General features: G+C 56.4%; 1 protein-coding gene across 4 annotated transcripts; it reads left to right on the top strand.

Moving 5' to 3' along the window:
- Positions 1 to 6239: 6239 nt before the first annotated feature.
- MAP2K2 (mitogen-activated protein kinase kinase 2) lies at positions 6240 to 41753 on the top strand. Of its 4 annotated transcripts, XM_005587544.5 has the most exons (11): positions 6240 to 6581; positions 13028 to 13238; positions 20880 to 21026; positions 29247 to 29324; positions 30405 to 30456; positions 30542 to 30666; positions 32596 to 32809; positions 34662 to 34726; positions 36855 to 36916; positions 37818 to 37863; positions 41367 to 41753. In XM_005587544.5, exons 1-11 carry the CDS (start codon positions 6490 to 6492, stop codon positions 41475 to 41477), a joined length of 1203 nt encoding a protein of 400 aa, XP_005587601.1. In that variant the 5' UTR covers positions 6240 to 6489; the 3' UTR covers positions 41478 to 41753. The 4 variants fall into 4 exon arrangements, 3 of the variants coding, with proteins under 3 accessions (XP_005587601.1, XP_005587602.1, XP_073881504.1); XR_012428257.1 differs by lacking the exon at positions 32596 to 32809; XM_005587545.5 differs by lacking the exon at positions 20880 to 21026.
- The last annotated feature ends 19195 nt before the right edge of the window (positions 41754 to 60948 follow it).

Below are 60948 nucleotides of genomic sequence, written 5' to 3'. Positions count from 1 at the left end.
ATTAGCTGGGCAAGGTGGTGTGCACCTGTCATCCCAGTTACTCAGGTGGCTGAGGCGGGAGGAGGATCACCTGATCCCAGGAAGTAGAGGTTGCAGTGAGCAGTGATCACAGCACTGCACTCCAGCCTGGGTAACAGAGTGAGATTGTCTCCAAAAAAAGAAGAAGAATTCTTTTTTCTTTTTTTTTTTTTTTGAGACAGAGTCTTGCTCATTCGCCCAGGCTGGAGTGCAGTGATGTGATCTTGGCTCACTGCAAGCTCTGCCTCCCGGGTTCACGCCATTCTCCCTCAGCCTCCCGAGTAGCTGGGACTACAGGCGCCCGCCACCACGCCCGGCTAATTTTTTTTTGTATTTTTAGTAGATATAAGATTTCACCATGTTAGCCAGGATGGTCTTGATCTCCTGACCTCGTGATCCACCCATCTCGGCCTCCCGAAGTGCTGAGATTACAGGTGTGAGCCACCGTGCCCAGCCAAAAGGAGAATTCATTTACTGTTCTATGTCAAGGGCAATGCCCACAGTACATACAATGGGATATCATCTAGCAAGGAAACCGAACAAATTATTGTTATGTGAAACAATATAAATGAACCTCAAAAATATTGTCTCAGGATCTGGTACAGTGACTCACGCCTGTAATCCCAGCACTTTGGGAGGCCAAGGTACTAGCGTCATTTGAGCCTAGGAGTTCGAGACCAGCATGGGCAACATGATGACAGCCCCATCTCTACAAAGAATACAAAAGTTAGTTGGGCATGGTGGTGCGAGCCTGTAGTCCTAGATACTCCGGAGGCTGAGGTGGGAGGATGGCTTGAACCCAGAAAGTGGAGGCTGTAGTGAGCTGAGATCACACCACTACACTCTAGCCTGTGCAATAAAGCAAAATCCTGTCTAAACCAAAACCAAAACCAAAACCAAAAGATTGTCCTAAAGCACAAAGAGCTGACACCATGAGTGCAATTCCATTTACAGGAAACTCTTGAACAGGGAAAAACGAATCTATGGGGATAGAACGCAGAATCTAGGGGGTTTCTGGGGTGGTAGTGGACTGCAGCTGGCTTACAGCCACTCAAAAGCATCTTTGATACCGTCGTCAACTTCTTTTTTTTTGAGACTGAGTTTCACTCTTGTTGCCCAGGCTGGAGTGCAGTGGTGCCATCTCGGCTCACCACAACCTCCACCTCCCCGGTTCAAGCGATTCTCCTGCCTCAGCCTCCCTAGTAGCTGGGATTACAGGCATGCACCACCATGCCCGGCTAGTTTTGTATTTTTAGTAGAGACGGGGTTTCTTCATGTTGGTCAGACTGGTCTCAAACTCCCGACCTCAGGTGATCTGCCCGCCTCAGCCTCCCCTGCAGAGATTACAGGCATAAGCCACCACGCCCGGGCCTTTTTTTTTTTTTTTTTTTTGAGACAGTCTCCCTCTGTCACCCAGACTGGAGTGCAGTGGCATGATCTTGACGCACTGCAACCTCCACCTCTCAGGTTCAGGTGATTCTCATGTCTTAGCCTCCCAAGTGGCTGAGATTACAGGCACCTGCCACCATGCCCAGCTAATTTTTTTTGTTTGTTTGTTTTTGAGACAGAGCCTTACTCTGTTGCCTGGGCTGGAGTGCAGAGGCACAATCTTGGCTCACTGAAACTTCCATCTCCAGGGTTCAAGCAGTTCTCCTGCCTCAGCCTCCCAAGTAGCTGGGATTACAGGCGCCCGCCACCATGCCCGGCTAATTTCTGTGTGTTTTTAGTAGAAATGGGGTTTCACCATGTTGGTCAGGATGGTCTCGAACTCTTGACCTCAGGTGATCTGCCCACCTCAGCTTCCCAAAGTGCTGGGATAACACCCGCGACCATCCTAATTTTTGTATTTTTGGTAGAGATGGGGTTTTACCATGTTGGCCAGGCTGGACTCGAACTCCTGACCACAAGTGATCTGCCCGCCTCAGCCTCCCAAAGTGCTGGGATTGCAGATATAAGCCACCACGCCCGGCCTCTCCTTATTTTAATGGCTCATTGTTAAACATTTACCAGCTCATTAAACATTCACCAGCTCACTACTGCTGGGTGCCGAGAATGAACTAAAAAGGCAGTGAACAAACTTTCTGGAGTAAGGGCAAGTGTTACATGGATGTATAGACTTGTAACAGTTCAAGAAATTGAACTTTGGAGAATTGTGCATTAATGGCTGAACGCAGTGGCTCACAGCTCTAGTCCCAGCACTGCTGAGGCCGAGGCAGGAGGATCGCTTGAGCTTAGGAGTGTGAGACCAGACTGAGCGTCATGGAGAAAACCTGTCTGGACAAAAAATACAAAAATTAGCTGGGCATAGTGGTGCATGTTTGTAGCCAGGGCTACTAGAGAGGCTGAGGTGGGAGAATCGCTTGAGCCAGGGAGGTGGAGGCTGCAGTGAGCTATGATTGTGCCACTGCACTCCAGCCTGGGGCCTGGGTGACAGAGTGAGAACTTGTCTTAAAAAAAAAAAAAAAAAGCCGGCCTGGCGTGGTGGCTCACGCCTGTAATCCTAACACTTTGGGAGGCTGAGGCAGGCGGATCACGAGGTCAGGAGATCGAGACCATCCTGGCTAACACGGTGAAACCCTGTCTCTAGTAAAATACAAAAAAAATTAGCCGGGCATGGTGGCAGGCGCCTGTAATCCCAGCTGCTCAGGAGGCTGAGGCAGGAGAATGGTGTGAACCCGGGAGGCGGAGCTTGCAGTGAGCCGAGATTGCGCCACTGCAGTCCAGCCTGGGCGACAGAGCGAGACTACGTCTCAAAAAAAAGCTTAAAATAGGATAAAATGGGAGAATGATTGCTGGGCAGAACAGAAGGAACATGGAAATACCCCGGTCTCTGAAAGGGCCTGTCTTTATTTGAGGCCAGATGAGCGTCCATCTGAATTTTGGACAAGCAGGTGGGAGTGAAGAGAAGTCAAACCGAAAGGCCCAGATTGTAAAAACCCAGGAGCAGGCTTCCCTAGGAGCAGTGTTTTGTATGTTGTTTTGTTTTGTTTTTTTCTTTTTTTTTTTTTTTTTTTGAGACGGAGTCTAGCTCTGTTGCCCAGGCTGGAGTGCAGTGGCCGGATCTCAGCTCACTGCAAGCCCCGCCTCCCTGGTTCACGCCATTCTCCTGCCTCAGCCTCCCGAGTAGCTGGGAGTACAGGCGCCCGCCACCTCGCCCGGCTAATTTTTTTTGTATTTTAGTAGAGACGGGGTTTCACCGTGTTAGCCAGAATGGTCTCGATCTCCTGAACTCGTGATCCACCCGTCTCGGCCTCCCAAAGTGCTGGGATTACAGGCTTGAGCCACCGCGCCCGGCCTGTTTTGTTTTTTTCGAGACGGAGTCTTGGTCTGTCACCCAGGCTGGAGTGCAGTGGCGTGATCTTGGCTCACTGCAACCTCCACCTCCCGGGTTCAAGCAGTTCTCCTGCCTCAGCCTCCCGTGTAGCTGGGACTACAGCCCAATTTTTGTCTTTTTAGTACAGATGGGGTTTCACCATGTTGGCTGGGCTGGTCTCGAACTCCTGACCTCAAGTGATCAGCCTGCCTCAGGCTCCCAGGGTCCTGGGATTACAGGCGTGAGCCACCATGCCTGGCCAAAAATTAACTTTTTTTTGTTGTGTTTTGTTTTATTGGAGACGGAGTTTTACTTTGTTGCCTAGCCTGGAGTGCAATGGCACAATCTCAACTCACTACAACCTCTGCCTCCCGGGTTCAAGCAGTTCTCCTGCCTCAACCTCCTGAGTAGCTGGGATTACAGGCACACGCCACCACAACCGGTGTATTTATTTATTTATTTAGTTAGTTAGTTAGTTAGTAGAGAGGGGGTTTCACTGTATTGACCAGGCTGGTATTGAACTCCTGACCTCAGGTGATCCACCTGCCTCGGCCTCCCAAAGTCCTGGGATTACAGGCGTGAGCCACTGCGCCCTTCCCAATTTTTTGTATTTTACTAGAGACAGGGTTTCGCTGTGTTGCCCAGGCTGGTCTTGAACTTGGCTCAGGCAATTTGCCCATCTTGGCCTCCCAAAGTGCTAGGATTACAGGCATGAGCCACCATGCCTGGCCAAATTAAATACATTTTTAATGGGTTACACCACCAGGTAAATAACATGACCTTTCTTATGAAGTGGTACGGCTATTGTATTAAACAGTAAGGTGGTGCTTCAAAAAGTTCAACATAGAATTACCATATAATCTAGCAATTCCTCTTCAGAACATATACCCAAAATAACTCAAGGCGAAGACTCAAACAGATATTTGTACATCTGTGTTCATAGCAGTACAATTCACCAAAGTGTCTAGTGGCAGATAAATGGACGAGCAAAATATAGTCCATCCACACTATAGAATATTATTCAGTCTTTAAAAGGAGGAAAATTCTGGCCGGGCGCAGTGGCTCACGCCTGTAATCCCAGCACTTTGGGAGGCCGAGGCAGGTGGATCACGAGGTCAGGAGATCGAGACTATCCTGGTTAACACGGTGAAACCCCATCTCTACTAAAAATACAAAAAATTAGCCAGGCGTGGTGGTGGGCATCTGTACTCCCAGCTACTTGGGAGGCTGAGGCAGGAGAATGGCGTGAACCCGGGAGGCGGAGCTTGCAGTGAGCTGAGATCGCGTCACTGCACACCAGCCTGTGTGACACAGCGAGACTCCATCTCAAAAAAAAAAAAAAAAAGGAGGAAATTTTTCTTTTATTTTTTTTCCTTCTGCTCGTTTTTGGAGCAGGGCTACCCGATTGGAAATATGCCTAGAGCAGTCATGTTGGGAAATTCTAACACAGGCTCCAACGTGGATGCATCTTGAGGACATGGCCTTCAGTGAAATATGCCAGACACAAAGGGACAAAACCTGTGTGATCCTACCCGTATGAGGTCCCTAGGATCATCAGATTCACAGGAAGTAGGATGGTGGGTTCCAGGGGCTGGGGAGGGGGATAGGGAGTGAGGTTTCACAGGGACAGCATTTCAGTTTGGGAAAATGAGAAACTTCTGGACATGGTGATGGTGGTCGCTTAATGCCTCTAAGCTGTGCATTCAGAAATGGTGAAAATGGCAAGTTTTATGTTATGTGCTTTTTTTTTTTTTTTTTTTTTTTTTTGAGACGGAGTCTCGCTCTGTCTCCCAGGCTGGAGTGCAGTGACCGGATCTCGGCTCACTGCAAGCTCCGCCTCCCGGGTTCACGCCATTCTCCTGCCTCAGCCTCCCGAGTAGCTGGGACTACAGGCACCCGCCACCGCGCCCGGCTCGTTTTTTGTCTTTTTTTAGTAGAGACGGGGATGGTCTCGATCTCCTGACCTCGTGATCCGCCCGTCTCGGCCTCCCAAAGTGCTGGGATTACAGGCTTGAGCCACCGCGCCCGGCCGTTATGTGCATTTTATAATAAAAATGTTTTAATATGCGCATAACAATACATGCAATTTTGTTTGTCAATTAAAATAAATTTTAAAAAATGTTTTGGAGTGGCCTTGCTCGGATGAAAGAGGGGGAGTAATTGACACTATAAGGCGGTGGGAGCCGGGGCATGTGTCCACCCTTGCCAAAAAGATTAAATGGGCCGGGCGCGGTGGCTCAAGCCTGTAATCCCAGCACTTTGGGAGGCCGAGACGGGCGGATCACGAGGTCAGGAGATCGAGACCATCCTGGCTAACACGGTGAAACCCCGTCTCTACTAAAAAATACAAAAAACTAGCCGGGCGAGGTGGCGGGCGCCTGTAGTCCCAGCTACTCAGGAGGCTGAGACAGGAGAATGGCCCGAACCCGGGAGGCGGAGCTTGCAGTGAGCTGAGATCCGGCCACTGCACTCCAGCCTGGGCGACAGAGCGAGACTCCGTCTCAAAAAAAAAAAAAAAAATTAAATGGACTCTGGGTGGGTCTCGTCCACTGTTCTGGGGTCTTTTGGGTTGTCTCAGCCCCAGCCTGGGGCACCACAGGCTCTCAGGAGTCTGGCTCCCTGCCCACCTGTGCTAGACCATCAACCCCCCCGCCCTCATCCATCCGTCTCCTCCCCTGCGCCCGCGCCTCGTGCCCCAGGCGCATGCGCACACGCGCCGTGGGAAGGCAAGCGAATGCGCACGCTCCGGGCACCGCCTCGCCTCGGTGTCCGCCCCTTTCCCCTCCGAAAGGCGGCCTGGGCTTCTGCGCAGGCTCACCGGCCTGGGGTAGGGTCCATCGCGGCTCCCTATCCTGTTATCGCGAGAGGCCGGTCCGCGATCTTGTGGCCGCCCCTCCCCTCCCCCGGCCTCTTGGACTCCGGCTGCGGCGTCAGCCTCTCGCGGGCCTCGGCAGAGGTGGCGGCTCCGGCGCCTCGGCCCCAGCGCCCTTCGGCTACCCTCGGCCCAGGCCCGCAGCGCCGCCCGCCCTCGGCCGCCCCGACGCCGGCCTAGGCCGCGGCCGCAGCCCCGGGCTCGCGTAGGCGCCGATCGCTCCCGGCCCGCCCCCTATGGGCCCCGGCTAGAGGCGCCGCCGCCGCCGCCGGCCCGCGGAGTCCCGATGCTGGCCCGGAGGAAGCCGGTGCTGCCGGCGCTCACCATCAACCCTACCATCGCCGAGGGCCCGTCCCCTACCAGCGAGGGCGCCTCCGAGTGAGTGGGCAGGGGTCGGCCGGAGACTCGGGGTGCACGGTGCAGGGAGCCCTCGGGGAAGGACGGGGCGAGGGGTGCAGGAGGCAGGAGGGTCACGAGGGAGGATGGGGTGAGGGGTGCACGGGGCAGGGAGTTCTCGAGGGGAGGACAGGGCGAGGGATGCAGGGGGCCTTCGAAGGAGGATGGGGCGAGAGGTTCAGGGAACTTTCGGGGGAAGACGGGGCAGGGGGCCCTTGGAGGACGGGCTGAAGGGTGCACAGGGCAGGGGGGTCTGGGCCGGTTATGGGACGAGGATCTTTGAGCAGTGAGATTGGGCGAGGGGAGGTCGTTGTGGTGGAAAAGATGGGGTGTGGGATTCCTGAAAAGTGAAATTGGGATAAGGGGAGTCTCTGAGTAGTGAAGTTGGGGTGAAGGGTGTCTCTAAGAGGAGAGGATGGGGGCAAGGGTCCCTGAGCAGTGAGATTGAGTGAGGGGAGGTCCCTGCAGTGCGGAAGATGGGGTGTGGGGCTTTTGAAAAGTGAAGCTGGGGTGAGCGGAGTCCCTCAGTAGGAAAATCGGAGTGAGGGGTGCCCATAAGGAGAGAACAGGATGAGCAGTGAGATCGGGGTGAGGGGTCTCTTTAAGAGGAGAAAACAGAGTGTGGGGTCCCTGAGTAGTGAAATGAGGGTGAAGGGTTCCTAAGAGGAAAGGACAGAGTGAGGGTTGCCTTAGTCATGAGATGAGGATCAGGGGAGCCCCTGAGTAGGGAAATCGGGGTGCAGGGCGTTCCCAAGAGGAGAGGATGGAGTGAGGGGAGGTTAGGCAGCCCCTGAGGAAGGAATTTGGGCAAGGGGGCTCCAGAGGGGAGAGGATGGGGTGAGGGGTCCCTGAGTGATGAGACTGAAATGGGGTAGGGTCCCTCAGTAATGAGATTGGGCCAAGGAGGTCCCTGTGGGGAAAGACAGGGCATGGAGGCTCTGAGTAGCAGAATGCTGGTGGATCTCTAAGTAGTGAAATGGGGTGTGTGGTCCCTGAATAGTGAAATCAGGGAGATGGGGGGGTCCCTGAGTAATGAGATTGGAATGAGGGGAAATCCCTTTGGGGAAAAGATGGTGTTTGGAGCCCTTAAGTCATGAGATCGGGCCAAGGAGATGTCCTTGCAGAGAGAGGATGGGGTGCAGGGCCCCTGAGTTGTGAGATGGGGTCAAGGGGGTTCCTCAGAGGATAGGATGTATCGGTGGGTACCTGTAGGGGGAAGGATAAGCGAGGGGTGTCCTGTGCAGTGAAATGATAGTGAAACGAGTCCCTCGGGGGAGAGATGGGTGAGGGATTCCCTATGGGGGAAACATGGGGTGGGAGGGTCCCTGGGCCACGAGTTGACAGTGCAGCACCTGGGTGGGGAGGACAGGCTGAGAGGTCCTGGGGGGCGGGGAGCAGTCCTTCTGTGGAATGAGTCCCTGAGTAATGAGGTTGGGGTGGGATGAGGAGGGCACCTAGGGGGCTAAGGTGGGGCAGGGGCGTCCCTTAGGGGAGAGAATAGGCTGAGGGAGGTCCATAGACAACCAGGAAAAAGAGAAGAGAGGAGAGGATGGGGGGCTCCCAGAGGGGTCAGGATGGGGTAGGAGACCCTAGAGGGGTCAGGATAGAAGGGCTGTAGGGGGGATCAGAGTGGGAATTCTGGGGTATCTGAGGACAAGGGGGGGTCCTAGGGGAGTCAGGATGTGGGGGGGGCTCTAGCGGGGTCAGGATGGGAGTTCTAGGGGTTCCGGATGGAGGGGTTTCTGCGGGGGTCATCTGGTGGGGTCAGGATGGGGGTTCTAGGGGGCTTATGATGTGGGGGTTTGGGGAGGTCAGGTTGGGGGTCCTAGGGGGGTCATGTTGGGGGGTTCTGGGGGTTCAGAGCAGGGGGTCCTGGGGGATCATGTTGGGGCAACTCTGGGGGGGCCATGGCAGGGGGTCCTAGGGGAGTCATGTTGGGGGATTCTGGGGGGGTCAGGGCAGGGGGTCCTGGGGGGTCATGTTGGGTTCTAGGGGTTCAGAGCAGGGGGTCCTAGGGGAGTCGTGTTGGGTTCTGGGGGTTCAGAGCAGGGGGTCCTAGGGGAGTCGTGTTGGGGCAGTTCTGAGGGGGTCAGAGCAGGGGGTACCGGGGGGTCACATTGGGGGATTCTGGGGCGGTCAGCAGGGGCCCTAGGGAGGTCATGTTGGGGGATCCTAGGGGGTCAGGGCAGGGGGTCCTAGGGGTTTCATGTTGGGTTCTGGGGGGATCAGGACAGGGGGTCCCGGGGGGTCAGGTTGGGCATCTCTGAGAGGGCATCTCCTGCTTGTGGCGGTGCCTGGTGTGTGGAGTCCCTGAAGCTGGAAGTGTGGTGAGGAGACAGGGAAGCTGGCGTGTGAAGAATGAGGAGGCTCGGGGATCAGGGGACCCTGCTGGCCCCTGAAAGTGGAGGTGCAGATTCTGAAGCAGGTGGACTGGAAAACCCTCCTGAGGGGCTGACCCAGTGCAGAAGCTTTGAGGAGGTGGAGGGAGACCAGAGGCCTGGGCGAAGGGGTCAGAGAAAGGGGCATGCTGGGGTTGGGGTCGCGTGCTGGCAGAATCGCACTGCTCCAGGACGAGGGAGGGGACTGGGTGTTGGGGGCACACACTGGTGGGGTCATGCCAGGGTGATCTCTGCACTTACGTTCTGCAGGGCATAGTGGGGCAGGGCAGGACGATCCCCCGGGCCCTTGGCTAGGGTCCGGGTGCCGTACCTGTGGTGTGACCCCTTGAGAACCAGGTGTCAGGGACTGTGGCATGTCTGGTGGCCTCTCCCGCTTGGGGGCCGGCCTTCTGTGACCCGGATGAAGAAGACTCTTGATGCCAATGTGTGCAAGTCAACACGGGCACAGCCAGACATGGGGGCCTGTTCCTCATTCTCCGCACGGAACTCGCCCTTCACATTCTCTTCCGTGTGGGGTTTGATTTCCATCCCTTGAAGGATTACCCCCAGGAGAGGAAGCCGGCTGTAGGGATGCCAAGGTTTGGTTTTGTTTAATAACCACAGTTGGGTTGCCAGCAAATTTCAGATGGATTAGTCAGCTGACTCCGGGATGCATTTTCAGTGTTTTGCGCAGTACTTGAGATCTTCCGAGTGTGCCATCAGAAGTGTGCATTCATGGCCAGGTGCGGTGGCTCACGCCTGTAATCCCAGCTCTTTGGGAGGCCAAGGTGGGTAGATTACTTGAGGCCCGGTGTTCAAGACCAACCTGGCCAATATGGCGAAACCCAGTATCTATTAAAAATGCCAAAAAAAATTAGCTGGGTGTGGTGGCGTACACCTGTAATCCCAGCTACTTGGGAGGCTGAGGCAAGATAATCGCTTGGACCCAGGAGGCAGAGGTTGCAGTGAGCTGAGATCGCACCACTGCACTCCAGCCTGGGCGACAGAGCAAGGCTCTGTCTCAAAAAAAAGAAATATTCATTTATTCATTCATGTTATTCGTTCATTCATGTCCCCCCCCCCCCTTCTGTCCCACTCCCAGGGTCTCGCCATTCCTGCTGCTTCTGGGTCCTTGTTCAGCAGCTGCTCAGTGAGCACCTACCAGGGCTCTGTTTCCCCTCCTAGGGGACACTGAGATGAGCAGGAGTTGTCCTGACCTGGGGCAGGTGTTGTGACCTGGGGCAGGTTCCTCCACCCCTGTGAGTCTGTTCCCTCCTGCCTGGGCTTCCGGGGATGATGGGGAAAATGGAATGAGATGGTGTGAATGGAATGAGATGGTGTTCGTCCAGCCCAGGAAGCAGTGCCCAGGCCCCTGCCTTCTGGCGAGCTCTTTGCAGCACCAGCTCCAGCGCCATCACCTCATTTCTGGCCTGTGTGTCCCATGGCTTATGCCACTTCCAGCTGTAGGCAAACAGTGGTCAAACTTCGGGATTGGAAGGTTCCAGATGGAAGGAGCCGTCCACGCCTTCATTCCCTGCTTCTGTCCCCTCTATGGCTGTCCACCATGACTTTAGCTCCTTCCGGAATTGGGACCTCTCGAGTTGGCCTGCTCTTCCAGGGAGACGTTTAAAGCTGCACTGCCTGGTTGAGTAGCCCCTGGCTACAGGCAACACATAAAATGAGAATTGCCCAGACCCACAAGAGCATAGGCGCAATAATGCAATAATGCCGTTGTAGATTTCAAAGGCTTAAGATGGAAACAATGTGAAACATTCATTCATTTTTCATACTGGTTGTATGTTGGAAATGATAACATTTTTGATGGGTTAAATCAAATGTGTTATTAAAATTAATTTCACGGTGGCTCAAGCCTGTAATCCCAGCACTTTGGGAGGCCGAGACGGGCAGATCACGAGGTCAGGAGATCGAGACCTTCCTGGCTAACATGGTGAAACCCCGTCTCTACTGAAAATTGCAAAAAACTAGCCGGGCAAGGTGGCGGGTGCCTGTAGTCCCAGCTACTCGGGAGGCTGAGGCAGGAGAATGGCGTGAACCCGGGAGGCGGAGCTTGCAGCGAGCCGAGATCCGGCCACTGCACTCCAGCCTGGGCGACAGAGCGAGACTCCGTCTCAAAAATAAAAATAAAAAAAAATAAAAAAATTAATTTCAGCCAGGTATAGTGGCTCACGCCTGTAATCCCAGCACTTTGGGAGGCTGAGGTGGGCAGATCACTTGAGTCCAGGAATTCAAGACCAGTGTGACCAACATGGTGAAACCTTGTTTCTACTAAAAATACAAAAATTAGCTGGGCTTGGTGGCGGGTGCTTATATTCAGCTACTTGGGAGGCTGAGGCAGAAGAGTGGCGTGAACCTGGGAGGCATAGGTTGCAGTGAGCCAAGATCGCACCACTGCACTCCAGCCTGGGTGACAGAGTGAGACTGTCTCAAAAAAAATAAACAAACAAAAATTAATTCAAAATAGCCAGACATGATGGCTCACACCTGTGATCCTAGCTACTAGGAAGGCTGAGGTGGGAGGATCACTTGAGGACAGGAGTTGGAGGCTACACTGAGCTATAATCTTGCCACTGCACCCCAGCCTGGGAGACAGAGCAAGACCATGTCTCTAAATAAATGAGATCAGTTCACCTGTTCTTTTTAAACACGGGTACTAGAAGATTTTCATTTGTACACGTGGCTTACATTCCATTTCTTTTGCACAGCACTTGGTTCTTGTGTGCATTGGGCTCAATTGTCTGTTACAGAGAAGTTGTCTGTTACTCCAGGATCTGGTTCCGAGTCGAGGCATTTGTGAAAATAGCTTACTGTCGAAAATTCTTGGAATCACCCAATAAAGTGCAATGTACATGCTTGTTTAAATTTTTTTAAATTTTTTTATTGTGTAGAAACAAGGTCTTGCTCTGTCGCCCAGGCTGGAGTGCATTGTCATGATCATGGCTCACTGCAGCCTCAACCTCCTGGGCTCATGTGATCCTCCCACCTCAGCCTCCTGAGTAACTGGAACTACAGGCTTAAGCCACCATGCTCGACTGTAGGTCTCACTTTGTTGCCCAGGCTCGTCATGCTTGTTTTTTGGGTTTTTGGTTTGTTTTGTTTTGAGACAGAGTCTCCCTCTGCTACCCAGGCTGGAGTGCAGTGGGAAGATCTCAGTTCACTGCAACTTCCGCCTCCCGGGTCCAAGCAGTTCTCGTGCCTCAGCCTCCCAAGTGGCTGGGATTGCAGACGTGCACCACCGGGCCTGCCTGGTGCAGCTTTTGTACTGAGCCTTCTGCCTTCCGCTCTCGGTTCTCGTACTGTTCTCAGAACACTTGTTCCTCTATCTCCTGCAAAGACAGGCATCCTGGCCTGGGCTCCGTTCACCTGATCCCTCCCTCGTGTCCTCCCGACATGGTCCGGAGCTTGTGCCCTAGGAAGGAGGCCTCCCAGCTGGGTGCGGTGGCTCACGCCTGTAATCCCAGCACTTTGAGAGGCTGAGGCGGGCGGATCACTTAATGTCAGGAGTTGGAGACCAGCCTGACCAACATGGTGAAACCCCGTCTCTACTGAAAATACAAAATTAGCCAGGCATGGTGGCGGGCGCCTGTAATCTCAGCTACTTGGGAGACTGAGGCAGGAGAATCTCTCAAACCCGGGAGGCGGAGGTTGCAGGGAGCCGAGATCGCACCATTGCATTCCAGTCTGAGCAACAGAGGGAAACTCTGTCTCACAAAAAAAGAAAAAGAAAAAGCAGATGGAGGCCTTTGAGCTGCGGCTTATCCTCGAGATCCTGAGGTCTGCTAGACTTGCTGAGATGGGATCAAGGCAGCATCCTCAGTTCCCGGGGAGCGGCCCTGGATTCTGGTCATTGGTGTGTCTGCTGGGTGTACACAGCATGGATCCTTCTTTCCTTCTACACCACAAACCCCTGAAGTGCAGGAATCCAGTCTGTGTCCTTCTGGGGGCCGGCGCGCCACGGCCACGCGGTAAACAGCCAGGTGGAAAGGTAGACTCTCCCTAGGTAGCTAACCCCTGCCCTGGGGGTCTCTGCAGGGCAAACCTGGTGGACCTGCAGAAGAAGCTGGAGGAGCTGGAACTTGACGAGCAGCAGAAGAAGCGTCTGGAAGCCTTTCTCACCCAGAAAGCCAAGGTCGGCGAACTCAAAGACGATGACTTCGAAAGGATCTCAGAGCTGGGCGCAGGCAACGGCGGGGTGGTCACCAAAGTCCAGCACAGACCCTCGGGCCTCATCATGGCCAGGAAGGTGAGCGCTGCGGGGTCGGAGGTTGGGGAGTGGTGGGGAAGGTTCCCCCTGGAAACAGGAGGGAGGTTGGGAAGGCAGCCAGGTCTCTGCATTCTGATTAGCTCCAGGCTCCGTTCCTCATCCCCACCAGGGACTCTAGGTACTGAGACAGGGCCCAGCTTCTGGGCAGATGGGAACGGTGCCAGCCACACACAGCTGTGCCCTCCGGTGGCTACCTTCTGCCCTGGAGGGCACTTGAAATCCACATTCGCAGAAAGCTAACAAGTGTGGATTTCAGGAATGTGAATGTGTTACGGTTCTCCAGAGAAACAAGCGATGAAGCGTGTGTGCGTTCGCGCCTGTGTGTACAGCCACGCACCTCATGGCGATGGCTCAGCCAATGACAGACCGCCTATGCAGCGGTGGTGACGTAAGATGATCGGGCCATGTCTTTGCCTTCTGTGTGTTTATTTTTATTTATTTATTTATTTTTGAGACAGAGTCTCTCTGCTATCCAGGCTGGAGTGCAGTGGCACGATCTTGGCTCACTGCAATCTCCACCTCCTGGGTTCAAGGATTCTCTTGCCTCAGCCTCCCAAGTAGCTGGGATGACAGGCGGACACCACCGTGCCCAGCTAACTTTTTTGTGTTTTTAGTGGAGGCGGAGTGTCGCCATGTTGGCCAGGCTGGTCTGGAACTCCTGACCCCAGGTGATCCGCCCACCTCGGTTCTCTATATTTAGATAAACAGATGCTTATCAGCACCGCACCGTACAGAGTACAAGAGCCTGGGTGTAGAATGGGCTTTCCGGTGTTCACACAGTGACGACCTCGCCCAGGGAGGGATTTCTCAGTGTATCCCCGTCCTTAACGATACTTGACTGTATGTGTAGAGAGAGATTTATTCTAAGGAACTGGCTCACACAGTCCCTGGGCTGGTGGGTCTGAAATCTGCAGGACTGACCAGAGCCCCAAGGAACAGCTGACGCTGCGGCTGAGATCCAGGCCCTCCTCTTCGGGGGCCTTGGGCGTGTTTTTTTTGGTTGTTTTTTTTTTCTCTTTTTTCCCCAAGACAGGGTCTCCCTCTGTCGCCCAGGCTAGAGTGCAGTGGTGCGATCATAGCTGACTGCAGACTCCGCCTCCTAGGCTCAAGCGATCCTCCCACCTCAGCATCCTGAGAGTAGCTGGGGCCACAGGTGCACGCCCGGCTAATTGTTTGTTTGTTTTGTAGAGACAGAGTCTCACTATGTTGCCCAAGCTGGTCTTAGACTCCTGGGCTCAAGTGATCCTCCTGCCTCAGCCTGCCAAGTAGCCAGGACTAAAGAGAACACCAGGCCTGGCTAATTTTTTTATTTTTTGTAGAGATGGGGTCTTGGTTTGTTGCCCAGGCTGGTCTCGAACTCCTGAGCTCAGGCGATCCACCCGCCTCGGCCTCCCAAAGTGCTGGGATTACAGGCATGAGCCACTGTGCTTGACCTATATTCTTCTTTTTTTTTTTTCTTGGCTTACTGCAACCTCCTGGGTTCAAGGGATTCTCCTGCCTCAGCCTCCTGAGTAGCTGGGATCACAGGTGTGCACCACCACACCCAGTTAATTTTTGTTTTTTTAGTAGAGATGGAGTTCACTGTGTTGGCCAGGCTGGTCTCGAACTCCTGACCTCAAGTGATCCTCTTGCCTCGGCCTCCCAAAGTGCTGGGATTACAGGCACGAGCCACCGCGCCTGGGCAGGCTTTTCCCTGAAGGCCTTCAGCCGATTGGCTGAGACTCACCCACTCTGGGGAGGAGTAATCTGCTTTGCTCAGAGTCTGCCGATTTAAAGGTTAATCACATCTTAAAAACGTACCTTCCCAGCAACCTCTAGACTGGCGTTTGACGACGGGGCACCGTGGTCTCACCCAGGAGACGCATAAAGCTGACTGTCACCCCACTCTTTGAGAATTTGCAAGCCCTGGCGCTGACAGCCCCCGAGCTTAGTCATCCCGGGCTCCTGGGCCATGATGCAGCCTCTGCTCTGTGTTTGAGAAGAGTGCCCAGGGGATACAGGGAGGTTGTGACCACTCGGGGACAGCGGCTCTTAAACACATAAGCAGAGGACTTAGTGTTGACGGGGCGTTCAGCTCCTCACCTGTGTTCTTGCAGACATAGAATGCTGCCTCTTCCTGGAAGCCCACCATCCTGTAGTCCCCCAAACTGGGGGAACCTGACCGCACCCAGTCCTGTGGGTCCGCGCAAGTGGCAGCATTGCTGGGGGGCCCTGCCTTCCTCGGGAGCAGCGGCTCAGCTCCTGCGGGGATTTAGCTCTGCAGCTCTGTCTTCTGGCCTCTAGAGTGCCGCCCGCCCTCCCTCCTGAAGTCTGCAGCCGCGGACTTGCTATTTCTGTCCCCGTGCTGCAGGCAGCCTCTTCCAAACCAGAGCAGCCTTGGAAAGCTCAGGTCCGCCTCCGCCCGAAGCACCGGGAGGAAAAAAGCAAGCTTGTGGTTGACAGAAGCCACAGCAGGGCCTTGAGACAGAGTGCCAGTCCCCGTGTGTGCCAGGGACCCTCGGGCTTCTCAGGGAGCCTCCAGTGGTCCCTGATGGGCTGGGCAGTGGACATGAACCCAGTGCTTGCTGCATCAGCAGCTCCTGCTCCTGCTGACCGGCACAGGTGAAGACGGGCTCACCTGCAGCTTTACCACAGCCGGGAAAGGGAGGTCGGGGCCTTTAAACCTGAGGGCAGGCGTGGCTGGGCAGGCTCTGTGGTCTGGTGCATGGGGACGTCCCAGCGTCGGCTCTGGGGTTTGGTTCTGTCCTTCCGTCATGAAGCTGTCATTCACCTTGGGGAAGGCGGGGAAAGGGCACACAGGACTGTCGGTACTATTTTTGCAACTTCCTGTGCTTCTATAATTCTTTCAAAATTAGGTTTTCTTTTAAGCGCCTGCAGACTCGGGGGTGGGAGAGGATGCGTTGAGCGCGCGGGCTCAGCAGCTCTGGCTGCTATGCAGGTGGGACTGCAAGGGCTCCTTTCATCTCATCTTATTTATTTACTTATTTTTATTTTTATTTATTTATTTTTTTGAGACAGAGTCTCGCTCTGTCACCCAGACTGGAGTGCAGTGGCGTGATCTTGGCTCACTGCAACCTCCACCTCACAGGTTCAAGCGATTCTCCTGCCTCAGCCTCCTGAGTAGCTGGGATTACAGGTGCCCACCACCATGCCCAGCTACTTTTTGTATTTTTAGTAGAGACGAGGTTTCACCATGTTGGCCAGGTTGGTCTCGAACTCCCGACCTCAAGGATTCCACCCGTCTTGGCCTCCCAGATTGTTGGGATTACAGGCGTGAGCCACTGCGCCTGGCCCAGTCTCGGTGTTTAAGGTCATGCTGGCTTGTGAGTGTCTTCTTGGCCTGACGGTGGCCTCTGACCCCCTCCCATTGGAGCGGCACCCCTGCATTCCCTGCATTCCCTGGGCCGGGGAGACAGGTGAAGAACTTGCTGCTTGTTACGCACGTGGGGCTTGAGTTGCCCGTGCTCGTAGCAGAGGTGGGTTGGTTGGTTCTTGCTTCTGAGTTCCTCCACTCCGCCGTAGCTCACTTCCAGGGTGGCGGTCACACGGCCTGCCCAAGGCCACCTCACAGTACCAACTGCTGTCTCACAAGTGGTGACCTGAGCGAAGCCACTGCCAACACCTTTGACGCATGTTCTCATTGAAATTGAGCATCAGCCCCGTTTTGCAGTTAAAAAAACCGAGGCTGAGTGGGGTCAGTGACCAAATTGGATTTGAACCCTCTTGGACTTGGGAGCGGCTGCCAGGGCATAGCCTCCGGAATCCATTGCACGTCCCCTAGCTGGCCACCACTCCCATCCTGTGTGTTCATTTTAAAATCTCTTTTAGAGAGGAAGGCTTGCCATGTTGCCCAGTGTTGAACTCCTGGCCTGAAGCGATCCTCCCGCCTCAGCCTCCCAAAGCACTGGAATTACAGATGTGAGCCACTGCATCGGGCTCTGTTCCGATTTTTTACAACAGCTAATTCAGAATGTTTGGAAGCGCAGTGTGGGCCACACGTGACTGTGGGCCACATCCAGCTCTGGAGCTGTCAGTTTCTGATCCATGATTTACAATATTGCTGAGCTCATTCCAGACCCAGGCCTGCGGGGCGGCAGCCTGGTCCTCGTCCCACTCCGGCTCTCGCGGACACTCAGTGAAGCTCTTTCCTCTCCTTTCCTACTCCAAATGCCCAACCCCACCCCTGGCCCAAATTCCTCATTCTTCTGTAGAAACCGTCTCCACCTCCGAGCCAGGTCTGGCATTCAGTTTTAACACCCTGACACCACCCGCATTTAATCAGCTATTAGAGCTGGCAGGGCCTGGGCTGTGGTGTCCTGGAAAGAATACGGGCTGCAGTGTTCCCCGAGGCAGCCCCCATCCTGACTTAGCAGCTAATGCCACTGGGAACATGGCTCCGAGGCTCCGAACCTGGGCTTGCTCAGTCAGCAGGAGCGGGACAGCCCACCCGTCCCCCGGGGTTGTCAGGGTGAACTTCAGAGGGTGCAGGTGCTCAGGAACGCCCCCTCCCTGCCTGTCTGTCTTCCTTTCCCCTCGCACACCCTCAGTGGTGGCTGCCTGTTCATCTGGAATGCTTGCTCGACAGGCCCCAGGTATTACAGAACCATTAAAACTGAGATCACTCTGCAGCCGCCCTGTGCAGACCGGCCTCCCGCACATCTGCTACTTACTACAGCCTTCCAGAAGGCCTGTCGCTTCCGACGGCCTCATTTCACGTTAGGGGCTCCTGGGTTCCAAGGCCTCTGGGATCCCTCCCAGTGCCTGTCTGCCACTTCCTCTCCTCAATCACGGCTTGTGACGGCCGGCCGAACACGCGCTCTTTCCTGCTTCTTGTCACCCATCTATGGCTCCTTTGAAGTTTTTGGTCAGGAGCTGAGCCGTCCAAGACAGCAGCCCCCGGTCAGATGTGGCTACTGGGCTCTTACAATGCAGTCAGTCCGGATGTGCTGAACGTGGAAAACACGCACCAAGCTTCAAGGGCTTGGTGTGAAAACAAATGTGGCCTTTTCTTTCTTTCTTTTTTTTTTTTTTTTGAGACGGAGTCTTGCACTGTTGCCCAGGCTGGAGTGCAGTGGCGCGATCTCGGTTCACTGCAATCTCCGCCTCTTGGGTTCACGCCATTCTCCTGCCTCAGCCTCCCGAGTAGCTGGGACTACAGGCGCCCGCCACCATGCCACTAATTTTTTGTATTTTTAGTTGAGACGGGGTTTCACCGTGATCTCGATCTTCTGACCTCCTGATCTGCCCGCCTCGGCCTCCCAAAGTGCTGGGATTACAGGCGTGAGCCACTGCACCCGGCCCAAATGTGGCCTTTTCAAGTAAATCTCCCAACCTCCATGTGAACATCCAAGCTTCAGTACCGGGCCCTTGTGGAATGGGAGTGGGCACCTCTCAGATACAGCCTGGCTGTAGGGGAGAGCATCCTAGGGTGCTGGGGTGGCCCTGGGGCCTGTGGAGTCACCATGAGGGAGTGGAGTAGCCCAGGGGCCCCGTCTGGAGCTGGACTCTGCAGGCTGGCCTGAGGCGAGAAGCCAGAGCTACAGGGGCAGGCGGTGCCAGGGCTGCAGTCAAGGTGGGACACCCTTTGCCTGAGGAGCGGCTGGGTGGGGGGAGCTGGGCACTGTGCCCCTGGTCCCTGCCACGCTTTTCAAGGTCACAGGCCTGGAGCAGGGGGCACACCCCACACATGCCCTGTGCTGTGGCCACGGTCAGCCTCCTGCTGCCCTGAACACAGCGAGGGCTCCTTCATGCCTCCGTGCCCACTGACAGGCGGCTCTTTGTCCCTCTGCCTGGAACACCCTCCCCCATCTCCTCCTCACGGTGACTGTCCTTCCTCAAGGCCCGGCTCCAGTGTCACCTCCTTGTTTCTGCTCCCCGGGCACCCGGATTGCTTCTCCTTGGCGGCATTTTTGCCACGTCGAGGTGGTCTGACCCATTCCTGTTCCCGTCCTGAGCCCGGGTCTCCCCCAGGAAGGAGCCGTCTCCATCTCAGTCCGTGGCTGTTTCTTCACTGACTGCACACCTGGGCCTGGCTTTGCCTCCGTGGCAGATGAGTGGAAACCATGACTTTTTCTTGTCTTATTGCAGCGGCTGGAGCGGGACGCTCTGATTCTCCAGAGCGCTGGCCCAAAGCCTTAGGCTGCTCCTTGCCGTGTGGGGGGTCCTGCCTCTCCTGGGGCTTGTCCATGGGGTTAGGGGTTGCTCGTGGTGTTTTAGCTGATGTCCTTTCTGCACCTTTTTTTTTTTTTTGAGATGGAATCTCACTCTGTCTCCTGAGTTCAAGTGATTCTCCTGCCTCAGCCTCCTGAGTAGCTGGGATTACAGGTGCCTGACTAATTTTTTTGTATTTTTAGTAGAGATGGGAATTCACCATGTTGGCCAGGCTGGTCGCGAACTCCTAACCTGGTGATTCGCCTGCCTTGGCCTCCCAGAATGCTGGGATTACAGGCGTGAGCCACTGCGCCTGGCCAATTTTTTTGTATTTTTAGTAGAGACGGGGTTTCCCCATGTTAGGCTGTTCTTAAACCCCTGACCTCAAGCAGTCCACCCGCCTCAGCCTCCCAGAGTGCTGGGATTTCAGTTGTGAGCCACCACGCCAGGCTCCTTTCTGACCTCTTGAGTGGATCTTTGGCTTCTTGCCTTTTTAAAGTGGCACCAGGGTCAGTTTGATGAAGATTTCCCCTGCCGTCTTGAACTTGGGTGGAAGGAGAGGGAGAATCCTCAGGGGCGTCCGCGGCTCTGTGTGCCTAACGTCTCCACGGGGTGTCTCCAGCTTGAGGGTGGGAAGGGGCTCGAGATAGACCCACCCCAAGCAGGGAGAGGGCTGGAGGGGAGCCATTGCCCTGCCTCCCTCCTGGGAAAGGTGAGCACTTTGTCAAAGTCTGGTTTGACGGGGAAAAACGCTTTCACACAGCTCCCACTACAACTGAGCGGGAATTAAGTATTTGCTTCGTTGGTCTTTTTTGAAAACAGGTTTATCGAGGTGTAATTCACATACCTTACAGTGTCCCCTTTGAAAGTGTGTGACTCAGTGGATTGTAGTATATTCATGACATTGTCCTCATCATCACAGTCAATTTTACAGTATTCCATCCCCCCAGAAAGAACTCTGTCCTCATCAGCAGTCACCCCCGTCCCCTCCTCCAGCCCCCGCCACCCATGCATCCCCTTCCTGTCCCTGGATCAGTCTGTCCTGGACAGTTCATAGAAATGGGATCACATACTGTGTGGCCTTTTGTGTCTGGCATCTCGCACTAAGTGTGACACCCTCAGGGTCCATCCACGCCGTGGCCGGGGTCAAGGCCTGGTTCCTTTTTACGGCTGAGTCCTGTTTCGGTGGGGGATGGGCTGCGCTGGGTTGGCCTGCTCTGCCCTGAGTGGGCGCCTGGGCTCTTTCCACCCTTGCCTGCTGTGAATCGTGGTGGTATGAGCACTTGTGGACACGTTTCTGTGCGGACGCACGTGTCCACTTCTCCTAGGCGAACATCTAGGGGTGGAATTGCGGAGCGGGGGCTGAGTTGGTCTTGACCACTGTTGTGAACGCCTGCAGAGCAGAGGCCCCAAATGTCCTCATCCCATTTTCGGGCGCCCCCAAGCTGATCTCCCCCCTCTCCCCGGCAGCTGATCCACCTTGAGATCAAGCCGGCCATCCGGAACCAGATCATCCGCGAGCTGCAGGTCCTGCATGAGTGCAACTCGCCATACATCGTGGGCTTCTACGGGGCCTTCTACAGCGACGGGGAGATCAGCATCTGCATGGAGCACATGGTGAGTGCGTCCGGGACAGAGGCAGGGGCAGGGCCTCCCTGGAATAGAGCATGTTGGGGAGAAGGAAGGCTCCCCCTCATGGCCCTTTCCTCGGAGGCAGCAGTGCGCCGGCTTCCAGGGGGTGCCATACAGCTGTGTATATAGATGCTTTGGTTTTGTTTTGTTTCTTTTTGTGTTTTTTGAGAGCCAGTCTCACTGTGTCGCCCGGGCTGGAGTCTAGTAGTGCCGCAATCTCGGCTCACTGCAACCCCACCTCCCAGGTTCAAGCCATTCTCCTGACTCAGCCTCCCGAGCAGCTGGGATTACAGGTGCCCACCACCATGCTGGCTAATTTTTGTATTTTTAGTAGAAACAGGGTTTCACCATGTTGGCCAGGCTGGTCTCAAACTCCTGACCTGAAGTGATCCTCTTGCCTCGACCTCCCAAAGTGCTGGGATGACAGGCATGAGCTGCCGCGCCCGGCCAATGATTTTGTTTTTTAAGCACTCATGCCTTCCTCCCGGCTTTGCTTTTTCTCTTGCTGTATCCCGGGTATCGTTAGGACAGCAGAGAGGGAAAACACTCCCGTTTTGGGGGTCACGTAGGTTGTTTCCAGTCTCTGCCCCATCTCAAGTAACAAGGTACTGACTCGCAGGCAAACCTGTGAGGTTAAACCGTGTGAGGGAATTGCTGGGTTCCAGGGCAGATGCGATTAAAAATTGATCATTATCAGGCCGGGCACAGTGGCTCATGCCTGTAATCAGGATCTTTTAAGCCCAGGAGTTCGAGACCAGCCTGGGCGACAGAGTGAGAAACCATCTCTATAATTGAAAATATTAAGTGAGTGTGGTGGCACGTGCCTGTTTTAAGATTTTTAACAACATTTAAAAATGGGGATAAAAGTAGCGCCAGCTACATGAGAGGCTGAGGCAGGAAGCTCCCTTGAGGCCGGGAGGTTGAGGCTACGGTGAGCTTTGGTCACGTCGCTACACTCCAGCCTGGGCAGCAGAGCGAGACGCTGTCTCAAAACAAAACTAAGCTGATGACCGTTTTTAAATGGCCTTCTCAGGAAGATGTGGCAGTCTGAGCTTGTCAAGGCGGGTCTGTGCCTCCCCCAGCTCAGATCTGTGGGATCACAGTCTCTAGGGTGGGGCACAGGCACCCCCTCCATGGACTCCGATGTGCCCCCTTGTTAAGACTGTCTGGCCGGCCGGACGCGGTGGCTCAAGCCTGTAATCCCAGCACTTTGGGAGGCCGAGACGGGCGGATCACGAGGTCAGGAGATCAAGACCATCCTGGCTAACACGGTGAAACCCCATCTCTACTAAAAAATACAAAAAACTAGCCGGGCGAAGTGGCGGGTGCCTGTAGTCCCAGCTACTCGGGAGGCTGAGGCAGGAGAATGGCGTGAACCCGAGAGGAGGAGCTTGCAGTGAGCTGAGATCCGGCCACTGCACTCCAGCCTGGGTGACAGAGCAAGACTCCGTCTCAAAAAAAAAAAAAAAAAGACTGTCTGGCCTTGAAGCTCAGAAGTGGGTAAGATTGGGTGGAACAAAAGGAGAAGTGGCCAGAGCTCAAAACCCCGGAGGAAACGCTGCCGACCCCACTACACCGAGCTCATCAGGTATCAGACTGCCCGCCACACGGCATCGTTTGCAAAACCAGAATGCTTGGGTGACACCCTGCAAACGTGCAATCCCCTTTGACAATTTTGTAATAAAGGCAGGAAGTGAATTTGAGCAAGGCCCCCACATAGCCATGTGACTCGGGCAAGGCGGCACCCGCCTTGGAACCCCTTTCCCGCCAGCAAGGGAGAGACCTGGCGTCTGCCCCGCTGCTCGCAGAGTCACGGTGCCGGCGGCATCAAAGGGCGAGGAAAGGATGAGGAAGTGCTTTGTGGTCTGAGGTGGTCCCTCTGTCATGTAGTGCTCCCCATTCCTCCTCGTCTTCCTCGTCTTCCCGCTCCTCGCGCCCATCAGGCACCCGCTCTACTCAGGAGTTTCGTCCTCCCCTCATGTGGCTGACTCAGCTCTCAAGACCCCTGCTTCCCATGCGGAAACGGGAGAGCATGGCAACCCTCCCCCAACCTCTGTTCTTGGTGAATTTAAAATGGGGGTTCCCTGAGTGGGTGCTGGCACCCCAGGGGACACCACACAGACCACCAAGCTGCAAGAGGGAGACACAGGCCATGCTGTCTGTGTTTATGGGGTGCATTCTTTAAAAGTTCCAAGTTTGTCTAGCCAGGGGCGGTGGCTCACACTTGTAATCCCAGCACTTTAGGAGGCCGAGGTGGGAGGATCACCTGAGGTAAGGAGTTCAAGACCAGCCTGGCCAACATGGTGAAACCCTGTCTCTACTAAAAATGTAAAAATTAGCCAGGTACGGTGGCGAGTGCCTGTAATCCCAGCTACTCAGGAGGCTGAGGCAGGAGAATCGCTGGAATCTGGGAGGCAGAGGTTGCAGTGAGCCGAGATCGCACCACTGTACTCCAACAACAGAGTGAGGCTCCATCTCAAAAAAAAAAAAAAAAAATGTGGCCCACGCCTATAATCCCAGCACTTTAGGAGGCTGAGGTGGGTGAATCACTTAAGCTCAGGAGTCCAAGAGTAGCCTGGGCAACGTAGTGAAGCCCCATCTCTACGAAAGGACAGAAATTAGCCAGGTGTGGTGTGCACGCCTGTAGTCCCAGCTACTCAGGACAAGAGTCGGTTGAACGCTGGAGGCGGAGCTTGCCGTGAGCTGATGGCGCCACTGCACTCCAGCCTGGGCGACAGAGCAAGACTGTCTCAAAAAAAAAAAGTCGGCCAGGCGCGGTGGCTCACGCCTGTCATCCCAGCACTTTGGGAGGCTGAGGCGGGTGGATCACGAGGTCAGGAGATTGAGACCATCCTGGCTAACATGGTGAAACCCCGTGTCTACTAAAAAAAAAAATACAAAAAAAATTAGCCGGGCGAAGTGGCGGGCGCCTGTAGTCCCAGCTACTCAGGAGGCTGAGGCAGGAGAATGGCGTGAACCCGGGAGGCGGAGCTTGCAGTGAGCCAAGATGGCGCCACTGCACTCCAGCCTGGGCGACAGAGTGAGATTCCGTCTCAAAAAAAAAAAAAAAAAAAGAACTAAAAAAAACAATGTGGAACATGTTGATTTTAAAGCATCAGGTGAGCCCTGACAGGGCAGCATCCTAGGAAGTAAAGCCATCCAAGGGGGCCATCCCTGCCACCCTCGCCGGCCCTGTGAATCCTCTCCATGCTGAACGGTGCCCTCGGAATTCACCCATGTGCCCATAGGTTTCCACGGCAGGGCCTGCCCAGCACCTGATTCATTCCCTTCCAGGCCACCCCAGTGAGGCAAAGAGGCAGCTTAGCACCAGGGCTGAGGATGGGCGTGCAGATGAGGTCTCGGCCCCACTGCTCACTCTCACCACGGGTTCAGGACAGGACTCTTGCTGCTTCTGCTGTGAAGCCGAGGGAGGCGGTAGCCCCTGCTGGGGTGAGGACTATGTGAGCTCTCCCCAGGATGGCACTTGGCACGCACGGGGTGTTGCATCCGTGTCCTGCGGCCATTTCCCTGTATTTCTATGCAATTGCCCCATATTTCTGTGTCTTCTTTATTTTCTTTTATTTGAGGAGTAGGGGGGTACAAGGTCTCTCTCTGTCACCCAGGCTGGAGTGCAGTGGCATGATCCTAGCTCACTGCAGCCTGCACCTCTTGGGCTCACGCGATCCTCCTGCCTCAGCCTTCCAAGGAGCTGGGACTACAGGTGCATCAGCACGCTCAGGTAGTTTTTTAAGTTTTTTGTAGATATGGGATCTCACTATGTTGCCCAGGCTGATCTTGAACTCCTGGGCTCAAATGATTCTCCCGCCTCAGCCTCCCAAAGTGCTGGGATTACAGGGGTGAGCCACCGTGCGCAGTCATGTATTTATATAAAATGGCCAGCACTTGTTGGTGACTGGAGCTTAGGAACAATGGGGCTGGCTGCTTCCCTTGGGCCTGAACCTATTGCTGGATAACTCGGGGCAAGAACCCAGTGGACACTGGGACCTCATGGGATGGGAGAGGAGAGCCAGTGACTTAGGGACCTCATAGAGGTGCCCCTTGGCCTTTCTCGGGGTCTCGTGAAATCTGCTGAGGAATGCCCACGTTGTTCTGCAGTAATGGAAACTGGACGTGTCCATCACTAAGGGAGCGATTCAAGAATGATATTTGGCCGCTTTGCAGTGGCAAAGTGAAATCCACAAGGGTGTACTGAATGGGAGTATCCCCAAATACAACACTACTCATGTAGTGGAGGGGTGGTTGTAGAAAATAAACATCTCATGGGCTGGGCGCCGTGGCTCACGTTTATAATCCCAGCACTTCGGGAGGCCAAGGCAGGCGGATCACGAGGTCAAGAGTTCAAGACTATCCTGGCCAACATGTTGAAACCCCATCTATGCTAAAAATACAAAATTAGCTGGGCACGGTGGTGCACGCCTGTAGTCCCAGCTGCTCAGGAGGCTGAGACAGGAGAATCACACGAACCTGGGAGGTGGAGCTTGCAGTGAGCCGAGATCATGCCACTGCACTCCAGCCTGGCGACAGAGCAAGACTCCGTTTCAAAATAAAAGAAAAAGAAAATAAACATAGCATTGGCCCTTTCATTTATTTATTGTCTTTTCAAGTCAGGGTCTTGCTGAGTTGCCCAGACTAGAGTACACTGGTGCCATCCTCCCACCTCAGCCTCCCGAGTAGCTGGTACCACAGGCACGAGCCACCATGCACAGCGAATTTATTTGCTTATTTTTGTAGAAATGGTGTCTCTCTCTGTTGCCCACGCTGGTCTTGAACTCCTGTCCACAAGTGACCCTCCTGCCTCGGCCTCCCAGCGCTTTGGGAGAATCACGTGAGCCCAGTAGGTCGAGGCTGCAGCGAGCTATGATTGAGCCACTGCTCTATAGCCTGGGCAACAGAGTGAGTCCTGAGACTGTATTTCCAAATACACAGTCAGATCTGGGGACCAGGTGCTCACTTCTGTAATCCCAGCCTCTTGGGAGGCTGAAGCGAGAGGACCTCTTGAGCCCAGGCGTTTGAGAGCAGCCTGGGCAACGTGAGGAACCCCAGTCTCTACAAAAAATTGGCAGGACTTGATGTCGCGCCTGTAGTCCCAGCTACTTGGAAGGCTGAGGTGGGAGGATTGCCTGAACCCAGGAGGTCGAGGCTGCAGCGAGCCAAGATCCCACCACTCTGCTGCCGTCTGGGCAACTCCTGTCTCACAGAGAGAAAGAAAAGATCTGGAACAATCTGAGTCACACTTGAGGGGAGAATGGTGGAAGCGATGGGGCGTCCGGGTTTTTTATCTTCGTTTGAATTTTATACAAGAAAAATGTGTGTTCGCCTACTACCTATGTAACAAAAGTACAGTTACAAGACTATTTGAAACACACACACACACACGGACACACACACACACGCACACACGGTAGAAGTGTGTGGTCATGCACAGAGTGAGATTTGGAGCCAGCAGTACACAGCTGCAATACCCTCTGCGCCACATCCTGTCTCTGTGACTCAGACAAACTGCTTGTCCTGCCAGACGTTGGTCTTTATAGCTGGAGACCAGCCCTTCTCAACCAGGGGCAGTTCTCCCTCCCAGGAGACACCTGGCGCTGTCTGGGGACGTGTGTAGTTATCACGTCTGCGGGGTGCTTCTGGCGTGGAGTGGGTGGAGGCCAGGGGCGCTGCTCAGCACCCTGCAGTGCCCACACCGGCCCCACCCCAGAGAGTGACCTGGCGCCGATGTCACAGTGAAGAAAGACGGCCGCAGAGACAGCTCCTGTGAGGCGCCTTCCGCCAGCTCACGAGGCTTGCAGCCCAGCACTGCGCCCGCCCTCACCTCCTGGGAAGGGCTTTCTCAGTTTCCTCACGCAGCAAACATTGATTGTGACCCTCTGAGGAACGGAGACTGAAGGAGCTGTGCTGGGGAGCAGGGGTTTTAGGGTTTTAGGGTTGCGTTGGCTGCCTCGGCTGCGCTGGCTGCATTGGCTGCGTTGGCTGTGTTGGTTGTGTTGGTTTGTGTTGGTTTGTTTTCCGCCACCCTGCCTCTTTGAAGTTGTTGGTCTCTTTCTGGTTTTTGTTTTTTTGAGGTAGGGTCTCCCTCTGTCACCCAGGCTGGAGTGCAGTGGGGCGATCTCGGCTCACTGCAACCTTGACCTCCCAGGTTCAAGGGATCTTCCCACTGCAGCCTTCCGAGTAGCTGGGACTACAGGCTTGCGCCACCACGCCCAGCTAATTTCTGTACCTTTTGTAGACATGGGGTCTCACTGTGTGGCTCGGGCTGGTCTCAAACTCCTCAGCTCAAGCATGCGTTTTCCTCGGCCTCCCGAAGGGGTAGGAGCATAGGTGTGAGCCACCACGTCTGGCCTTTTTTTTTAAATTGAGGAGTCTCGCTCTGTCACCCAGGCCGGAGAAAAGTGGCGTGATCTCGAGCAACGGCAACCTCCGCCCCCCGGGTTCAGGTGATCCCCCCGGGTTCAGGCGGTCCCCCCGGGTTCAGGCGGTCCCCCCGGGTTCAGGCGGTCCTCCCGGGTTCAGGCGATCCTCCTGCCTCAGCCTCCGGAGTAGCTGAGATTACAGGCGCCCACCACCACACCCAGCTAATTTTTTGTATTTTTAGCAGAGGTGGGGTTTTACCGTATTGGCCAGGCTGGTCTCAAACTCCTGACCTCAAGTGACCCGTCTGCCTCAGCCTCCCAAAGTCCTGGCATTACAGGCGTGAGCCACTGCTCCTAGCCCATGTCTGGCCTCTTTTTAAAGAATTAGTTTAAGGTAGATTGATAACAACTGAGAATGGAAGCAGTTTCCACCTGGCCCTGGCTCACCGGAGCTCCCATCCCAGCCCCTCCTCCTGGGCTGTCTGGACCCTGGCCACACCTGCCCTCCCACCCTGTGTGTCTGCATCTTCAGCCTGGAGCTGGTGGATGGAGTCACATCTGTGCTCTAGAGGCCTCAGAGCGTGTCGGGTTCTCTAGAACTGCCCTCGGCCTTTCTCTCCGAGCCTAGCTGGGCAGAAGTGGCCAGAAAGCGGCAACCCGGGCACCCCTGAGTCCCAGGATTTCTCCCCCGGCTCCTCCCACCCATGTGAATGAAAGCCGTCCTGGGGAAGGCTGGGCTTTTGCAGGAGTCCTGGAGCAGCGTGGTGGGGAAATCCAGGCTCCCTGGCTCGCCTCTCCAGCCTCAGTTCCGCTTTCCTCCTGCTGAGCGCAGAAGAGAAGCATGCCAGACGGTGGCAGTGGGAACTCGGCCGGTCACCCCTGCTGTCCTGGGGGTGGCCTGGCAGGTGTGTCTGGAGCCTCCACCTCTGAAGAGGCATCTTGGGTGGCTCCCAGGGCCTGGGGTTTTGGCATTTGGGGGTTTGGGTCCCCAGGCTTGTTGCCAGGCAGCCTTGGGCAAGACATGGAATTTCTGTTTCACCATTCGTGACATGGAGGTGGGGCCGCACCCAGGGGCCAGCCTAGCCATGATGACTGGTTCCCAGGCCTCCACAGGATGCCCGGCACAGCGGCGAGGAGACCGAGGCTGTGGGGAGTGGCTAAGGTCACGGTCACCTGGGCTGGCTTCACTGGGGTCCGTCCTACAGTCCATGCACCCCCGGCACCTGGTCCTACTCAACCTGGCCTTTCTGTCCTAAGCGGCAGGGACAGGCGCAGGGCTTGGTTAGGGAGCCCCTGTGGGGGTCTGGACAGGCACACAGCAACCCTCCGTCTCCTCCCATATGGGCAGCGCCCGCTTCTCCTCCACGCCCTCACCCTCCCCTTCCCTTCGTGTGCTGGGAAGAGGACCCAGGCCCAGGAAGCTGATCTCCAGCCTGGCCGCCTCCCATGGCGCACAGACAAGCCCACCATGCAGGCTTCAGGGAGTGCAGGCCCCACAGCTGGCTGAGCCCCCGGCCACGGCTTGGGCTGGCCTGGAGCAGAGCCTCTGCCGTGGCGACGTCAGGAGGGCCGAGTCACGCAACTGATTCCAGGAAGGGACGGGAGGCGGGGGCGCCCTGGGCCCTGTTTCTCTGCTACCTTGTGGGCGGGTGTGCAGACCCGAAGCAAAACTATCAGAAGGCCCCTTGACCAGTGGGTGGAGTTGGGCTCCCGCCCCTGCTTCCCATCAGTCAGGAGGCAGACCGCCCCCTCGCCGGGAGTTGGGGGGACGCATCCGTGGCTTCCCAGCCACCTGCTCAGAGCCTGCACTCACTCGTCGTGTGCCCTCTAGGATGGCGGCTCCCTGGACCAGGTGCTGAAGGAGGCCAAGAGGATCCCCGAGGAGATCCTGGGGAAAGTCAGCATTGCGGTGAGTCCCGCCGCAGACCCCGCACAGGCCTCCTCCACACGGCCAGGGTTCCAGGAGCCACTCACGGTGCGGTGGGGGTTAGGGTGGCCCCTGCAGAAAGAGAGTGGCCAAGGCTGTGCCCACCCCCTGTGGAGCTTGAACAAGTGACGTCCCTTTTGGGACCCGAGGTCACCATCTGCCGAGTGAAGACGTGAGGTTTCCTCTTCACTCTTAGTATCCTCTGTTTGCCATGCTGGTCCTCTCTGAGCCTCGTGGCAGGGGGATGTTGGCCGCTGGTACGTTGCGGGGGACAGGAGCTTGTTGAAGGGGAAACCCTGGGGTGGGACGTGGGACGCCAGGACCTCCAGACACACTCCCCCTTGCTGTTAGAAATGCCACCGGGGCCAAGGGCGTCTCTGCTGCCCGGTCTCCAGCGCAGCTGCTCCGCAGAGCCGTGTGGCCTCAGCAGACCGTGCGTGTTGCTTCTAGGAGCTTGCACCTTGCCCATAGCAGGGGCCGAGTCCCGCCTGCCCGTACCGGAGTTGGGATTAAGACACAGGCTGCGTGCTGCCAGACACGCGCTTCAGAGTAGAAAGCTGCCGTCAGCACTGCCTGTGCTGCTTCCTTCACTTCTCGGGATGCTCCTTCCAGGGTGGGCCTGGGGGAAGCAGCGTCCTTCCCGGGCACCCTTAGCCCGTCCCGTCTGCGGGCCCTTAGCACAGTCCCTGGGGCCCCAGATGCGTTACAGATGCTGCCCTTCAGGCTGGTGTGGGCAAACTCAGCAGCCCGGCCTACTCCCGGGCTGTGGGCCACCGTCTCAGCTTCCCTGGGGCTCAGCCGTGTGCCCTGATTCAGAGGCAGTAATGGCATCGGCCACACTGCAGCCGTGTGGGAACCGGGGTTTACTTGCACACAGCACAGGACCATCAGCATCGTCTGCCCTCGCTTGCTCCGCCCCAGCGAGCTCCTCCCAGCCTGAAACAGGGTTCCTGCCGCAGGTCCCTCACTCCAGCTTTGGCTGCTCAGGTCCAACCCCTGGGCTCGGTCAGGAGCTAAGTCCTGGCGGCCTTGTCCCGTGACCCTCTCCGTGCTCCCCTGCAGGTTCTCCGGGGCTTGGCGTATCTCCGAGAGAAGCACCAGATCATGCACCGAGGTAAGGCCCAACCCGCCCTCCTCAGAGCCCTGTGGGCTGGCAGGCAAATGTTGGGCGCCCCTCACTCGCCACCTGCCGCCCCCAGATGTGAAGCCCTCCAACATCCTTGTGAACTCCAGAGGGGAGATCAAGCTGTGTGACTTCGGGGTGAGCGGCCAGCTCATCGACTCCATGGCCAACTCCTTCGTGGGCACACGCTCCTACATGGCTGTGAGTCCCCCCGGCTGTGAGTCCCCCCAGCTCTCCCCTCAACTCTCCCCCTCAGCTCTCGCCCCCAGTTCTCCCACGTAGCTCTCCCCTCCATCTCTTCCCCTCCGCTCTCCCCGCCAGTTCTCCTGCGCAGCTCTCTCCCCACCTCCCACAAGGCTTTCCCAGCTACTTCATGGGCACACGCGCCTACATGGCCATGAGCGCCCCCGGGACATTCCCACCCCAGCTGCACCCTCCCCTCCGTCAGCTCTGCCCACTTGCCACAAGGCTTGGGTGCCACAAGGCTGGGAGCCTGCTTTTCGGATTCCCCTTGCTATTTTTTATTTGTTAATTTATCAGTCTTTTTTTTTGTTTGTTTGGTTGGTTTTTTTTTGTTTTTTTTTTTTTTTTGAGACGGAGTCTTGCTCTGTCACCCAGGCTGGAGTGCAGTGGCCGGATCTCAGCTCACTGCAAGCTCCGCCTCCCGGGTTTACGCCATTCTCCTGCCTCAGCCTCCCGAGTAGCTGGGACTACAGGCGCCCGCCACCTCGCCCGGCTAGTTTTTTTGTATTTTTTAGTAGAGACGGGGTTTCACCGTGTTAGCCGGGATCGTGTCTCGATCTCCTGGCCTCGTGATCCGCCCGTCTCGGCCTCCGAAAGTGCTGGGATTACAGGCTTGAGCCACCGCGCCCGGCCAAATTTATCAGTCTTTTGTAGACACGGGGTCTCGCTGTATTGCCCAGGCTGGTCATGAACTCCTGGGCTCAAGTGACCCTCTTGCCTCAGCCTCCCAAAGTGCTGGGATTCTGCCAGCAGGTGTGCCTGAGCCCCACACCCAGCCAGATCTCCCCTTCCTGTTGGAATTCTCACAGAGGTTTTTGTCTCTAGCAATGCCTGCCAGGTTTCTTTCTTTCTTTCTTTTTCTTTTTCTTTGTTTTCTTTTTTTTGAGACAGAGTCTTGCTCTGTCACCCAGGCTGGAGTGCAATGGCACAATCTTGGCTCATTGCAACCTGTGCCTCCTGGGTTTGAGCAATTCTCCTGCCTCAGCCTCCCAGGCAACTGAGACTACAGGCATGTTGTCACCACACCTGGGTAATTTTTTTTTTTTTTTGAGACGGAGTCTCGCTCTGTCACCCAGGTTGGAGTGCAGTGGCGCCATCTCGGCTCACTGCAAGCTCCGCCTCTCGAGTTCACGCCATTCTCCTGCCTCAGCCTCCTGAGTAGGAGACTCAGGGACTACAGGCGCCCACCACCACGCCCGGCTAATTTTTTGTATTTTTACTAGAGATGGAGTTTCACCGTGTTAGCCAGGATGGTCTCGATCTCCTGACCTCATGATCTGCCCGCCTCAGCCTCCCAAAGTGCTGGGATTACAGGCATGAGCCACTGCACCCGGCAGCCTTGGCTGATTTTTTAAAAAATGCTTTTGGTAGAGACGGGGTCTCGCCATAGGGGCTAGCCTAGTCTTAACTCCTGGGCTCCCACCTCAACCTCCCAAAGTGCTAGGATTACAGACATGGGCCACCACACCTGGCCCTTACTTCATTTCTGGACCAAGAAATTGGACTCTGGGGTCTTTTAGGAAATGACTGGGGATTCAGCAGCCTGCCAAATTGAGCCTTGGAGCAGGCTCTGGATGTTAGCCGTGGAGAAGGAGGCCCCTGCTTCCTGGGGCCGATCGTCCATTCCCAAAAGCGCTGAGCGTTGTGGGCTCTTCAAGAGCTGCGGTCGACACCAGCTCCAGGCGTCGGGCTGGAGCCTCTTCAGCAAGTGCTGCAGGGAGGCCCTGGGTTGCTGAGCCGGGAGGTAGAATTGCTTAACAGCTCTCCGTCCATTGCTGTGGTCATTAGCCATGGAGAGGGTGACTGGAGCTGTAATGGGGCAAGCCTCCCGGGTTCCAGCTGCCATCTTCGCCCCTCTGGGCTCTTTCCTTCCTGCCTCTGCTGCAGCCGGAGCGGTTGCAGGGCACACATTACTCGGTGCAGTCGGACATCTGGAGCATGGGCCTGTCCCTGGTGGAGCTGGCCATCGGAAGGTACCCCATCCCCCCGCCCGACGCCAAGGAGCTGGAGGCCATCTTTGGCCGGCCAGTGGTCGACGGGGAAGAAGGAGAGCCTCACAGCATCTCGCCTCGGCCGAGACCCCCCGGGCGCCCCATCAGCGGTACGGCCTGCGTCTGCAACTTCCGGTCCGGACGCGCAGTACCCTGTGCGGGGCCTGCTGTGCCTGGGCCAGCAGCTGCCTCTCCTCTGCCCCTGTCGCACCACCTGTCCCCCTGGATGGTGCCGACTGTGGTCAGCAGTCCTCAGATGGTCCTGGGGTTTCCCGGGACAGAGCTGGAAGCAGTGAGTGCCCCAAACCTGTTCTGTCCAGGCAGTTGCACCTGTTGTTGCCAGCTGGCGGGATCTGGGAGCGCAGCTTTGCCGCCAAGCCCCTGGGTAGTTAGATTTTCCAACATTTTATCCTGAACGCCTTCAGACGTACAGAAAAGTGGAAGAAACTGGCCACTGCAGAGCCTGGATTCTGCAGGTGACACGCTCCTGTGTGCAGGCCAAGCCTTCCAGGGAGCCCCGAAGTGGAGATCTGACTTGGCATGGCCCTCAGTGGCCTGCTGGCTCCGGCCCCAACACACACAGGAGGGGACGCAGCCCAGGAGGGGGCGGGAGGGCTCAGGCCCCAGGGACAGCTGGGCTCGCAGAGGACAATCCGACGCTTAGGGCGGGCACCTCGGGAGCGGGAGCTCCCAGACGCCAGCCAGAGACGCCTGAGCGGACACTTCCACTGCCTGAGGGAAGAACCAGGGGCGGACCCTGCTTGGTGCAGAGTCACGGGAGGGTCCTGTGATTTTTTTTGAAGTCAGACATCAGGGAGAGTTAGTGGAGTTAGACCCCAAAGGACCCTGTAGCGGACTCTGGTTGGTTTTAAAACCACGTTTCCGAACTGAAGCACACTCCCCACAACTCACTCATTTCAGTGGTTTTCAGTCACAGTGCTGCGCCCCATCACCTCTAATTCCAGAACCTTCTCAGCTTCCCAAGAGGAAACCCCGTCCCCATCAGCCGTCACTCTCCGTCCCCATCAGCCGTCACTCTCCGTCCCCTTCCTGCCTCTGTGAACTGGCCCGTCCTGGGCATTTCACAGAAACGGGATCGCACACTGTGTGGCCTTCTGTGTTTTGTGTGTGGCTTCTCTCCCGGAGCGGTGTCCTCGAGGGTCCTCTACGCCGTGGTGCGTGTCAGAGCCTGGCTCCTTTTGAAAGGCTGACTGGTATTTTATGACACGAGCAGGCCACGTTTTGTGGTCCTTCTACCCCGGACGGGCTGGGGCTGTGAGAAGGTGATTTTCACAGCACTGGCAAACCCAAGCCCTCCCCTCCAGCCAGACTGCTGGGATGTCTTGATCTCGTCCCAGGGAGAGTCCCCCAAGTCCTTATACTCAGGCCTGGCCTCAGCCCCTCCCAGGTGGTACACCGTCCCCAGCCCTGCCCCCAGCCCAGGGCCCCAGCCCGCCTGCCCATTTTGGGACAGGCAGAAGGCGAAAGTCCAGCGGCCAAGCCCAGGCCTGGCCAGCTGGTTCTCAGACGGGTCAGCCACCCCTAGCCGGTCTCCCGCCCTGAATGGCACTCGGGGCCTGCCACCATCACCGCCAGCAGCTCCATGCAAGGTCACAGTGCTGTCCTTGCCTGCAGTCAGCACCGTCCCTCCCCCTGCCCGCCAGAGAGGAGGGTGATGACTTTGGCACGTCCGGCAAGCCTCACCGAGCGAAATGTGACTTCTCAAAAAATGTTCATGTTCCTTTTGCCGTTTTTTTAATTCACTAGAGGCTCAGGCATCCCGGGGAATGGAACGCAGCGTCAGGCAGAGGGGCTTTGTCCTGTGCCTCTGCACACCCACCTCCGATTTAGGCTGGCGTGGGGAGGAGGGTGCCCGGTGGTGATCAGCCCCTGGGAGCCCAACCCCCAGAAGTAGTGAGGTGGCCACTGGCCCCTCTCACCTCCATCTCTCTCCCTGTGCAGGTCACGGGATGGATAGCCGGCCCGCCATGGCCATCTTCGAACTGCTGGACTATATTGTGAATGAGGTTGGTGCTCGACGCCTTTTGGCTTTTCTTTTCTTTTCTCTTTTTCTTTTTTTTTTTTTTGGAAGCAAAATCTCTCTCTTCAGTAGAGCAAGAGTCACCCAGGCTGGGCCGGGCACGGTGGCTCACGCCTGTAATCCCAGCACTTTGGGAGGCCGAGGCGGACAGATCAGGAGGTCAGGAGATCGAGACCATCCTGGCTAACACAGTGAAACCCCGTCTCTACTAAAAATACAAAAAATTAGCTGGGCGCGGTGGCAGGCACCTGTAGTCCCAGCTACTAGGGAGGCTGAGGGAGGAGAATGGCGTGAACACAGGAAGTGGAGGTTTCAGTGAGCGGAGATTGCGCCACTGCATTCCAGCCTGGGCGACAGAGCAAGACTCCACCTCAAAAAAAAAAAAAAAGTCACCCAGGCTGGAGTACAGTGATGCTATCTCGGCTCACTGAAACCTCCACTTTCCAAGCTCAGGTGATTCTCGTGCCTCAGCCTCCCGAGTAGCTGAGATTACAGGTGTGCACCACCACACCCAGCTATTTTTTTCTTTTTTTTTTGAGACAAAGTCTAGCTTTGTAGTGCAGTGGCTCGATCTTGGCTCACTGCAACCTCTGCCTCCCAGGTTCAAGTGATTCTTGAACCAATTCCACGTGCATCGCATCTCCCGTCTTCCATTGTGCTGCACAAGCCCAGCTCCTTCCCAAGGGCCTTGTTTTTTTATGAAGACGCACCCAGAATTCCCGCCGCAGCCTCTCGCCCTGAGTCTAGCGGGAGGTGCGTGCCAGCAGCCCCGGGCTCAGGCCAAGGAGCCAGCCTACCGCTTGAGCAGTGGTCCAGTGTCTCTGCATTAGAGCGTCCAGGAGCCCATGGGTGTGGACTCATAAATCACCCCACTTCCACGGAGAAAGGGACAGGCGTGGCCCTTGCCTCTTGGAAGGAGGCCAGAGAGCCTAGAAGGACCTATAGGTCCTGGAGTGGCTCCTGTTCCGTCAGTCCCTGTAACCACCCCGTGAGCCAAGTGTGAGGGTTTCCACCACCCAGATGAGTAAACCAAGGCACAAGGAGGGGCTTGGCCTCCTCCCAGGCCTGCAGCTGTCAGGGAGGCACAGGACTGCACCCCAAGGTCCTGCTGGCCACGTGACCAGGCCGGGCCACCTCCCTGAGCCTTCTGTGGGCTTCTGTGTCTTTGGCAGCCCTTTGGAGCTGGGGCAGAGAAACAGGCATCTAAGCTGCCTGCAGACTGGGCAAGGCCTGGAGTTGGGTGGCGAGATGATGACAGGGCCAGGTGGGGTGGCCCTGGTGACCCAGCCCTCCCTGCACCTGGCAGCCACACCCAGGCCTGGTGCACACATCCCCCCACTGCTCCCCTGCCTCTTCCCACCCCTGCGCAGGAGAGGCCTGACCCCGCACTGCCGGCACCACTTCCACGGCCACTCCCACTCCAGGGACGTGTGTGCTGGGCCGGGCTCTCCAGTGCTTGGGCTTAAAATTTTGGACCCCGTTTGGTTGGGCACAGTGGCTCAGGTGTGTAATTCTAGCACTTTAGGAGGCCACAGCGGGTGGATCACCTGAGGTCAGGAGTTCAAGACCAGCCTGGCCAACCTGGTAAAAAATACTGTCTCTACTAAAAATACAAAAATTAGCCAGGTGCAGTGGCGGGCACCTGTAATCCCAGCTACTCGGGAGGCTGAGACCGGAGAATCGCTGGAACCCTGGAGGCGGAGGCTGCAGTGAGCCAAGATCACTCCATTATGCTCCAGCCTGGGCGACAGAGCGAGACTCTGTCTCAAAACCAAAGAACTTTGGACCTAGCTGTTCCTCTGTGGGGCCCAGTCCCAAAGCTCATCCTTCAGCCAGCGTCACTGGGGAAGGAAGCAATTGATGATACTCGAGGAGTTGTCTTGTTTATAAAAGGGGGGTGCACCCCTCTCTCCTTCCCTCCAACCAGCCATGACTCTCAAACGAGAAGTTCTGGGAGAAGGCCAGCTCTCACAGGGTGCAGCTCAGCTGGCATGTGGTGTCGGCCAGGCCTGCAGGGTGGGTGACTGGACAGGACAGGCAGGGGTTGGGAGGGCTACAGCCAAGGGTCCCTGAAGACGCCCAGGGCTGACCCCACCCTCTGTTCTCCTCCACAGCCGCCTCCTAAGCTGCCCAACGGTGTGTTCACCCCCGACTTCCAGGAGTTTGTCAATAAATGGTAGGTGGAGCCGGGCCGCCCGCACCCCTGGCCAGGACCCAGATGTGCCACTCCTTCCAGGTCCTGGGTGGGGCCCCTGGCCCAGCCTGCCCATCCAGAATCCCAGTGCAGGGTCATGCAGGACTCTGAGCCCAACAGGAAGCCAGATTCCCTTTCCCAGGGCTGTGGCGCTGCAGCTCCTGGCTGCCATGCCATCCTGTCCCCGAGCCTGGGGGTGAAGCAGGATTGCAGGCCCTGTGGACATGACAGTGTCCCTGCCTCACCGTCTGCAGCCGGAGAAGCCTCTGCCTGGTCCGCGGACCCCTGATGTGCTGGCCATGGGCTCCCCGAGGCCCGCCTGCAGGTTCTAGGAGGATTGCCAACCCCTCTCCATTCTCCTGCCCCCAAGCACCCAGCAGCATCTGTGGCGTGGGCCTCAGGCATGGGCCACAGACCACGGGGGAGGAGCTGGGGACACCCGCTTGCCCATAGGGCCAGTCCGTGTGTCTGAGCTGGGGGCGCTGTGAAATGGCACCGCACTCCTGGTGCTAAAGTTGTCCTGGGCCCTTGACGTGTCCTCCGGCAGGCCGGGGACAGCATCTGACCCACACACGGGGCTGCTCTGTGTCTGAAGAAGGTTTTTATTAGAAAGTTAGCTGGGGTTGCATCCAGGCTTCTGACCCACCAGGCGGGGTTTCCCGCCCTCTCACCCTCCCCACAGGGGTGTCCTGCCCCTGGCACCAAAGGGCAGAGGTGGAGCCCTCGTCCGCTGCCAGGCGGCAGAGCAGAGCAGGCAGGTCTGTGCCACAGATCCAGGCGTCCCCCGGCCACAGCCCAAAACGCAGGTGCCCTGGGGCCACCAACTAACTGCCCTATCTTGTCTCCCCTACTGCCTCCCGGTCCTGCCTCTTGGAACCCCCAGCCTCATCAAGAACCCAGCGGAGCGGGCGGACCTGAAGATGCTCACGGTGAGTGATGCCAGCGGGTTCTGGGGCCGGGAGGGTGCAGGCTGCCACCCGGGCCCCAGGAAATAAGGCTGCTGGGCCTGGCTTTGCCCCGGGAGCCAGCACCTGCGACCAGGATGTGGGCAGTCCAGGTGTGCCAGGCCACACCGAGGACCCTCTGTGGGTCTCCGTCGTCCACGAGAGAAGCCATCCTGGAGTGGCTGCGGGGAGCATAGGGTGGGCTCTGAGCCCCACCGCTCCTGCCTGGTGCTGGTCCCGCACCCACAGGATGGGACCCCAGGCTCATTTGCCCTCATGAGAGGCTGGAGGCAGCTCTCAGCTCCCCGAGCTCCTTTCCCTGCAAACAAGAGGGTGACCGTCCCTGTTGTGCACACTGTGGCAGGGTCTTGCTCTGTCACCCGGGCTGGAGTGCAGTGGCCGGATCTCAGCTCACTGCAAGCTCCGCCTCCCGGGTTCACGCCATTCTCCTGCCTCAACCTCCCGAGTAGCTGGGACTGCAGGCGCCCGCCACCTCGCCCGGCTAGCTTTTTTTTTGTATTTTTTAGTAGAGACGGGGTTTCACCGTGTTAGCCAGGATGGTCTCGATCTCCTGACCTTGTGATCCGCCCGTCTCAGCCTCCCAAAGTGCTGGGATTACAGGCTTGAGCCACCGCGCCCGGCTTCGGTGTCTCCTTAAACTCCCATCTTCTGATACCCTCGGAAGCCTAGCTGTTCACCAAAACTCGCCTTCCCAGCGGGGACTATGCCCTCAGAGGAGGGCCCTGGGCATCATCCTCCTGCCCCTCAGCCCAGCCTACACCCCGGGTGCTGTCCCGCACCACGGCCACCGTCAGCAGCCTTCGAACCCCTCCACAGCTGATGGGTGGATTGGAGCCCCGCCCTCCTAGACAGCCCGCTACTTTCTGTGCCTGTAAGAAAAGAAGAGATGCCAGCTACAGGTGCCCAACCCGTGCACCTTGTGATACCGGAATGTGGCTTTCAGCTTTGTATGTTTCTTGAGGGTTGGACAGAGTCTCACTGTGTCTCCCAGACTGGAGTGCAATGAAGCAATCTCGGCTCACTGCAGTCTCAGCCTCCCAGGCTCAAGCGATTCTCCTGCCTCAGCCTCCCGAGTAGCTGGGATTACAGGCACCCGCCACCACGCCCAGCTAATTTTTGTATTTTTAGTAGAGACGGGGTTTCACCATGTTGGCCAGGCTGGCCTCACACTCCTGACCTCAGGTGATCCATCTGCCGCAGCCTCCCAAAGTGCTGGGATTACAGGCATGAGCCACCGCACCCAACCTGCCCAGCTAGTTTTTTAGAGAGAGAGGGTTTTGCTAACTGTCCAGGCCGGTCTCAAACTCCTGGGCTCAAATGATTCTCCCACCTCAGCCTCCCAGAGGGCTGGGATTACAGGTGTGAGCCACTGCACCTGGCATATGTGACATTTTTTCTTTTTTAATGAGGCAGGCTGCGCACAGTGGTGGGCGCTTGGAATCCTAGTGCCATGGGGGGATGGCTGAGGCCAGGAGTTCAAGGGCAGCCTGGGCAACATGATGAGACTGTGCCTCTCCAAAATAAATACATAAATAGAGAGGAGTACTAATGTTGAAATCACTTTTCTTTTTTTCCCCCTGAGACAGAGTATTGCTGTGTCGCCCAGGCTGGAGTGCAGTGGCGCAATCTCAGCTCACTGCAACCTCCGTCTCCCAGGTTCAAGCAGTTCTCCTGCCTCGGCCTCTCGACTAACTGGGATTACAGGCTCGTGCCACCATGCCCGGCTAATCTTTGTGTTTTTAGCAGAGATGGGGTTTCACCATGTTGGCCAGGCTGGTCTTGAACTTGTGATCCACCCACCTTGGTCTCCCAGGGTGCTGAGATTATAGGCATGAGCCATTGCGCCTGGCTGAAATAGCCTTTTTTGAACCAGCTTCTTAAAAATGTTCCCCTGTGGGGTAGCCTAGTAACCTGTGGACCTAGCCGAGATGTGTCCTATCAAGTTGGTTGTTTTTTCACCCATACCTGCACCGACTTTTAGGGAGACACCCTTGCCTGCCTCCAGCTGCAAAAGAGGCAGCATTCGGGGGCCCAAGGTCCTGGACGCCACCCTCCTGGGAACCCCAAAGGCCTCTGCTCACCCGCCGTGGGGTGGCCCAGCCCAGCCTCTTCCCTAAGGGCACCCGCCCTCCTCCCCCAGCCCTTCTAACCGGGAGGCTTCTCATGTCGTGCTGTCCTGTACAGGAACCACTAACCACACATGGCTGTTTAAATGTGTTAAATGGGGCCGGGCACAGTGGCTCATGCCTGTCATCCCAGCACTTTGGGAGGCCGAGGCGAGTGGATCACTTGAGGCCAAGATTTCGAGACCAGCCTGGGCAACATGGAGAAACCTGGTCTCTACTAAAAACACAAAAATTAGCTGGGCGTGGTAGCACGGGCCTGTAATCCCAGCTACTTGGGAGGCTGAGGCAGGAGAATTACTTGAACCTGGGAGACAGAGATTACAGTGAGCTGAGATTGTGCCACTGCACTCCAGCCTGTGAGACAGAGCAAGACTGTCTCAAAAAATAAAAATTAAGGCTGGTTGCGGTGGCTCATGCCTGTAATCCCAGCACTTTGGGAAGCTGAGGCAGGTGGATCATTTGAGGTCAGGAGTTCGAGACCAACCTGGCCAACATGGTAAAACCCTGTCTCTACTAAAAATACAAAAATTAGCCGGGTGTGGTGGCACATCCCTGTAATCCCAGCTACTCGGGAGGCTGAGGCAGGAGAATCTCTTGAACCCAGGAGGCGGAGGTTGCAGTGAGCTAAGATCACACCACTGCACTCCAGCCTGGGCAACAAGAACAAAACTCTGTCTCAGAAAAATAAAAAATAAAAAAAACTAAAAGTAATTAATTTAATTTGTTGAACTGAAATACAATTGAGGCTTTTGTTCTCAAGCCACAGGAGCCACTCCCGGGGCTCTGGAGCCTCATGTGCTGGCGGGTGGGACGGTGCCTGTACAGTGCTTTGCAGGCAGTTCTGTGGAACAGCCTGTTCTTGCCTAGACTGTCCTGCTCCGGGGGACCCTGGCAATGGCTGAGGACATTGTGGTGTCGTGACTTGGGGAAGCCCCTGGCATGGAGTGGGTGGAGGCCAGGGGTGCTGCTCAGTACCCTGCAGTACCCAGGATGGCCCCACCCCAGAGAACGATCCAGCCCCAGTGTCCACAGCGGCCGGAGGACCCGGCTTGCGTGAGCGTAGACCCTGCCCTGGGAGCCCAGGCTGCCGGGCTGGTGGTGTCGCTGCCCCGGGTGGAGCGCAGCATCCTGAGACCCCTCGCAGGCCTGGCGGACGCCCCTGCCCCTTCCTGGGTGGCTCTCCCTCTCCTGCCCCGAGTGCGTCTTCCTGGGACGGAGGGAGGGTCTCCTCTGTTTTTTGCTTTCCGTCCTGCACCATCTGCCAGCGCTGGGCAGACCCTGGCCCTCCCCGGTCTACTGGCACTCCAGGCCCGGATACTCACGGCTCCCCTTTCCCTGCAGAACCACACCTTCATCAAGCGGTCCGAGGTGGAAGAAGTGGATTTTGCCGGGTGGTTGTGTAAAACCCTGCGACTGAACCAGCCCGGCACACCCACGCGCACCGCCGTGTGACAGCAGCTGGGCTCCCCGCGTCCCGCTGGTGACCTGCCCACCGTCCCTGTCCACGCCCCGCCCTTCCAGCTGAGGACAGGCTGGCGCCTCCACCCACCCTCCTGCCTCACCCCTGCGGAGAGCACTGTGGTGGGGCAACTGCGCACGCAGGGACGGGGGTCTCCTCTCCTGCCCGTCCCGGCCGAGGTGCCTCCGGGGACGGGCGACGCTGCTGTGTGTGGTCTCAGAGCCTCTGCTTCCTTAGGTTACAAAACGAAACAGGGAGAGAAAAAGCAAGCCGCACCATCGTGCTTCTTTCTTCCGTTCGGCGTTGGGTGCTGGGTTTCGCTTCAGCCTGGCATGGAGAGGGCATCCCTGAGCTGGCCCGCATTGCGGGGCGCCAAGGCTGAGGGCACAGGGCTCTCCCGAGGGCCAGCCGCTCCCTTTGGGTCAGAGATGGAGACCTGCAGTGAGCCCCCAGGGGATGGCGGCTCTCACCGAAAGGAAGGAGAGCGAGGCCGGGGCGGCGGCTCTTGCCTGTCATTCCATTGCTTTAGGAGGCTAAGGTGGGAGGATCGCTTGAACCCAGGGGATCAAGGCTGCAGTGAACCGCGATGGTGCCAGCGCACTCCAGCCTGGGCGACAGAGCAGGGCTCTGACTGGAAAAGAAGGGAAGTGCCACGTGGCTTCCCTCTGTCCTCCCCACCACTGTCGCTGCCTCTGTGGAAGGCAGAGTTTCAGCCTTCTGTGATGGAAGCCACTTCCTCCACGCGGCTCCTGTCACATAGCCTCCGAGGGAAGGCCGCCCCTGCTTCTTCCCCAGTGTGACACCGTCCTCTCCCTGTCCCCGCGCTTCAGAGAGCGGCGGCTCCCAGCAGTGGCTGCTGAGCTGAGACTCGGCCCGCAGAAAGGAAGTACCGGCTTTCCAAGCTGTCGGTGTGGCTGGAAACCCCAGCAGGTCCCGAGACACGCCCTGCACTCCCCCGCCGCCCCCGTGCCTGCAGCAGGCCCAGCCCAGGCGGGCGGTTCTGTCACCTCTCCTCACCCAACAAATCAGAAGTGACCACCAGGGCATGTCACCCTTTCGGGCCTCTGAGCCTTTCCGCCGCAGTGGGTTGCAGATGAAACGGCGAGGGCTTGTCCTGGGATCTTCAGGGTTCCCGGAGGCCCGTCACCTGCTTCTCCAGTTGTCCGAGACCCAACGCCCAGCCTTTCTGCCTTCAGGGCCGTGTCCCTGGACAGAGGAGTCGCCCTCTGGGCTAGATGTGGGGGCGGCTGGGCCGCTCTAGGGCCCCTCTGAGCTCTGTAAAGCTCGTGAGGCTGCGAGCCTCCCCCTTCAGTACTTCCTGGAGACGACCAGCAAGCTGATACTTATCTGCAGGCGAATTGTAGGGGAAGGGTGGCCGGCACTGTATTTCTGGAGAAAACAAAGCAGAAGGTGGGAGCTTGTGGTTCTGTGGGAACTGCTGGATCGTCCTTTTCTTCTTAGGGTGACCCTTCTAGTCTTGTGTGGTTTTTTTTTTTCTGCAGACACCAAGGAAGAGGTGAGTTGATACCTCCTGCAAACAGCTCCCCGGGCTTCTCTGCTCCTTCATATTTTTCCCCTAAAGTCTCACATGACTTTAAAAAAAAAAAAAAAAAAGCCAGGCTTGGTGGCTCATGCCTGTAATCCAAACACTTTGGGAGTCAGAGGCAGGAGGATCACTTGAGCCGAGTTCAAGACCAGCCTGAGCAACAGAGTGAAACCCTATCTCTACAAAAAAAAAAAAAAAAAAAAAAAAACCTTGGCCGGGCGTGGGGTGCACAGCGTAGTCCCAGCTACTCAGGAGGCTGAGGCAGGAGAATCTGAGCCTGGGGAGGTGGAGGTGGAGGTGGAGGTTGCAGTCAGCCGAGATGACACCACCGCACTGCAGCCTGGGCGACAGTGTGGCTCCAAAAAATAAAAAAATAGGAGAAAAATAAAAGTGTTGAAGGGGCCGCCCTGTGGGTAACCAGGACCCTCAGGATTGCTGGGAGGGCTGAGGGGAATTTGTTGGCTGCCTGTGTGTGCTCCAAGCAGGCGGGACCTCTGGGCGGTCCTGGAAACCCCAGGGTCCTGGCCACCCCCTGCCACTGGCAAGGAGTGAAAGGACACTGGGTTCCAGGGGAGCAGGGGGCTGGGTGGGGACGGACTCCGCGCCAGGGTCCTCGCGGTGTGCGAGGCCATCCTGCAGTTTCACTGGAACCCCAAAGCACCCCAGAGGGAAGGACGGGAGAGAAACTGTGGTCTTGCCTGTCTCCCCGCCTCACTTCAGGATCAGGCTTCTAGAAACTACTTTGTAGACGTGGCAAGAGTGCGTCCATGACGTCAGTTTCTAGGTCTGTCAGCTCCTGCTCCCCACAAGAAACTCCCCAGACGCAACCGCCGCCTCATCCGAGACCCCCCTCCCGCCTGCTGCCCTTTGGACTTGTCGCCTCATGCTCTCCACTGCGGAGGCCTGGGAAGGGATCCCGGGTGCTCCCAAAGGTGGCTACACACCGGGCGATGCCCCGTTTTGCCCTGGCCACAGACGCGCTGCAGTCCGGGGATAGGACTGCCCTGCATCCCGGGGCCAGACCCTTTCCTGTAAAACATGCAGCATTTTAAAGTGTGCAGGGCATGGGCTGGGTGCGGTGGCTCATGCCTCTAATCCCAGCGCTTTGGGAGGCCGAGGTGGGCAGATCACCTGAGGTCAGGAGTTCAAGACCAGCCTGGCCAACATAGTGAAACCCCATCTCTACCAAAAAATACAAAAATTAGCCGGACATGGTGGTGGGCACCTATAATCCCAGCTACTCAGGAGGCTGAGACAGGAGAATCACTTGAACCCGGGAGGCGGATGTTGCAGTGAGCCGAGATCGCACCACCACACTCCAGCCTGGATGAGAGAGCCAGACTCTGTCTCAAAAAAAAAAAAAAAAAAAAAAAAAAGGTTGCGGGACTTGGCCTGGTGCAGTGGCTCACGCCTACAATCCTAGCACTTTGGGAGGTTGAGGCAGGTGGATCACCTGGGGTTACGAATTCAAGACCAGCCTGGCCAACACGGCAAAACCCCGTCTGTACTAAAAATTCAAAAAATTGGCTGGGTGCGGTGGCTCACGCCTGTAATCCCAGCACTTTGGGAGGCCAAGATGGGCGGATCACGAGGTCAGGAGATCGAGACCATCCTAGCTAACACGGTGAAACCCCGTCTCTACTAAAAATACAAAAAAAACTAGCCGGGCGAGGTGGCGGGCACCTGTAGTCCCAGTTACTCGGGAGGCTGAGGCAGGAGAATGGAGTGAACGCGGGAGGCGGAGCTTGCAGTGAGCTGAGATCCGGCCACAGCACTCCAGCCTGGGCGACAGAGCGAGACTCCGTCTCAAAAAATAAATAACATATGGCCAGGCGCGGTGGCTCACGTCTGTAATCCCAGCACTTTGGGAGGCCGAGGCGGGCGGATCACAAGGTCAGGAGATCGAGACCACGGTGAAACCCCGTCTCTACTAAAAATACAAAAAATTAGCCGGGCGCGGTTGTGGGCGCCTGTAGTCCCAGCTACTCGGGAGGCTGAGGCAGGAGAATGGCGTGAACCCGGGAGGCGGAGCTTGCAGTGAGCCGAGATCGCGCCACTGCACTCCAGCCTGGGCAACAGAGCGAGACTCCATCTCAAAAAAAAAAAATAAATAAATAAATAAATAAATAAAAAATAAATAACATTTACAGGACTTTAGGGTGAAGGGGGTATCACTGAAGGTCAGGCCTTGGGGCGCCCGGGGCAGCTCATTCCTAGACATTGGAAGGTTTTACACAAACGTGTTGAGGTTTTCCGTGGTTATTCTTTTTTTTTTTTTTTTTTTTTTTTTTTTTTTTTTTTTTTTGAGACGGAGTCTCACGCTGTTGCCCAGGCTGGAGTGCAGTGGCCGGATCTCAGCTCACTGCAAGCTCCGCCTCCTGGGTTCACGCCATTCTCCTGCCTCAGCCTCCTGAGTAGCTGGGACTACAGGCGCCCGCCACCGCGCCCGGCTAATTTTTTGTATTTTTAGTAGAGACGGGGTTTCACTGTGGTCTCGATCTCCTGACCTTGTGATCCGCCTGCCTCGGCCTCCCAAAGTGCTGGGATTACAGGCTTGAGCCACCGCGCCCGGCCTCCGTGGTTATTCTTAAAAACCTCGGCCGGGTGCAGTGGCTCATGCCTGTAATCCCAGCACTTTGGGAGGCTGAGGCGGGCGGATCACGAGGTCAAGAGATCAAGACAATCCTGGCCAACATGGTGAAACCCCGTCTCTACTAAAAATACCAAAAAAAGGTGTGGTGGCGCATGCCTGTAATCCCAGCCACTCGGGAGGCTGAGGCAGGAGAATCGCTTGAACCTGGGAGGCGGAGGTTGCAGTGAGCCGAGATCACGCCACTGCACTCCAGGCTGGAGAACAGAGCGCAACTCCGTCCCAAACAAACAAAACCCTCCAGACAACACGAGAGCCCTGTCCCCATGTCTGAGGCCCACGTTGGACCTAGGGTATACCACCTGTGGCCCCAAGGAGACAACCTACAGCTTTTTATCGGCTGTTTTCCCAGCTCGGTATTTTTTGTTTTGTTTTGTTTTCAGACAGGGTATTGCTGTGTCGCCCGGGCTGGAATGCAGTGGCACGATCTCAACTCACTGCAACTTCCGCCTCCCGGGTTCAAGCAATTCTCCTGCCTCAGCCTACCGAGTAGCTGGGATTACAGGCATGTGCCACCACGCCCAGATAATTTTTGTATTTTTAGTAGAGACAGGGTTTCACCATGTTGCCCAGGCTGGTCTCAAACTCCTGACCTCAAGCCATCCACCCGTCTCGGCCTCCCAAAGTGCTGGGATTACAGGCGTGAGCCACCATACCCGGCCCCCCACCTGGGTATTTTCATCGTACATAAACAGCGCTTGACTTGGTCATGTGTGCTGGCTTCTGTCTCTGGAGAGCATGGGCAGCCCTCACATCCATCTCCATAGCGCAGTCTGTCTCCAGACACACCAAAAAGTCACGGGCTCCATGCAAGTGTCCCAGGCTGTGTGCCGGGCAGGATTTGCTGAAATATTCGATTTGTGAAGTGGGGGTCACAGGCGACGGCCCGCTCGCTTCATCCTGTGGAATTCTCCCCAGATGGGACCCAGGCTGGCCCTGGGACAGGCACACACTTCCTTCTCCTCCTGCAACAGCTGCCCCGGGGTGGGGCAAGTGGAAAGGTCATCAAATGAAATGAGGCCGGAGAAGCAACCGGCCGCCCAGAGGGTGAGATTCCACAAGGGCCCCCACGCCATGGCGTCCCCATCCTGTCCCCATCCCTTCCACCCCAACCCAATGTGCATGCTGCACCCCAGACGAAATGTACATTATGTACATGTCCCAGTTTTAGCAGAATTTCCCTGTTTTTTTTTTTTTTTTTTTTTTTTTTGAGACGGAGTCTCGCTGTGTCTCCCAGGCTGGAGTGCAGTGGCCGGATCTCGGCTCACTGCAAGCTCCGCCTCCCGGGTTCACGCCATTCTCCCGCCTCAGCCTCCCGAGTAGCTGAGACTACAGGCGCCCACCACCACGCCCAGCTATTTTTTTTTTGTATTTTTAGTAGAGACGGGGTTTCACCATGTTAGCCAGGATAGTCTCGATCTCCTGACCTCGTGATCCACCCGCCTCGGCCTCCCAAAGTGCTGGGATTACAGGCTTGAGCCACCGCGCCCGGCCAGAATTTCCCCGTTAAAACATTTTAAATAGAAAAGGCAGCTGAACGCGGTGGCTCACACTTGTAATCCCAGCACTTTGGGAGGCCAAGGCAGGCGGATCACGAGGTCGGGAGATCAAGACCATTCTGGCCAACATGGTGAAACCCTGTCTCTACTAAAAAGTACAAAAAGCCGGTGTGGTAGCGGGCGCCTGTAGTCCCAGCTGCTAGGGAGGCTGAAGCAGAATGGCATGAACCCGGGAGGAGGGGCTTACAGTGAGCTGAGATCTTGCCACAGCACTCCAGCCTGGGCGACAGAGCAAGACTCTCTGTCAAAAAAGAAAAGAAAAGAAAAGGCAGGACCTGGTGACTCACGCCTGTAATCCCAGCACATTGGGAGGCCAAGGCGGGAGGATCACTTGAGGTCAGGAGTTCGAGACCAGCCTGGGCAACATGGTGAAATCCCATCTCTACTAAAAATATAAAAATTAGCCAGGCATGGTGGCACACACCTGTATTCCCAGCTACTAGGGAGGCTGAGGCAGGAGAATCACTAGAACCTGGGAGATGGAGGTTGCACCGAACCGAGATTGTGCCACTGCACTCCAGCCAGGGGGCCAGAGCGAGACTCCGTCTCAAAAAAAAACCACGGGCTGGGTGCAGTGGCTCAGTCCTGTAATCCCAGCACTTTAGGAGGCCGAAGCAGGCAGATCATGAGGTCAGAAGTTCGAGACTGGCCTGACCAACATGATGAAACCCCGTCTCTACTAAAAATACAAAAATTAGCCAGGCGTGGTGGTACGCACCTGTAATCCCAGCTACTCAGGAGGCTGAGACAGGAGAAGCACTTGAACTCGGGAGGCAGAGTTTGCAGTGAGCCGAGATCGTGCCATTGCAGTCCAGCCTGGGCGACAGAGCGAGACTCCATCTGAAAACAGAACGAGACTCCATCTGAAAACAAACAAACATAAATTAGCCGGCGTGTTCACTCAAACTCAGGAGATGGAGGCTGCGGTGAGCCAAGATTGTGCCACTGCCCTCCAGCCTGGGCGACAGAGCGAGACTCTGTCTCAAAACAAACAAACAGAAATTAGCTGGCCTGTTCGCTTAAACCCAGGGGGCGGAGGCTACAGTGAGCCAATATTGTGCTGCTGCCTTCCAGCCTGGGTGACAGAGCGAGACTCTGTCTCAAAAAAAAATAAATACTGTTCGGGTGTGGTTACTCATGCCTGTAATCCCAGCACTTTGGGAGGCCGAGGTGGGTGATCACCTGAGGTCAAGAGTTCAAGACCAGCCTGGCCAACATGGTGAAAGTCCATCTCTACGAAAAATACAAAAATTAGCTGGGCATAGTTGTGGGCGCCTGTAATCCCAACTACTTGCGGGGCTGAGGCAGGAGAATCGCTTGAACCCGGGAGGTGGAGGTTGCAGAGAGCTGAGACTGCGCCACTGCACTCCAGCCTGGCGACAGAGGGAGACTCCATCTCAATAAATAAATAAATAAATAAAAATATATTAATAAACAAAATAGAAGAAAAGCACAGATGATGTGGGCCGGGCGCGGTGGCTCAAGCCTGTAATCCTAGCACTTTGGGAGGCCGAGACGGGCGGATCACGAGGTCAGGAGATCGAGACCATCCTGGCTAACACGGTGAAACCCCGTCTCTACTAAAAAATACAAAAAACTAGCCGGGCGCGGTGGCGGGCGCCTGTAGTCCCAGCTACTCAGGAGGCTCAGGCAGGAGAATGGCGTGAACCCGGGAGGCAGACTTGCAGTGAGCTGAGATCCGGCCACTGCACTCCAGCCTGGGCGGCAGAGCGAGACTCTGTCTCAAAAAAAAAGAGAAAGAACAGATGATGTGATAGTATATTTAACCCTACAGAGCCAGAATATTCCCATTTCACCTTGGAATCAATATGAAAAATTTAGGGTTTTTTCTTTTTTTGTTTTTGAGACAGAGTCTCGCTCTGTTGCCCAGGCTGGAGTGCAGTGGCATGATCTCGGCTCACCGTAACCTCCACCTCCCGGGTTCAAGTGATTCTCCTGCCTCAGCCTCCCAAGTACCTGGGATTACAGGCATGTGCCACCACCCCCGGCTAATTTTTGTATTTTTAGTAGAGACAGGGTTTCACCATGTTGGCCAGGCTGGTCTCGAACTCCTGACTTCAAGTGATCCGACCACCTTGGCCTCCCAAAGTGCTGGGATGACAGGCAAGTGCAACCTCGCCCAGTGGTTTTGTTTTGTTTTGTTTTTTTGGATGCAAATTCTTGGGAATTTTGTCTGCCAGGGACTGCCTGACCGGCCGGCACAAAACTCAGTCATTTCTGTCTCCCCACAGATGTCATTCAGCCCACTGGATCTTAGCAGGAACAATTTTGTCCCCCCACCCAGGGGAGGCTTGGCAACTCCAAGATATCTGTGGTTGTCAAGACGGAGGGTGCCCCTGCCATGGAGTGGGTGGAGGCCAGAGATGTCACCCAGCACCCTGCAGTGCCCAGGGCGGCCCCACCCCCAGAGAACCATCCAGCCCAGATGTCCACAATGTGGGGTGGAGGCGGGGGTCTCAGGCAGCCCTCCCTGGAGCAGTTTCCTGTGTGCAGAGCCTGGGACACAGGGTGGATGGGGTGCAGGCAGGGGACAGCTCCACCTGGGGTGGGGACATGATGGGGCAGCACAGAAAGAACCTTCTAGAAGGTGGGCGGTCTGGGGCCACGTGGCCATGGGTGGAGGTGTGTCACCCGCAGGAAGCCTCAGGTCCCGCAGGCGGAACTCAGCCTCCTGGGGGCCCTGGGCTCCAGGGCAGGTTAAGGAGAGTTCAGAGGAAGTTGTCACAGCCTTTCCCAGAAAGCAGGGGTCTGGCGAGGAGTGGGAGGGAGGGAGGGAGGAAGGAGAAGGGGCCCGGCTCAAAACGAAACCAGCAGCGGCCGGCAGCCCCACCCCTCCCTCCACTCCCCTTCCTGGCCTGTGAGCTGACCAGGTGTGCGGGCCCCGGGGCCTCCAGGCCACACCTGGAGCAACAGGCCAGGTGGGTTGAGGGTGGTGCAGGAGTTACCTGTTCCCCAGTCCCTGGCGGGTGGGCAGGAGAGCCCTGGGCCCAGTGGCGACCTGGAGCTGGAGGCCCAGTCTCAGGTTTCTGCTGGGCTTCCCAGGGGAGGGATGGAGGTCTGCAGAGAGGCCCCCCTGGGGGACAGCACAGGTGAGGACTCAACCCCAGCTGGGACCTGGACACCAGCTCTCTCCTCATCCACCAGTGACTCACCACCAGCCCCTCAGGACAGCAGGGCCTCCTGTTTTGTTTATGTTTTCGTGTGAGGCAGGGTCTCACTCTGTCGCCCAGGCTGGAGTGTAGTGACACCATCATAGCTCACTTCAGCCTCTGCCTCTCGGGTTCAAGCGATCCTCCTGCCTCAGCCTCCTGAGTAACTGGGACTGCAGGTGCGAGCCACCATGGTCGGCTAATTTTTTGAAACTTTCTCATAGAGACAGGATCTCACCCCTTACATTGCCCAGGCTGGCCTGGAACTCCTGGCCCCCAGCAATCTTTCCGCTCCCAATGTGCTGGGATTTCAGATGTGAGCCACTGCGGCCGACCAGGGCCTCCTGTTTGAACATCAGGCCACAGGCCTGACGATATTTCTGCTGTCCTTTGGCCTGTGACCTTGGGGAAGATAGAATCCCCTCTGAGAGCCTCAGTTTCCCTGTCCGCAAAGGAACTCATCACAGGCCAGGCACGGTGGCTCATGCCTGTAATCCCAGCACTTTGGGAGGCCGAGGCGGGCGGATCACCTGAGGTTAGGAGCTCGAGACCAGCCTGACCAACATGGGAAACCCCATCTCTACTAAAAGCACAAAAATTATCCGTGTGTGGTGTTGCATGCCTGTAATCCCAGCTACTCAGGAGGCTGAGGCAGGAGAATCGCTTGAACCCGGGAGGCAGAGGTTGTGGTGAGCCGAGATCGCACCACTACACTCCAGCCACAAGAGCAAAACTCCGTTTAAAAAAAAAAAAAAGGGCCGGGCGCGGTGGCTCAAGCCTGTAATCCCAGCACTTTGGGAGGCCGAGGCGGGCGGATCACAAGGTCAGGAGATCGAGACCACAGTGAAACCCCGTCTCTACTAAAAATACAAAAAATTAGCCGGGCGCGGTGGCGGGCGCCTGTAGTCCCAGCTACTCAGGAGGCTGAGGCAGGAGAATGGCGGGAACCCGGGAGGCGGAGCTTGCAGTGAGCCGAGATCGCGCCACTGCACTCCAGCCTGGGCAACAGCGTGAGACTCCGTCTCCAAAAAAAAAAAAAAAAAAAAAAGGCAGGGCGCGGTGGCTCAAGCCTGTAATACCAGCACTTTGGGAGGCCGAGACGGGCGGATCACGAGGTCAGGAGATCGAGACCATCCTGGCGAACACGGTGAAACCCCGTCTCTACTAAAAAATACAAAAAAAACTAGCCGGGCGAGGTGGCAGGCGCCTGTAGTCCCAGCTACTCGGGAGACTGAGGCAGGAGAATGGCGGGAACCTGGGAGGCGGAGCTTGCAGTGAGCTGAGATCCGGCCACTGCACTGCAGCCTGGGCGACAGAGCGAGACTCCGTCTCAAAATAAATAAATAAATAAATAAAAATTTAAAAAAAGGACCTCATCATAGACCAAGAGAGAAGCGTCCACGGAGGGGCAAATCCTCTCTGCAGACTTCCAGTGAGGCCCACATCCCTTCTGTTTGCACCCCACAAATAGGCTGACCAGGTTTGCCTCTCCCCACACAACCTCTGCGACAGCTGAGTCCCTGCAAGTTAGGTGACCTGCTGAAGGTGACTCGAACCTCTGCCGGGGAAGACATGGGCAGTCCTGTGGTCCTGCCACCCTGCTCTCTCCCCTCACAGGACATTGCTTTCATGACCCACAAATGTTCAGGGCTCTCCTGCAGTGACCTGTGGACAGATAAGATAAGATAAGAGCCCCTGTCCATCCCTGGGGAGCCTGCAGCCTCACCACGGTGCTCCGTGCTGGGGCCCAGAAATTAGAATTTACAGCCGCCCTAAGGGCTCAAGGCAAATTTAGCCAGAACCTAGAGGAGAAGTCCCGGGAAGGAGGGGAATCCACAGCTGAGTGCTGGAAAGGACATTCCTGATGGTGGCAGGGCCAACACGGGCAACTGTGTCAGCAAAGGCTCAGTGGCAGGACTGGGTGGCAGGGGTCCTTGGAGAGGACCAGCCTGGTTGGGGGCGTGGGCTGGGAGCAACAAGGTTCAAAATATGGCCATGCAGCTGAGATCCCTTCCTCCCTCCAGGCAAGAAAATGGGGCAGGTTTGAAAGCCCCCAGCACCACCTCTTGAGCTGTGGGATCGCTGCCGAGATAGCACCAAAGGCCCTCCATGCTGCGGGGTGCCTACTGGGCCCCCTGAGTGTGGCTGGTGGCTGGTGGCTGGTTGCCTCTTGGAGTGAGGCTCACTGAGCACCAAGGTTAAAGGCTGGAGGTCACCAGGCCTGGAGCAGTGGCAGGTTCAAACGCAGATGTTGCTGCAACTTCCGTCAGTATCTAGAACTATCTAGAATTCCCAGGAACACCGCCGTCCAGGTCTCCTTCCCCTCCTCCCTCAATCTGGACTTGAGCTCTGTGCAGAGACAAAGGCTGGGCCCTGAGTGGCTGTCCTGGGTCCCCCTTCCTCCCAGAATCCCAGCTCACACCGTTTCTCAGGCCGCGGGAGACCCTTCCTGTCAGGGCTTTGCAGCTGTGTTACACCGACCCTGGGCTCCCTGGGCTCTTGGAGGAGGAAGGAGGGAGGAGGAGCAAGGAAGAGGAGCAGGTAGGAGGGAGGAGGGGCATGGAGGAGGAGGGAGGAGGGGCAGAGAGGAGGAAGGAGGAGGAACAGGGAGGAGTAGGGGGAGGGAGGAGGAGTAAGGAAGAGGAGGGAGGAGGAGCAAGGGTCAGTAGGGAGGAAGAAGGAGGAGGAGGGAGGAAGGAGGGGCAGGGAGGAGGACAAGGAGGGAGGAGGACAAGGAGGGAGGAGTAGGGAAGAGGAGGGAGGAGAAGCAGGGATGAGTAGGGAGGAAGAAGGAGGAGAAGGGAGGAAGGAGGGGCAGGGAGGAGGGATAAGGGGCAGGGAGGAGGAGGGGGAGTAGAAGAGAGGAAGGAGGAGCAGGGAGGAGGGGCACAGAGGAGGGGGAAGTAGGAGGGAGGAAGGAGGAGCAGGGAAAAGCAGGGAGGAGGGAGGAGGGGCAGGGAGGAGGAGGGGAGGAGCAAGAAGGAGCGGGAGGAGGGAGGAAGGAGGAGGAGCATCGAGGAGGAGGCAGGAGGGAGGAGGAGCAATGGTCACAGACATAGGAGGACGCTCTCTGGGACTTCATAAGATCCTAGTGCCAGCGCCAGGTGGGCTGAGGAAAGAAGACATCCTGAATGTGGAACCCTGGAAGGGAGATTAGGCTGCAGCCCTAGCTGGCACCTGTGGGTGTCACTCTACACTCCCCATATCTTTTTTTTTTGGAGACAGAGTCTCACTTTGTTGCCCAGGCTGGAGTGCAATGACGCGATCTCGGCTCACTACAACCTCCGAGTAGCTGGGACTACAGGAGCGCCTCACCACATCCAGCTAACGTCTGTATTTTTTTTTTTTTTTTTTTTTGAGATGGAGTCTCGCTCTGTCACCCAGGCTGCAGTGCAGTGGCGCGACCTCGGCTCACTGCAAGCTCCGCCTCCTGGGTTCACGCCATTCTCCTGCCTCAGCCTCCCGAGTAACTGGGACTACAGGTGCCCGCCACCTCCCCTGGCTAGTTTTTTGTATTTTTTAGTAGAGATGGGGTTTCACTGGGTTAGCCAGGATGGTCTCGATCTCCTGACCTCGTGATCCGCCCGCCTCGGCCTCCCAAAGTGCTGGGATTACAGGCGTGAGCCACCGCGCCCGGCTAACTTCTGTATTTTTAGTAGAGACAGGGTTTGGCCATGTTGTCCAGGCTGATCTTGAACTCCTAACCTCAGGTGATCCACCTGCGTCAGCCTCCCAAAGTGCTGGGATTACAGGCATGAGCCACCACGCCCGGCCTACACTTCCCATATCTAATCCACCCACTTCATCCTCCCAGCTACCCTTCTGGGGACCAGAAATGTGAGTCCCATTTTACAGGTAAAGACGCTGAGGTCAGGAGGGGGAGTAACTTGCTCTAGGTCACACAGCTCCGAAGCCCCACTGAGCCTGCGTCCAGGCCACCTGGTGCTCAGGGCTATATGCACGGGGCTGGGCCTGCCTCTCTGGTGGGCAGGCGTGAGGTGGGGGATGCTTAAAAGAGGAGAAGGACATCAGCACGCTTCTCTCTCGGAGTAAAGAGTGCATCCAGGCCGGGCTCGGTGCCTCACGCCTGGAATCGCAGCACTCTGGGAGGCCGAGGCGGGCAGATCGTTTGAGGTCAGGAGTTCAAGACCAGCCTGGCCAACATGAGGAAACCCCGTCTCTACTAAAAACACAAAAATTAGCCGGACGTGGTGGTGGGTGCCTGTAATCCCAGCTACACAGGAGGCTGAGGTGGGAGAATCGCTTGAACCCAGGCAGTGGAGGTTGCAGTGAGCCGAGATCGTGTCACTGCACTCCAGCGTGGGGAACAGAGCGAGACTCCGTTTCAAAACAGCAACAAAAAAGAGTGCGTCTGACCTCCCAGGTGCAAATCCTTTACTCGTTTCTAGTCTTCGCACCTGCTGTTCCTTGTTCTGGAAGGTTCTTCCATCCCTCATCTCCACTTCCACCTCCTGCTCAAACTTCAGGCTCCGGGTCAATATCCCCTTGTTGGGCAGACTTTCCCTTCCCCTGCCAAAGGCTCAAAAGAGAAAATATTAATTTGATATTATATTGATAAATATTAATATTGAGAAAGTAATATTAATATTTCTCAAAAGAGAAAAAAGGTTCAAAAGAGAAAATATTAATATTTGCAAAATCACGTATGGGATAGACATCTAGGATCCAGAATATATAAATCGCTTTGTCATTTCATCAACGAAACAACAAACAGCTCAACGAAAAAAGGGAACAGGGGAACAGGCCGGGCATGGTGGCTCACACCTATAATCCCAGCACTTTGTGAGGCCGAGGTGGGTGGATCAGTTGAGCCCAGGAGTTCAAGACCAGCCTGGGAAACAGGCTGTCTCTCCAAAAAAGACAATTAGCCAGGCGTGGGGGTGCGTGCCTGTAGTCCCAGCTACTCCGGAGGCTGAGGTGGGAGCATCGCTTGAGTCCGGGAGGGGTGTGGGACGTGCCCCTCGGGAGCTTAGGCAGAACTGGGGACTATGGAGGGCCTGAATTCATGGGGGTCTGGCCTAGTCTGCAGAGGGCTGGGGTCTCTGCCCAGGACGCTCAATACCCCTGCATACGGGGAGGTGAGAAATGACCTTGACCCAGGATTAGGGGTGTGGCAGGAGCACAGGGGAGGCGAGTGCAGGGAGAGGGCACCCCCACGGAACCCACGGAATCCTTCACAGGAAAGAGCAGTACTCCGTTCCCAGGCGACAGAAATAGGATCCTTAGCGCCTCCCTCCTCCTCCCCCTGCCCAAGGTGCTCCCCTGCCTGAGGTGGGAGGCACAAGTTACAAGCAACTGCCCATCTGCACCCAGGAGGAAGCCCAGAGCAGGGCAGAGGTGCCCCGTCCCTCCCCTCCCCTCCCCTCCCCTTCCCTACTTCCCCTCTCCATCTCCCGTCCTCTTCCCTGCCTTCCCCATCCCCTCCTCCTCTCTTTTTTTTTTTTTTTGAAACAGAGTCTTGCCCCAGGCTGGAGTGCAGTGGCGTGATCTGGACTCACTGCAAGCTCCACCTCCCGGGTTCACACCATTCTCCTGCCTCAGCCTCCCGAGTAGCTGGGACTACAGGCGCCCGCCACCACGCCCGGCTAATTTTTTGTATTTTCAGTGGAGACGGGATTTCACTGTGTTAGCCAGGATGGTCTCCATCTCTTGACCATGTGATCCGCCCGCCTCGGCCTCCCAAAGTGCTGGGATTACAGGTATAAGCCACCGCATCTGGCCCCCTCCTACCCTCTTTTCCCTTCCTCCTTCCCCCTTCCCATCCCTACCCCTCCCTCTCTCCCTCCCCCTCCCTTCATCTCCCCTCCCTGTCTTCCCCTCCCTGCTCTTTCCCTCCCCCCTCTTCCCCTCCATCTCTCCTTTCCTCTCCCCTGCCCTCTCCATCCCCTCCCCCTTCCCCTCCTCTTCTCTTTCCCCCTCCCCCTTCCCCTCCCCACCCCTCCCTCTCTCCCTCCACCTCCTCCCTCCCTTCTCCTCCCCCTCCCCTCTTCCCTTCCCCTTCCCTGCCCAGCATTTGTTTTTGTTTGTTTGAGACAGGATCTCACTCTGTCACCCAGGCTGGCGTGCAGTGGCGGCATGGTCACCTCTCACTGCAGCCTCCTGGGCTCAGGTGATCCTCCTGTCTCAGCCTCCTGAGTAGCTGGGATGACAGGCACATGCCACCATGCCCGACTAATCTTTGTATTTTTTTTTTTTGAGACGGAGTCTCGCTCTGTCACCCAGGCTGGAGTGCAGTGGCCGGATCTCAGCTCACTGCAAGCTCCGCCTCCCGGGTTCACGCCATTCTCCTGCCTCAGCCTCCCGAGTAGCTGGGACTACAGGCGCCTGCCACCTCGCCCGGCTAAGTTTTTGTATTTTTAGTAGAGACGGGGTTTCACTGTGTTACCCAGGATGGTCTCGATCTCCTGACCTGGTGATCCGCCCGTCTCGGCCTCCCAAAGTGCTGGGATTACAGGCTTGAGCCACCGCGCCCGGCCTAATCTTTGTATTTTTAGTAGAGCTGGAGTTGCACCATGTTGGCCAGGCTGGTCTCGAACTCCTGACCTCAAGTGATCCGTCTGCCTCTGCCTCCCAAAGTGCTGGGATGACAGGCATGAGTCACCATGCTGGGCTGCTAATGTGGGTTTCTAAGGTTCCAGCAGCAGCCTCCCTAAGCCTCCTGTTTGGAAGTCCTGGGTTCCCACCCTGTGTGGAGTGGAGAAGGGGCTTTTCCAGGAGCACTGAGCTGCCAGCCCAGGTGGATCCCCTCAGCACCTCAGTCAGCCAGCGCTGTCTTTCTCTCTAACCATATTATTATTATTATTATTATTATTATTATTATTATTTTAGACAGGGTCTCACTCTGTTGCCCAGGCTGGAGTGCAGTGGTGCAGTCTCAGCTCACTGAAACCTCCACTTCCCAGATTCAAGTGATTCTCCTGCCTCAGCCTCCTGAGTAGCTGGAATTACAGGCGCCCACCACCACGGCTGGTTAATATTTATTTATTTATTTATTTTCTCTCTTTTTATTATTCCCGTTTTATGATGAAGAGGCTAATTTTTATTTTCTTAATTTTTAATTTTTATATTTTGAGATGGAGTCTTGCTCCGTTGCCCAGGCTGGAGTGCAGTGGCGTGATCTTGGCTCAATGCCACCTCTGCCTCCCGGGTTCAAGCACTTATCCTGCCTCAACCTCTGACGTAGCTTGGATTACAGGTGCACGCCACCGTGCCTGGCTAACTTTTACATTTCTAGTAGAGATGGAGTTTCTTTTTTTTTTTTTTTTTTTTTTTTTTTTTTTTTTTTTTTTTTTTGAGACGAGTCTCGCTCTGTCGCCCAGGCTGGAGTGCAGTGGCGCGATCTCGGCTCACTGCAAGCTCCGCCTCCCGGGTTCACGCCATTCTCCTGCCTCAGCCTCCTGAGTAGCTGGGACTACAGGCGCCCACAACCGCGCCCGGCTAATTTTTTGTATTTTTAGTAGAGACAGGGTTTCACCGTGGTCTCGATCTCCTGACCTTGTGATCCGCCCGCCTCGGCCTCCCAAAGTGCTGGGATTACAGGCATGAGCCACCGCGCCCGGCAAGAGATGGAGTTTCACCACGTTGGCCAGGCTGGTCTTGAACTCCTGACCTCAAGCGATCCGCCCCTCTTCGCCTCCTGAGGTGCTGGCATTACAGGTGTGAGCCATCCAGCCTAGCCAAGTGACTATACTAAAAACCACTGAGGCTGGGTGAGGTAACTCATGCCTGTAATCCCAGCACTTTATGAGGCTGAAGGGTGGATTGCTAGAGCTCAGGAGTTCAAGACCAGCCTGGGCAACATGGTGAAACCCTGTTTCTACTAAAACACAAAAATTAGCCAGGCGTGGTGGTGGGCGCCTGTAGTCCCAGCTACTCAGGAGGCTGAGGCACGAGAATCAGTTGAACCTGGGAGGTGGAGGCTGCAGTGAGTCGAGACTGTACTGCTGTACTCCAGAGTGAGACTGTCTCCAAAAGAGAAAAAAGAAAAAAAAAAAAAAACAACCCCAGTGAACTATATACACTAAATGGGTGAATTGCACAGTATGTGAATTATATCTCAATAAAGCTGTTAAAAAAAAAAAAAAAACAAAAAAAAACTACCACCCTCTCACATTTTGACACAGACTAACCGCCTATCTCTACTGAGATATGTTATTGATATTGACATGCAAATAGTCACTCCCTTATCCTACCTGACCAGCACCAAGCACCTGCCGCACCTTGACCGGGCCCTGTGGGGGTGCTGGGGACAGGAAGGCCAGTGGGTCCCAGTCCCCGCCCTCGAGTGAGTAGCTCAAGCCCCAGGCCCCCACCAAGCAGGAAGGACCTAAGGGTGGGGTGGGGATGGAGGTGGGGTGGGGACGAGGCCATGCCCAACTGAATTTCCAGTCTGGATCTGCCAGCGGACAGAGCTCCAGCCTCTGCTGGGTGGGGGTTCTGGGGGACAGTGGCTCACCCCGGGCCCGGGACACGGGCAGCCCAGAGCCTCCTTCCCGGTGGTTTCTGGGCCAAGGGTCTCTCCCTGGCCAAAGGAGTGGAGCGGCCGACATCCTGTTCTGCCTGGGGCTTTGCCCCGCCCCCTCCCACGGGGACATGATGGGATGGTCCACGGTGCCGGAGGAGCCTTTGAACTTCCCAGCGCCGGATGGGGTGTACGTGATTCTTAGCCCCACTTTTGGGTAACTGGGGGGTCCAGGAAAGGAGGCTCAAGGATAGTAGGAAGTTGCTTTTCCCACCCAAGGTCACACGGGGAGAATTTGACCTTGACCCCGTCACCTTGACTTTCAGTGTCCGCCCCCAGGCCAGAGGAAGGTCAGGAAAAGGAGCGGCAGGTGGTGGACCCCTCCCCGGCCCCTGACCTGACGATGCCACCGTCCCCGCCTCTGTCCCTCTCTCTGTCCCTCTCTCCTCTCTCTGTCCCCAGCCCTGAAAGTGAAACCGGTGATACCAAAGTGAAACCGAAGCCCGGGTCCCCGCAGCCAAGCCGGGCTGGCAGAGACAGAGAGAGAAGGAGAGGGGGACAGGGGCCAGCCCACGTGGCAGGTGGGCTGGAGGGAGGGAGGATTCTGCTCTTTAAATTGCGGTGATTCTTAAAAAAAGAACCAACCCAGGACGTATGACTGGACCAGAACCGCAGCCATGATCTCCCCTCCCACGGCCCCGCCCCCGCCCCGAAGTCTGGAGTGACTCTTCAGCTACACGCTGGGGGTGTCATGCGGCGGATTCTGCACAACTGGGGGCTGAGGGAGAGGACAGACTGGCCTTGTCCATTGTTGGGGGGTCCCGTGGTGTGAGGGTGACCCTTGGGGTTCATCTCCAGGGTCCAGGAATCACCCCAAAGTAGGTAAAGCCAGGGGCCAGGGTCCCCCCCTTATGCCAAAGTAGGGACTGTCTGCTTTGGACAAGGGGGTGCCTGTAGGGGCTTGACCCCAGGCGTGGTGGTAGAGGGCGGTGGATGGCTGAAGTCCCGCCTCGCCCAGAGGTCACTGGCCAGCGGCTTTTCTTCTCTGCAGAGCACAGAGCGGGAGAAGTATGCAGGCATCTTCCACAGGGAGCAAGACTGAAGTGAGCCCCAGGCTAGAATTTTGGCCCCTCGGTGCGGTGACACGATGGAGCAGGATCGATCTCTGGGGCGGGTCCGTCCTGGGCACTGCAGGGTGCTGAGCTGTGTCTCTGGCCTCCACCCACCCCCTCCCCAATCACGACACCTAAAACTGTCTCCAGATATCACCCAGTGTCCCCTGGAAAGAGGCAGAGTCAGTGCAGATGAGACCTCCTGAGCTAAAGGGTACTGGGCCATAGAGAAAGGTAGAGACTGGGCCCTGAGCCATGATCCAAAAGGCAGCAGGCCCTGGGCTTTGGAGCTCTGTGGCCAGGTCCTGAGAGGTGCCTGGGAGGCAGCCATCCAGTCTGGAAGAGAGAGGGTGGGGCAAGAGGCTGCCGCCTAGGTGCAGAGAGAGGCCTGGGCTGGGTAAAAACGGGACAGAAGGACCCATTGCACAGATGGGAATACTGAGTGGTGTGGTGGAGACAGACCCAGTCCCAGCATCACTACCAGGGCTTCTGACTTCTGGAACTAATTGAAGTTGCCTCTTAGCTGCCCAGTGAAAATACCCAGGCACCATCTCCCCAACCGCTGTGAATTCAGAGGCCGTGGAGAAGTCGGCAGCTCAGAAAGTATTTCTCCTAGGCCGGGTACGGTGGCTCACACCTGCGATCGCAGGACTTTGGGAGGTCGAAGCGGGTGGATCACCTGAGCTCAGGAGTTCGATACCAGTATGGCCAACATGGTAAGACCACATCTGTAGTAAAAATACAAAAGTTAGCCAGGTGTGGTGGCACACACCTATAATGCCAGCTACTCAGGAGGTTGAGGCAGGAGAATCGCCCGAACCCAGGAGGTGGAGATTGCAGTCAGCCGACATCACACCACTGCACTCCAGCCTGGGTGACAGAACGAGACTCAGTCTCAAAAAATAAAACACTGGCCGGGCGCGGTGGCTCAAGCCTGTAATCCCA

The sequence above is a fragment of the Macaca fascicularis genome, chromosome 19 (assembly GCF_037993035.2).
Source record: "Macaca fascicularis isolate 582-1 chromosome 19, T2T-MFA8v1.1".
Classification (NCBI taxonomy): Eukaryota; Metazoa; Chordata; class Mammalia; order Primates; family Cercopithecidae; genus Macaca; species Macaca fascicularis.
Note: the sequence above shows the minus strand (reverse complement) of the source record. Positions and strands in the feature narration are given on the sequence as shown.

Coding starts and splice junctions, on each gene's coding strand:
- MAP2K2 (XM_005587544.5), top strand. CDS start 6,490: ATGCTGGCCCGGAGGAAGCCGGTGCTGCCGGCGCTCACCATCAACCCT. Junction 30,457..30,541: donor GCACCAGATCATGCACCGAG/GTAAGGCCCAAC, acceptor TGCCGCCCCCAG/ATGTGAAGCCCTCCAACATC. Junction 36,917..37,817: donor CAGGAGTTTGTCAATAAATG/GTAGGTGGAGCC, acceptor TGGAACCCCCAG/CCTCATCAAGAACCCAGCGG.